This window comes from Toxotes jaculatrix, chromosome 7, assembly GCF_017976425.1.
Source record: "Toxotes jaculatrix isolate fToxJac2 chromosome 7, fToxJac2.pri, whole genome shotgun sequence".
NCBI classification, from domain to species: Eukaryota; Metazoa; Chordata; class Actinopteri; family Toxotidae; genus Toxotes; species Toxotes jaculatrix.
This window is the reverse complement of record NC_054400.1, coordinates 17069491-17141579: the sequence shown is the minus strand read 5'-3', so window position 1 is coordinate 17141579 and position 72089 is coordinate 17069491. Positions and strand designations below refer to the sequence as shown.

Genomic DNA, 72089 nt, shown 5'->3' with positions numbered 1-72089 from the left:
TTGACGCCTTACTATACTATGACGTTTTTTATGACATTTTGAGGTCAAAAAAAATTTGGACTTTTTTTGTCAGATTTTGACGCCTTACTATACTATGACGTTTTTTATGACATTTTGACTTCGAAAAAAATTTTGACTTTTTTTGTCCGATTTTGACGCCTTACTATACTATGACGTTTTTTATGACATTTTGAGGTCAAAAAATTTTTTGACTTTTTTTGTCCGATTTTGATGCCTTACTATACTAGGACGTTTTTTATGACAATTTGAGGTCAAAAAAAATTTGGAATTTTTTTTTCCGAAAAAAACGCCATACTATACTATGACGTTTTTTTATGACATTTTGAGGTCAAAAAAAATTTTGACTTTTTTTGTCCGATTTTGACGCCTTACTATACTATGACGTTTTTTATGACATTTTGAGGTCAAAAAAAATTTTGACTTTTTTTGTCCGATTTTGACGCCTTACTATACTATGACGTTTTTTATGACATTTTGAGGTCAAAAAAATTTTTGACTTTTTTTGTCCGAAAAAAACGCCATACTATACTATGACGTTTTTTATGACATTTTGAGTTCAAAAAAATTTGGACTTTTTTTGTCCGATTTTGACGCCTTACTATACTATGACGTTTTTTATGACATTTTGAGGTCAAAAAAAATTTGTGACTTTTTTTGTCCGAAAAAAACGGCATACTATACTATGACGTTTTTTATGACATTTTGAGTTCAAAAAAATTTTGACTTTTTTTGTCCGATTTTGACGCCTTACTATACTATGACGTTTTTTATGACATTTTGAGGTCAAAAAAATTTTTGACTTTTTTTGTCCGAAAAAAACGCCATACTATACTATGACGTTTTTTATGACATTTTGAGGTCGAAAAAATTTTTGACTTTTTTTGTCCGAAAAAAACGCCATACCATACTATGACGTTTTTTATGACATTTTGAGGTCAAAAAAAATTTTGACTTTTTTTGTCCGAAAAAAACGCCATACCATACTATGACGTTTTTTATGACATTTTGAGGTCAAAAAAAATTTGGACTTTTTTTGTCCGATTTTGACGCCTTACTATACTATGACGTTTTTTATGACATTTTGAGGTCAAAAAAAATTTTGACTTTTTTTGTCCGAAAAAAACGCCATACTATACTATGACGTTTTTTATGACATTTTGAGGTAAAAAAAAATTTGGACTTTTTTTGTCAGATTTTGACGCCTTACTATACTATGACGTTTTTTATGACATTTTGACTTCGAAAAAAATTTTGACTTTTTTTGTCCGAAAAAAATGCCATACTATACTATGACGTTTTTTATGACATTTTGAGGTCAAAAAATTTTTTGACTTTTTTTGTCCGATTTTGATGCCTTACTATACTAGGACGTTTTTTATGACAATTTGAGGTCAAAAAAAATTTGGAATTTTTTTTTCCGAAAAAAACGCCCTACTATACTATGACGTTTTTTTATGACATTTTGAGTTCAAAAAAAATTTTGACTTTTTTTGTCCGATTTTGACGCCTTACTATACTATGACGTTTTTTATGACATTTTGAGGTCAAAAAAAATTTTGACTTTTTTTGTCCGATTTTGACGCCTTACTATACTATGACGTTTTTTATGACATTTTGAGGTCAAAAAAATTTTTGACTTTTTTTGTCCGAAAAAAACGCCATACTATACTATGACATTTTTTATGACATTTTGAGTTCAAAAAAATTTTGACTTTTTTTGTCCGATTTTGACGCCTTACTATACTATGACGTTTTTTATGACATTTTGAGGTCAAAAAAAATTTGTGACTTTTTTTGTCCGAAAAAAACGCCATACTATACTATGACGTTTTTTATGACATTTTGAGGTCAAAAAAAATTTTGACTTTTTTTGTCCGATTTTGACGCCTTACTATACTATGACGTTTTTTATGACATTTTGAGTTCAAAAAAATTTTTGACTTTTTTTGTCCGAAAAAAACGCCATACCATACTATGACGTTTTTTATGACATTTTGAGGTCAAAAAAAATTTTGACTTTTTTTGTCCGAAAAAGACGCCATACTATACTATGACGTTTTTTATGACATTTTGAGGTCAAAAAAAATTTGGACTTTTTTTGTCCGATTTTGACGCCTTACTATACTATGACGTTTTTTATGACATTTTGAGGTCAAAAAAAATTTTGACTTTTTTTGTCCGAAAAAAACGCCATACTATACTATGACGTTTTTTATGACATTTTGAGTTCAAAAAAATCTTGACTTTTTTTGTCCGAAAAAAACGCCATACTATACTATGACGTTTTTTATGAAATTTTGAGGTCAAAAAAAATTTTGACTTTTTTTGTCCGAAAAAAACGCCATACTATACTATGACGTTTTTTATGACATTTTGAGGTCAAAAAAAATTTTGACTTTTTTTGTCCGATTTTGACGCCTTACTATACTATGACGTTTTTTATGACATTTTGAGGTCAAAAAAATTTTTGACTTTTTTTGTCCGAAAAAAACGACATACCATACTATGACGTTTTTTATGACATTTTGAGGTCAAAAAAAATTTTGACTTTTTTTGTCAGATTTTGACGCCTTACTATACTATGACGTTTTTTATGACATTTTGAGGTCAAAAAATTTTTTGACTTTTTTTTGTCCGATTTTGACGCCTTACTATACTATGACGTTTTTTATGACATTTTGACTTCGAAAAAAATTTTGACTTTTTTTGTCCGAAAAAAACGCCATACTATACTATGACGTTTTTTATGACATTTTGAGGTCGAAAAAATTTTTGACTTTTTTTGTCCGTAAAAAAACGCCATACTATACTATGACGTTTTTTATGACATTTTGAGGTCAAAAAAAATGTTGACTTTTTTTGTCCGATTTTGACGCCTTACTATACTATGACGTTTTTTATGACATTTTGAGGTCAAAAAAAATTTTGACTTTTTTTGTCCGAAAAAAACGCCATACTATACTATGACGTTTTTTATGACATTTTGAGGTCGAAAAAATTTTTGACTTTTTTTGTCCGTAAAAAAACGCCATACTATACTATGACGTTTTTTTATGACATTTTGAGGTCAAAAAAAATGTTGACTTTTTTTGTCCGATTTTGACGCCTTACTATACTATGACGTTTTTTATGACATTTTGAGGTCAAAAAAAATTTTGACTTTTTTTGTCCGAAAAAGACGCCATACTATACTATGACGTTTTTTTATGACATTTTGAGGTCAAAAAAAATTTGGACTTTTTTTGTCCGAAAAAAACGCCATACTATACTATGACGTTTTTTATGACATTTTGACTTCGAAAAAAATTTTGACTTTTTTTGTCCGAAAAAAACGCCATACTATACTATGACGTTTTTTATGACATTTTGAGGTAAAAAAAAATGTTGACTTTTTTTGTCCGATTTTGACGCCTTACTATACTATGACGTTTTTTATGACATTTTGAGGTCAAAAAAAATTTTGACCTTTTTTGTCCGAAAAAAACGCCATACTATACTATGACGTTTTTTATGACATTTTGAGGTCAAAAAAAATTTTGACTTTTTTTGTCCGATTTTGACACCTTACTATACTATGACGTTTTTTATGACATTTTGACTTCGAAAAAAATTTTGACTTTTTTTGTCCGAAAAAAAACGCCATACTATACTATGACGTTTTTTATGACATTTTGAGGTCAAAAAATTTTTTGACTTTTTTTGTCCGATTTTGACGCCTTAATATACTATGACGTTTTTTATGACATTTTGAGGTCAAAAAATTTTTTGACTTTTTTTGTCTGAAAAATACGCCATACTATACTATGACGTTTTGTATGACATTTTGAGTTCAAAAAAATTTTGATTTTTTTTGTCCGAAAAAAACGCCTTACTATACTATGACGTTTTTTATGACATTTTGACTTCGAAAAAAATTTTGACTTTTTTTGTCCGAAAAAAACGCCATACTATACTATGACGTTTTTTATGACATTTTGAGGTCAAAAAAAATTTTGACTTTTTTTGTCCGATTTTGACGCCTTACTATACTATGACGTTTTTTATGACATTTTGACTTCGAAAAAAATTTTGACTTTTTTTGTCCGAAAAAACGCCATACTATACTATGACGTTTTTTATGACATTTTGAGGTGAAAAAATTTTTTGACTTTTTTTGTCCGAAAAAAACGCCATACTATACTATGACGTTTTTTATGACATTTTGAGGTCAAAAAAAATTTTGACTTTTTTTGTCCGATTTTGACGCCTTACTATACTATGACGTTTTTTATGACATTTTGACTTCGAAAAAAATTTTGACTTTTTTTGTCCAAAAAAAAACGCCATACTATACTATGACGTTTTTTATGACATTTTGAGGTCAAAAAAATTTTTGCCTTTTTTTGTCCGAAAATAACGCCATGCTATACTATGACGTTTTTTATGACATTTTGAGGTCAAAAAATTTTTTGACTTTTTTTGTCCGATTTTGATGACTTACTATACTATGACGTTTTTTATGACATTTTGAGGTCAAAAAAAATTTGGAATTTTTTTTTCCGAAAAAAACGCCATACTATACTATGACGTTTTTTTATGACATTTTGAGGTCAAAAAAAATTTGGACTTTTTTTGTCCGATTTTGACACCTTACTATACTATGACGTTTTTTATGACATTTTGAGGTCAAAAAAAATTTTGTCTTTTTTTGTCAGATTTTGACGCCTTACTATACTATGACGTTTTTTATGACATTTTGAGGTCAAAAAAAATTTTGACTTTTTTTGTCCGATTTTGACGCCTTACTATACTATGACGTTTTTTATGACATTTTGACTTCGAAAAAAATTTTGACTTTTTTTGTCCGAAAAAAACGCCATACTATACTATGACGTTTTTTATGACATTTTGAGGTCAAAAAAATTTGGACTTTTTTTGTCCGATTTTGATGCCTTACTATACTAGGACGTTTTTTATGACAATTTGAGGTCAAAAAAAATTTGGAATTTTTTTTTCCGAAAAAAACGCCATACTATACTATGACGTTTTTTTATGACATTTTGAGGTCAAAAAAAATTTTGACTTTTTTTGTCCGATTTTGACGCCTTACTATACTATGACGTTTTTTATGACATTTTGAGGTCAAAAAAAATTTTGACTTTTTTTGTCCGATTTTGACGCCTTACTATACTATGACGTTTTTTATGACATTTTGAGGTCAAAAAAATTTTTGACTTTTTTTGTCCGAAAAAAAACGCCATACTATACTATGACGTTTTTTATGACATTTTGAGTTCAAAAAAATTTGGACTTTTTTTGTCCGATTTTGACGCCTTACTATACTATGACGTTTTTTATGACATTTTGAGGTCAAAAAAAATTTGTGACTTTTTTTGTCCGAAAAAAACGGCATACTATACTATGACGTTTTTTATGACATTTTGAGTTCAAAAAAATTTTGACTTTTTTTGTCCGATTTTGACGCCTTACTATACTATGACGTTTTTTATGACATTTTGAGGTCAAAAAAATTTTTGACTTTTTTTGTCCGAAAAAAACGCCATACTATACTATGACGTTTTTTATGACATTTTGAGGTCGAAAAAATTTTTGACTTTTTTTGTCCGAAAAAAACGCCATACTATACTATGACGTTTTTTATGACATTTTGAGGTCAAAAAAAATTTTGACTTTTTTTGTCCGAAAAAAACGCCATACCATACTATGACGTTTTTTATGACATTTTGAGGTCAAAAAAAATTTGGACTTTTTTTGTCCGATTTTGACGCCTTACTATACTATGACGTTTTTTATGACATTTTGAGGTCAAAAAAAATTTTGACTTTTTTTGTCCGAAAAAAACGCCATACTATACTATGACGTTTTTTATGACATTTTGAGGTCAAAAAAAATTTGGACTTTTTTTGTCAGATTTTGACGCCTTACTATACTATGACGTTTTTTATGACATTTTGACTTCGAAAAAAATTTTGACTTTTTTTGTCCGAAAAAAATGCCATACTATACTATGACGTTTTTTATGACATTTTGAGGTCAAAAAATTTTTTGACTTTTTTTGTCCGATTTTGATGCCTTACTATACTAGGACGTTTTTTATGACAATTTGAGGTCAAAAAAAATTTGGAATTTTTTTTTCCGAAAAAAACGCCCTACTATACTATGACGTTTTTTTTATGACATTTTGAGTTCAAAAAAAATTTTGACTTTTTTTGTCCGATTTTGACGCCTTACTATACTATGACGTTTTTTATGACATTTTGAGGTCAAAAAAAATTTTGACTTTTTTTGTCCGATTTTGACGCCTTACTATACTATGACGTTTTTTATGACATTTTGAGGTCAAAAAAATTTTTGACTTTTTTTGTCCGAAAAAAACGCCATACTATACTATGACATTTTTTATGACATTTTGAGTTCAAAAAAATTTTGACTTTTTTTGTCCGATTTTGACGCCTTACTATACTATGACGTTTTTTATGACATTTTGAGGTCAAAAAAAATTTGTGACTTTTTTTGTCCGAAAAAAACGCCATACTATACTATGACGTTTTTTATGACATTTTGAGGTCAAAAAAAATTTTGACTTTTTTTGTCCGATTTTGACGCCTTACTATACTATGACGTTTTTTATGACATTTTGAGTTCAAAAAAATTTTTGACTTTTTTTGTCCGAAAAAAACGCCATACCATACTATGACGTTTTTTATGACATTTTGAGGTCAAAAAAAATTTTGACTTTTTTTGTCCGAAAAAGACGCCATACTATACTATGACGTTTTTTATGACATTTTGAGGTCAAAAAAAATTTGGACTTTTTTTGTCCGATTTTGACGCCTTACTATACTATGACGTTTTTTATGACATTTTGAGGTCAAAAAAAATTTTGACTTTTTTTGTCCGAAAAAAACGCCATACTATACTATGACGTTTTTTATGACATTTTGAGTTCAAAAAAATTTTGACTTTTTTTGTCCGAAAAAAACGCCATACTATACTATGACGTTTTTTATGAAATTTTGAGGTCAAAAAAAATTTTGACTTTTTTTGTCCGAAAAAAACGCCATACTATACTATGACGTTTTTTATGACATTTTGAGGTCAAAAAAAATTTTGACTTTTTTTGTCCGATTTTGACGCCTTACTATACTATGACGTTTTTTATGACATTTTGAGGTCAAAAAAATTTTTGACTTTTTTTGTCCGAAAAAAACGACATACCATACTATGACGTTTTTTATGACATTTTGAGGTCAAAAAAAATTTTGACTTTTTTTGTCAGATTTTGACGCCTTACTATACTATGACGTTTTTTATGACATTTTGAGGTCAAAAAATTTTTTGACTTTTTTTTGTCCGATTTTGACGCCTTACTATACTATGACGTTTTTTATGACATTTTGACTTCGAAAAAAATTTTGACTTTTTTTGTCCGAAAAAAACGCCATACTATACTATGACGTTTTTTATGACATTTTGAGGTCGAAAAAATTTTTGACTTTTTTTGTCCGTAAAAAAACGCCATACTATACTATGACGTTTTTTATGACATTTTGAGGTCAAAAAAAATGTTGACTTTTTTTGTCCGATTTTGACGCCTTACTATACTATGACGTTTTTTATGACATTTTGAGGTCAAAAAAAATTTGGACTTTTTTTGTCCGAAAAAAACGCCATACTATACTATGATGTTTTTTATGACATTTTGAGGTCGAAAAAATTTTTGACTTTTTTTGTCCGTAAAAAAACGCCATACTATACTATGACGTTTTTTTATGACATTTTGAGGTCAAAAAAAATGTTGACTTTTTTTGTCCGATTTTGACGCCTTACTATACTATGACGTTTTTTATGACATTTTGAGGTCAAAAAAAATTTTGACTTTTTTTGTCCGAAAAAGACGCCATACTATACTATGACGTTTTTTTATGACATTTTGAGGTCAAAAAAAATTTGGACTTTTTTTGTCCGAAAAAAACGCCATACTATACTATGACGTTTTTTATGACATTTTGACTTCGAAAAAAATTTTGACTTTTTTTGTCCGAAAAAAACGCCATACTATACTATGACGTTTTTTATGACATTTTGAGGTAAAAAAAAATGTTGACTTTTTTTGTCCGATTTTGACGCCTTACTATACTATGACGTTTTTTATGACATTTTGAGGTCAAAAAAAATTTTGACCTTTTTTGTCCGAAAAAAACGCCATACTATACTATGACGTTTTTTATGACATTTTGAGGTCAAAAAAAATTTTGACTTTTTTTGTCCGATTTTGACACCTTACTATACTATGACGTTTTTTATGACATTTTGACTTCGAAAAAAATTTTGACTTTTTTTGTCCGAAAAAAAACGCCATACTATACTATGACGTTTTTTATGACATTTTGAGGTCAAAAAAATTTTTGACTTTTTTTGTCCGATTTTGACGCCTTAATATACTATGACGTTTTTTATGACATTTTGAGGTCAAAAAATTTTTTGACTTTTTTTGTCTGAAAAATACGCCATACTATACTATGACGTTTTGTATGACATTTTGAGTTCAAAAAAATTTTGATTTTTTTTGTCCGAAAAAAACGCCTTACTATACTATGACGTTTTTTATGACATTTTGACTTCGAAAAAAATTTTGACTTTTTTTGTCCGAAAAAAACGCCATACTATACTATGACGTTTTTTATGACATTTTGAGGTCAAAAAAAATTTTGACTTTTTTTGTCCGATTTTGACGCCTTACTATACTATGACGTTTTTTATGACATTTTGACTTCGAAAAAAATTTTGACTTTTTTTGTCCAAAAAAAAACGCCATACTATACTATGACGTTTTTTATGACATTTTGAGGTCAAAAAAATTTTTGCCTTTTTTTGTCCGAAAATAACGCCATGCTATACTATGACGTTTTTTATGACATTTTGAGGTCAAAAAATTTTTTGACTTTTTTTGTCCAATTTTGATGACTTACTATACTATGACGTTTTTTATGACATTTTGAGGTCAAAAAAAATTTGGAATTTTTTTTTCCGAAAAAAACGCCATACTATACTATGACGTTTTTTTATGACATTTTGAGGTCAAAAAAAATTTGGACTTTTTTTGTCCGATTTTGACGCCTTACTATACTATGACGTTTTTTATGACATTTTGAGGTCAAAAAAAATTTTGTCTTTTTTTGTCAGATTTTGACGCCTTACTATACTATGACGTTTTTTATGACATTTTGAGGTCAAAAAAAATTTTGACTTTTTTTGTCCGATTTTGACGCCTTACTATACTATGACGTTTTTTATGACATTTTGACTTCGAAAAAAATTTGGACTTTTTTTGTCCGAAAAAAACGCCATACTATACTATGACGTTTTTTATGACATTTTGAGGTCAAAAAAATTTTTGACTTTTTTTGTCCGATTTTGACGCCTTACTATACTATGACGTTTTTTATGACATTTTGACTTCGAAAAAAATTTTGACTTTTTTTTTCCGAAAAAAACGCCCTACTATACTATGACGTTTTTTATGACATTTTGAGGTCAAAAAAAATTTTGACTTTTTTTGTCCGATTTTGACGCCTTACTATACTATGACGTTTTTTATGACATTTTGAGGTCAAAAAAAATTTTGACTTTTTTTGTCCGATTTTGACGCCTTACTATACTATGACGTTTTTTATGACATTTTGAGGTCAAAAAAAATGTTGACTTTTTTTGTCCGATTTTGACGCCTTACTATACTATGACGTTTTTTATGACATTTTGAGGTCAAAAAAAATTTTGACTTTTTTTGTCCGATTTTGACGCCTTACTATACTATGACGTTTTTTATGACATTTTGAGGTCAAAAAAAATTTTGACTTTTTTTGTCAGATTTTGACGCCTTACTATACTATGACGTTTTTTATGACATTTTGAGGTCAAAAAAAATTTTGACTTTTTTTGTCCGATTTTGACGCCTTACTATACTATGACGTTTTTTATGACATTTTGAGGTCAAAAAAAATGTTGACTTTTTTTGTCCGATTTTGACGCCTTACTATACTATGACGTTTTTTATGACATTTTGAGGTCAAAAAAAATTTTGACTTTTTTTTTCCGAAAAAAACGCCCTACTATACTATGACGTTTTTTATGACATTTTGAGGTCAAAAAAATTTTTGACTTTTTTTGTCCGATTTTGACGCCTTACTATACTATGACGTTTTTTATGACATTTTGAGTTCAAAAAAAAATTTGACTTTTTTTGTCCGATTTTGACGCCTTACTATACTATGACGTTTTTTATGACATTTTGAGGTCAAAAAAATTTTTGACTTTTTTTGTCCGATTTTGACGCCTTACTATACTATGACGTTTTTTATGACATTTTGAGGTCAAAAAAAATTTTGACTTTTTTTGTCCGAAAAAAAGCCATACTATACTATGACGTTTTTTATGACATTTTGAGGTCAAAAAAATTTTTTGACTTTTTTTGTCCGATTTTGACGCCTTACTATACTATGACGTTTTTTATGACATTTTGAGGTCAAAAAAATTTTTGACTTTTTTTGTCCGAAAAAAACGACATACCATACTATGACGTTTTTTATGACATTTTGAGGTCAAAAAAAATTTTGACTTTTTTTGTCAGATTTTGACGCCTTACTATACTATGACCTTTTTTATGACATTTTGAGGTCAAAAAAATTTTTGACTTTTTTTGTCCGATTTTGACGCCTTACTATACTATGACGTTTTTTATGACATTTTGACTTCGAAAAAAATTTTGACTTTTTTTGTCCGAAAAAAACGGCATACTATACTATGACGTTTTTTATGACATTTTGAGGTCGAAAAAATTTTTGACTTTTTTTGTCCGTAAAAAAACGCCATACTATACTATGACGTTTTTTATGACATTTTGAGGTCAAAAAAAATGTTGACTTTTTTTGTCCGATTTTGACGCCTTACTATACTATGACGTTTTTTATGACATTTTGAGGTCAAAAAAAATTTGGACTTTTTTTGTCCGAAAAAAACGCCATACTATACTATGACGTTTTTTATGACATTTTGAGGTCTAAAAAAATTTGGACTTTTTTTGTCCGATTTTGACGCCTTACTATACTATGACGTTTTTTATGACATTTTGACTTCGAAAAAAATTTTGACTTTTTTTGTCTGAAAAAAACGCCATACTATACTATGACGTTTTTTATGACATTTTGAGGTCAAAAAAAATTTTGACTTTTTTTGTCCGATTTTGACGCCTTACTATACTATGACGTTTTTTATGACATTTTGACTTCGAAAAAAATTTTGACTTTTTTTGTCTGAAAAAAACGCCATACTATACTATGACGTTTTTTATGACATTTTGAGGTCAAAAAAAATTTTGACTTTTTTTGTCCGAAAAAAACGCCATACTATACTATGACGTTTTTTATGAAATTTTGAGGTAAAAAAAAATTTTGACTTTTTTTGTCCGATTTTGACGCCATACTATACTATGACGTTTTTTATGACATTTTGAGTTCAAAAAAAAATTTGACTTTTTTTGTCCGATTTTGACGCCTTACTATACTATGACGTTTTTTATGACATTTTGAGGTCAAAAAAAATTTGGACTTTTTTTGTCCGATTTTGACGCCTTACTATACTATGACGTTTTTTATGACATTTTGACTTCGAAAAAATTTTTGACTTTTTTTGTCCGATTTTGACGCCTTACTATACTATGACGTTTTTTATGACATTTTGAGGTCAAAAAAAATTTGGACTTTTTTTGTCTTAAAAAAACGCCATACTATACTATGACGTTTTTTATGACATTTTGAGTTCAAAAAAATTTTGACTTTTTTTGTCCGAAAAAAACGCCATACTATACTATGACGTTTTTTATGAAATTTTGAGGTCAAAAAAAATTTTGACTTTTTTTGTCCGAAAAAAACGCCATACTATACTATGACGTTTTTTATGACATTTTGAGGTCAAAAAAAATTTTGACTTTTTTTGTCCGATTTTGACGCCTTACTATACTATGACGTTTTTTATGACATTTTGAGGTCAAAAAAATTTTTGACTTTTTTTGTCCGAAAAAAACGACATACCATACTATGACGTTTTTTATGACATTTTGAGGTCAAAAAAAATTTTGACTTTTTTTGTCAGATTTTGACGCCTTACTATACTATGACGTTTTTTATGACATTTTGAGGTCAAAAAATTTTTTGACTTTTTTTTGTCCGATTTTGACGCCTTACTATACTATGACGTTTTTTATGACATTTTGACTTCGAAAAAAATTTTGACTTTTTTTGTCCGAAAAAAACGCCATACTATACTATGACGTTTTTTATGACATTTTGAGGTCGAAAAAATTTTTGACTTTTTTTGTCCGTAAAAAAACGCCATACTATACTATGACGTTTTTTATGACATTTTGAGGTCAAAAAAAATGTTGACTTTTTTTGTCCGAAAAAAACGCCATACTATACTATGACGTTTTTCATGAAATTTTGAGGTCAAAAAAATTTTTGACTTTTTTTGTCCGATTTTAACGCCTTACTATACTATGACGTTTTTTATGACATTTTGACTTCGAAAAAAATTTTGACTTTTTTTGTCCGAAAAAAAACGCCATACTATACTATGACGTTTTTTATGACATTTTGAGGTCAAAAAAATTTTTGACTTTTTTTGTCCGATTTTGACGCCTTACTATACTATGACGTTTTTTATGACATTTTGACTTCGAAAAAATTTTTGACTTTTTTTGTCCGATTTTGACGCCTTACTATACTATGACGTTTTTTATGACATTTTGACTTCGAAAAATATTTTGACTTTTTTTGTCCGAAAAAAACGCCATACTATACTATGACGTTTTTTATGACATTTTGAGGTAAAAAAATTTTTTGACTTTTTTTGTCCGACTTTGACGCCTTACTATACTATGACGTTTTTTATGACATTTTGAGGTCAAAAAAAATTTTGACTTTTTTTGTCCGAAAAAAACGACATACCATACTATGACGTTTTTATGACATTTTGAGGTCAAAAAAAATTTTGACTTTTTTTGTCAGATTTTGACGCCTTACTATACTATGGCGTTTTTTATGACATTTTGAGGTTAAAAAAATTTTTGACTTTTTTTGTCCGATTTTGACGCCTTACTATACTATGACGTTTTTTATGACATTTTGACTTCGAAAAAAATTTTGACTTTTTTTGTCCGAAAAAAACGCCATACTATACTATGACGTTTTTTATGACATTTTGAGGTCAAAAAAAATTTTGACTTTTTTTGTCCGATTTTGACGCCTTACTATACTATGACGTTTTTTATGACATTTTGACTTCGAAAAAAATTTTGACTTTTTTTGTCCAAAAAAAAACGCCATACTATACTATGACGTTTTTTATGACATTTTGAGGTCAAAAAATTTTTTGCCTTTTTTTGTCCGAAAATAACGCCATGCTATACTATGACGTTTTTTATGACATTTTGACTTCGAAAAAAATTTTGACTTTTTTTGTCCGAAAAAAACGCCATACTATACTATGACGTTTTTTATGACATTTTGAGGTCAAAAAAAATTTTGACTTTTTTTGTCCGATTTTGACGCCTTACTATACTATGACGTTTTTTATGACATTTTGAGGTCAAAAAAATTTTTGACTTTTTTTGTCCGATTTTGACGCCTTACTATACTATGACGTTTTTTATGACATTTTGAGGTCAAAAAAAATGTTGACTTTTTTTGTCCGATTTTGACGCCTTACTATACTATGACGTTTTTTATGACATTTTGAGGTCAAAAAAAATGTTGACTTTTTTTGTCCGATTTTGACGCCTTACTATACTATGACGTTTTTTATGACATTTTGAGGTCAAAAAAAATTTTGACTTTTTTTGTCAGATTTTGACGCCTTACTATACTATGACGTTTTTTATGACATTTTGAGGTCAAAAAAATTTTTGACTTTTTTTGTCCGATTTTGACGCCTTACTATACTATGACGTTTTTTATGACATTTTGAGTTCAAAAAAAAATTTGACTTTTTTTGTCCGATTTTGACGCCTTACTATACTATGACGTTTTTTATGACATTTTGACTTCGAAAAAATTTTTGACTTTTTTTGTCCGATTTTGACGCCTTACTATACTATGACGTTTTTTATGACATTTTGAGGTCAAAAAAATTTTTGACTTTTTTTGTCCGATTTTGACGCCTTACTATACTATGACGTTTTTTATGACATTTTGAGGTCAAAAAAAAATTTGACTTTTTTTGTCCGAAAAAAAGCCATACTATACTATGACGTTTTTTATGACATTTTGAGGTCAAAAAAAATTTTTGACTTTTTTTGTCCGATTTTGACGCCTTACTATACTATGACGTTTTTTATGACATTTTGAGGTCAAAAAAATTTTTGACTTTTTTTGTCCGAAAAAAATGACATACCATACTATGACGTTTTTTATGACATTTTGAGGTCAAAAAAAATTTTGACTTTTTTTGTCAGATTTTGACGCCTTACTATACTATGACCTTTTTTATGACATTTTGAGGTCAAAAAAATTTTTGACTTTTTTTGTCCGATTTTGACGCCTTACTATACTATGACGTTTTTTATGACATTTTGACTTCGAAAAAAATTTTGACTTTTTTTGTCCGAAAAAAACGCCATACTATACTATGACGTTTTTTATGACATTTTGAGGTCGAAAAAATTTTGGACTTTTTTTGTCCGTAAAAAAACGCCATACTATACTATGACGTTTTTTATGACATTTTGAGGTCAAAAAAAATGTTGACTTTTTTTGTCCGATTTTGACGCCTTACTATACTATGACGTTTTTTATGACATTTTGAGGTCAAAAAAAATTTGGACTTTTTTTGTCCGAAAAAAACGCCATACTATACTATGACGTTTTTTATGACATTTTGAGGTCTAAAAAAATTTGGACTTTTTTTGTCAGATTTTGACGCCTTACTATACTATGACGTTTTTTATGACATTTTGAGGTCAAAAAAATTTTTGACTTTTTTTGTCCGATTTTGACGCCTTACTATACTATGACGTTTTTTATGACATTTTGAGGTCAAAAAAAATGTTGACTTTTTTTGTCCGATTTTGACGCCTTACTATACTATGACGTTTTTTATGACATTTTGAGGTCAAAAAAAATGTTGACTTTTTTTGTCCGATTTTGACGCCTTACTATACTATGACGTTTTTTATGACATTTTGAGGTCAAAAAAAATTTTGACTTTTTTTGTCAGATTTTGACGCCTTACTATACTATGACGTTTTTTATGACATTTTGAGGTCAAAAAAATTTTTGACTTTTTTTGTCCGATTTTGACGCCTTACTATACTATGACGTTTTTTATGACATTTTGAGTTCAAAAAAAAATTTGACTTTTTTTTGTCCGATTTTGACGCCTTACTATACTATGACGTTTTTTATGACATTTTGACTTCGAAAAAATTTTTGACTTTTTTTGTCCGATTTTGACGCCTTACTATACTATGACGTTTTTTATGACATTTTGAGGTCAAAAAAATTTTTGACTTTTTTTGTCCGATTTTGACGCCTTACTATACTATGACGTTTTTTATGACATTTTGAGGTCAAAAAAAAATTTGACTTTTTTTGTCCGAAAAAAAGCCATACTATACTATGACGTTTTTTATGACATTTTGAGGTCAAAAAAAATTTTTGACTTTTTTTGTCCGATTTTGACGCCTTACTATACTATGACGTTTTTTATGACATTTTGAGGTCAAAAAAATTTTTGACTTTTTTTGTCCGAAAAAAATGACATACCATACTATGACGTTTTTTATGACATTTTGAGGTCAAAAAAAATTTTGACTTTTTTTGTCAGATTTTGACGCCTTACTATACTATGACCTTTTTTATGACATTTTGAGGTCAAAAAAATTTTTGACTTTTTTTGTCCGATTTTGACGCCTTACTATACTATGACGTTTTTTATGACATTTTGAGGTCAAAAAAAATGTTGACTTTTTTTGTCCGAAAAAAACGCCATACTATACTATGACGTTTTTTATGACATTTTGAGGTCGAAAAAATTTTGGACTTTTTTTGTCCGTAAAAAAACGCCATACTATACTATGACGTTTTTTATGACATTTTGAGGTCAAAAAAAATGTTGACTTTTTTTGTCCGATTTTGACGCCTTACTATACTATGACGTTTTTTATGACATTTTGAGGTCAAAAAAAATTTGGACTTTTTTTGTCCGAAAAAAACGCCATACTATACTATGACGTTTTTTATGACATTTTGAGGTCTAAAAAAATTTGGACTTTTTTTGTCCGATTTTGACGCCTTACTATACTATGACGTTTCTTATGACATTTTGACTTCGAAAAAAATTTTGACTTTTTTTGTCCGATTTTGACGCCTTACTATACTATGACATTTTTTATGACATTTTGACTTCGAAAAAAATTTTGACTTTTTTTGTCTGAAAAAAACGCCATACTATACTATGACGTTTTTTTATGACATTTTGAGGTCAAAAAAAATTTTGACTTTTTTTGTCCGAAAAAAACGCCATACTATACTATGACGTTTTTTATGAAATTTTGAGGTAAAAAAAAATTTTGACTTTTTTTGTCCGATTTTGACGCCATACTATACTATGACGTTTTTTATGACATTTTGAGTTCAAAAAAAAATTTGACTTTTTTTGTCCGATTTTGACGCCTTACTATACTATGACGTTTTTTATGACATTTTGAGGTCAAAAAAATTTTTGACTTTTTTTGTCCGATTTTGACGCCTTACTATACTATGACGTTTTTTATGACATTTTGACTTCGAAAAAATTTTTGACTTTTTTTGTCCAAAAAAAAACGCCATACTATACTATGACGTTTTTTATGACATTTTGAGGTCAAAAAAATTTTTGCCTTTTTTTGTCCGAAAATAACGCCATGCTATACTATGACGTTTTTTATGACATTTTGAGGTCAAAAAATTTTTTGACTTTTTTTGGCCGATTTTGATGCCTTACTATACTATGACGTTTTTTATGACATTTTGAGGTCAAAAAAAATTTGGAATTTTTTTTTCCGAAAAAAACGCCATACTATACTATGACGTTTTTTTATGACATTTTGAGGTCAAAAAAAATTTTGACTTTTTTTGTCCGATTTTGACGCCTTACTATACTATGACGTTTTTTATGACATTTTGAGGTCAAAAAAAATTTGGACTTTTTTTGTCCGATTTTGACGCCTTACTATACTATGACGTTTTTTATGACATTTTGAGGTCAAAAAAATTTTTGACTTTTTTTGTCAGATTTTGACGCCTTACTATACTATGACGTTTTTTATGACATTTTGAGGTCAAAAAAAATTTTGACTTTTTTTGTCTGAAAAAAACGCTATACTATACTATGACGTTTTTTATGAAATTTTGAGGTCAAAAAAATTTTTGACTTTTTTTGTCCGAAAAAACGCCATACTATACTATGACGTTTTTTATGACATTTTGAGGTCAAAAAAATTTTTGACTTTTTTTGTCCGAGAAAAACGCCATACTATACTATGACGTTTTTTATGACATTTTGAGGTCAAAAAAAATTTTGACTTTTTTTGTCCGAAAAAAATGCCATACTATACTATGACGTTTTTTATGACATTTTGAGGTCAAAAAAAATTTTGACTTTTTTTGTCCGATTTTAACGCCTTACTATACTATGACGTTTTTTATGACATTTTGAGGTAAAAAAAATTTTTGACTTTTTTTGTCTGAAAAAAACGCTATACTATACTATGACGTTTTTTATGAAATTTTGAGGTCAAAAAAATTTTTGACTTTTTTTGTCCGAAAAAAACGCCATACTATACTATGACGTTTTTTATGACATTTTGAGGTCAAAAAAATTTTTGACTTTTTTTGTCCGAAAAAAACGCCATACTATACTATGACGTTTTTTATGACATTTTGAGGTCAAAAAAAATTTTGACTTTTTTTGTCCGATTTTAACGCCTTACTATACTATGACGTTTTTTATGACATTTTGACTTCGAAAAAAATTTGGACTTTTTTTGTCCGAAAAAAACGCCATACTATACTATGACGTTTTTTTATGACATTTTGAGGTCAAAAAAAATTTTGACTTTTTTTGTCCGAAAAAAACGCCCTACTATACTATGACGTTTTTTATGACATTTTGAGGTCAAAAAAAATTTTGACTTTTTTTGTCCGATTTTGACGCCTTACTATACTATGACGTTTTTTATGACATTTTGACTTCGAAAAAAATTTTGACTTTTTTTGTCCGAAAAAAACGCCATACTATACTATGACGTTTTTTATGACATTTTGAGGTGAAAAAATTTTTTGACTTTTTTTGTCCGAAAAAAACGCCATACTATACTATGACGTTTTTTATGACATTTTGAGGTAAAAAAAAATGTTGACTTTTTTTGTCCGATTTTGACGCCTTACTATACTATGACGTTTTTTATGACATTTTGAGGTCAAAAAAAATTTGGACTTTTTTTGTCCGATTTTGACGCCTTACTATACTATGACGTTTTTTATGACATTTTGACTTCGAAAAAATTTTTGACTTTTTTTGTCCGAAAAAAATGCCATACTATACTATGACGTTTTTTATGACATTTTGAGGTCAAAAAAATTTTTGACTTTTTTTGTCCGATTTTGACGCCTTACTATACTATGACGTTTTTTATGACATTTTGACTTCGAAAAATTTTTTGACTTTTTTTGTCCGATTTTGACGCCTTACTATACTATGACGTTTTTTATGACATTTTGACTTCGAAAAAAATTTGGACTTTTTTTGTCCGAAAAAGACGCCATACTATACTATGACGTTTTTTATGACATTTTGAGGTCAAAAAAAATTTTGACTTTTTTTGTCCGATTTTGACGCCTTACTATACTATGACGTTTTTTATGACATTTTGACTTCGAAAAAACTGTTGACTTTTTTTGTCCGATTTTGACGCCTTACTATACTATGACGTTTTTTATGACATTTTGAGGTCAAAAAAAATTTTGACTTTTTTTGTCTGAAAAAAACGCTATACTATACTATGACGTTTTTTATGAAATTTTGAGGTCAAAAAAATTTTTGACTTTTTTTGTCCGAAAAAAACGCCATACTATACTATGACGTTTTTTATGACATTTTGAGGTCAAAAAAATTTTTGACTTTTTTTGTCCGAAAAAAAACGCCATACTATACTATGACGTTTTTTATGACATTTTGAGGTCAAAAAAAATTTTGACTTTTTTTGTCCGATTTTAACGCCTTACTATACTATGACGTTTTTTATGACATTTTGACTTCGAAAAAAATTTGGACTTTTTTTGTCCGAAAAAAACGCCATACTATACTATGACGTTTTTTTATGACATTTTGAGGTCAAAAAAAATTTTGACTTTTTTTGTCCGAAAAAAACGCCATACTATACTATGACGTTTTTTATGACATTTTGAGGTCAAAAAAAATTTTGACTTTTTTTGTCCGATTTTGACGCCTTACTATACTATGACGTTTTTTATGACATTTTGACTTCGAAAAAAATTTTGACTTTTTTTGTCCGAAAAAAACGCCATACTATACTATGACGTTTTTTATGACATTTTGAGGTGAAAAATTTTTTGACTTTTTTTGTCCGAAAAAAACGCCATACTATACTATGACGTTTTTTATTACATTTTGAGGTAAAAAAAAATGTTGACTTTTTTTGTCCGATTTTGACGCCTTACTATACTATGACGTTTTTTATGACATTTTGAGGTCAAAAAAAATTTGGACTTTTTTTGTCCGATTTTGACGCCTTACTATACTATGACGTTTTTTATGACATTTTGACTTCGAAAAAAATTTTGACTTTTTTTGTCCGATTTTGACGCCTTACTATACTATGACGTTTTTTATGACATTTTGAGGTCAAAAAAAATTTGGACTTTTTTTGTCCTAAAAAAACGCCATACTATACTATGACGTTTTTTATGACATTTTGACTTCGAAAAAAATTTTGACTTTTTTTGTCCGAAAAAAACGCCATACTATACTATGACGTTTTTTATGACATTTTGAGGTCAAAAAAAATTTTGACTTTTTTTGTCCGAAAAAAACGGCATACTATACTATGACGTTTTTTATGACATTTTGAGGTCAAAAAAAATTTTGACTTTTTTTGTCAGATTTTGACGCCTTACTATACTATGACGTTTTTTATGACATTTTGAGGTCAAAAAAATTTTTGACTTTTTTTGTCCGATTTTGACGCCTTACTATACTATGACGTTTTTTATGACATTTTGACTTCGAAAAAAATTTTGACTTTTTTTGTCCGAAAAAAACGCCATACTATACTATGACGTTTTTTATGACATTTTGAGGTCGAAAAAATTTTTGACTTTTTTTGTCCGTAAAAAAACGCCATACTATACTATGACGTTTTTTATGACATTTTGAGGTCAAAAAAAATGTTGACTTTTTTTGTCCGATTTTGACGCCTTACTATACTATGACGTTTTTTATGACATTTTGAGGTAAAAAAAAATTTGGACTTTTTTTGTCCGAAAAAAACGCCATACTATACTATGACGTTTTTTTTATGACATTTTGAGGTCAAAAAAAATTTGGACTTTTTTTGTCCGAAAAAAACGCCATACTATACTATGACGTTTTTTATGACATTTTGAGGTCAAAAAAAATTTTGACTTTTTTTGTCCGAAAAAAATGCCATACTATACTATGACGTTTTTTATGACATTTTGAGGTCAAAAATTTTTTTGACTTTTTTTGTCCGAAAAAAACGCCATACTATACTATGACGTTTTTCATGAAATTTTGAGGTCAAAAAAATTTTTGACTTTTTTTGTCCGATTTTAATGCCTTACTATACTATGACGTTTTTTATGACATTTTGAGTTCGAAAAAAATTTGGACTTTTTTTGTCCGAAAAAAACGCCATACTATACTATGACGTTTTTTATGACATTTTGAGGTAAAAAAAAATGTTGACTTTTTTTGTCCGATTTTGACGCCTTACTATACTATGACGTTTTTTATGACATTTTGAGGTCAAAAAAAATTTGGACTTTTTTTGTCCGATTTTGACGCCTTACTATACTATGACGTTTTTTATGACATTTTGACTTCGAAAAAATTTTTGACTTTTTTTGTCTGAAAAAAACGCCATACTATACTATGACGTTTTTTATGACATTTTGAGGTCAAAAAAAATTTGGACTTTTTTTGTCTGAAAAAAACGCTATACTATACTATGACGTTTTTTATGAAATTTTGAGGTCAAAAAAATTTTTGACTTTTTTTGTCCGAAAAAAACGCCATACTATACTATGACGTTTTTTATGACATTTTGAGGTCAAAAAATTTTTTGACTTTTTTTGTCCGAAAAAAACGCCATACTATACTATGACGTTTTTTATGACATTTTGAGGTCAAAAAAAATTTTGACTTTTTTTGTCCAATTTTGACGCCATACTATACTATGACGTTTTTTATGACATTTTGAGGTCAAAAAAAATTTTGACTTTTTTTGTCCGATTTTAACGCCTTACTATACTATGACGTTTTTTATGACATTTTGACTTCGAAAAAAATTTTGACTTTTTTTGTCCGAAAAAAACGCCATACTATACTATGACGTTTTTTATGACATTTTGAGGTCAAAAAATTTTTTGACTTTTTTTGTCCGATTTTGACGCCTTACTATACTATGACGTTTTTTATGACATTTTGACTTCGAAAAAAATTTGGACTTTTTTTGTCCGAAAAAGACGCCATACTATACTATGACGTTTTTTATGACATTTTGAGGTCAAAAAAAATTTTGACTTTTTTTGTCCGATTTTAACGCCTTACTATACTATGACGTTTTTTATGACATTTTGAGGTCAAAAAAAATTTTGACTTTTTTTGTCAGATTTTGACGCCTTACTATACTATGACGTTTTTTATGACATTTTGACTTCGAAAAAAATTTGGACTTTTTTTGTTCGAAAAAAACGCCATACTATACTATGACGTTTTTTATGACATTTTGAGGTCAAAAAAAATTTTGAGTTTTTTTGTCCGATTTTGACGCCTTACTATACTATGACGTTTTTTATGACATTTTGACTTCGAAAAAAATTTGGACTCTTTTTGTCCGAAAAAAACGCCATACTATACTATGACGTTTTTTATGACATTTTGAGGTCAAAAAAATTTTTGACTTTTTTTGTCCGATTTTGACGCCTTACTACACTATGACGTTTTTTATGACATTTTGACTTCGAAAAAACTGTTGACTTTTTTTGTCCGATTTTGACGCCTTACTATACTATGACGTTTTTTATGACATTTTGACTTCGAAAAAACTGTTGACTTTTTTTGTCCGATTTTGACGCCTTACTATACTATGACGTTTTTTATGACATTTTGAGGTCAAAAAAAATTTTGACTTTTTTTGTCCGATTTTGACGCCTTACTATACTATGACGTTTTTTTATGACATTTTGACTTCGAAAAAAATTTGGACTTTTTTTGTTCGAAAAAAACGCCATACTATACTATGACGTTTTTTATGACATTTTGAGGTCAAAAAAAATTTTGACTTTTTTTGTCCGATTTTGACGCCTTACTATACTATGACGTTTTTTATGACATTTTGACTTCGAAAAAAATTTGGACTCTTTTTGTCCGAAAAAAACGCCATACTATACTATGACGTTTTTTATGACATTTTGAGGTCAAAAAAATTTTTGACTTTTTTTGTCCGATTTTGACGCCTTACTACACTATGACGTTTTTTATGACATTTTGACTTCGAAAAAAATTTTGACTTTTTTTGTCCGATTTTGACGCCTTACTATACTATGAGGTTTTTTATGACATTTTGACTTCGAAAAAAATTTTGACTTTTTTTGTCTGAAAAAAACGCCATACTATACTATGACGTTTTTTATGACATTTTGAGGTCAAAAAAAATTTTGACTTTTTTTGTCCGAAAAAAACGCCATACTATACTATGACGTTTTTTATGAAATTTTGAGGTAAAAAAAAATTTTGACTTTTTTTGTCCGATTTTGACGCCATACTATACTATGACGTTTTTTATGACATTTTGAGTTCAAAAAAAAATTTGACTTTTTTTGTCCGATTTTGACGCCTTACTATACTATGACGTTTTTTTATGACATTTTGACTTCGAAAAAAATTTGGACTTTTTTTGTCCGAAAAAAACGCCATACTATACTATGACGTTTTTTATGACATTTTGAGGTCAAAAAAAATTTTGACTTTTTTTGTCAGATTTTGACGCCTTACTATACTATGACGTTTTTTATGACATTTTGAGGTCAAAAAAAATTTGGACTTTTTTTGTCCTAAAAAAACGCCATACTATACTATGACGTTTTTTATGACATTTTGATTTCGAAAAAAATTTTGACTTTTTTTGTCCGAAAAAAACGCCATACTATACTATGACGTTTTTTATGACATTTTGAGGTCAAAAAAAATTTTGACTTTTTTTGTCCGAAAAAAACGGCATACTATACTATGACGTTTTTTATGACATTTTGAGGTCAAAAAAAATTTTGACCTTTTTTGTCCGATTTTGACGCTTTACTATACTATGACGTTTTTTATGACATTTTGAGGTCAAAAAAAATTTTGACTTTTTTTGTCAGATTTTGACGCCTTACTATACTATGACGTTTTTTATGACATTTTGAGGTCAAAAAATTTTTTGACTGTTTTTGTCCGATTTTGACGCCTTACTATACTATGACGTTTTTTATGACATTTTGACTTCGAAAAAAATTTTGACTTTTTTTGTCCGAAAAAAATGCCATACTATACTATGACGTTTTTTATGACATTTTGAGGTCAAAAAATTTTTTGACTTTTTTTGTCCGATTTTGACGCCTTACTATACTATGACGTTTTTTATGACATTTTGAGGTCAAAAAAAATTTTGACTTTTTTTGTCCGATTTTGACGCCTTACTATACTATGATGTTTTTTATGACATTTTGAGGTCAAAAAAAATTTTGACTTTTTTTGTCCGATTTTGACGCCTTACTATACTTTGACGTTTTTTATGACATTTTGAGGTCAAAAAAAATTTGGACTTTTTTTGTCCGAAAAAAACGCCATATTATACTATGACGTTTTTTATGACATTTTGAGTTCAAAAAAAAATTTGACTTTTTTTGTCCGATTTTGACGCCTTACTATACTATGACGTTTTTTATGACATTTTGAGGTCAAAAAAAATTTTGACTTTTTTTGTCCGAAAAAAAGCCATACTATACTATGACGTTTTTTATGACATTTTGAGGTCAAAAAAATTTTTGACTTTTTTTGTCCGATTTTGACGCCTTACTATACTATGACGTTTTTTATGACATTTTGACTTCGAAAAAAATTTGGACTTTTTTTGTCCGAAAAAAAACGCCATACTATACTATGACGTTTTTTATGACATTTTGAGGTAAAAAAAATTTTTGACTTTTTTTTTTTCGATTTTGACGCCTTACTATACTATGACGTTTTTTATGACATTTTGAGGTCAAAAAAAATTTTGACTTTTTTTGTCCGAAAAAAACGCCATACTATACTATGACGTTTTTTATGACATTTTGAGGTCAAAAAAAATTACTATGTACTACTATACTATGACATTTTTTATGACATTTTGACTTCGAAAAAAATTTTGACTTTTTTTGTCCGATTTTGACGCCTTACTATACTATGACGTTTTTTATGACATTTTGACTTCGAAAAAAATTTTGACTTTTTTTGTCCGAAAAAAACGGCATACTATACTAAGACGTTTTTTTATGACATTTTGACTTCGAAAAAATTTTGACTGTTTTTGTCCGATTTTGACGCCATACTATACTATGACGTTTTTTATGACATTTTGAGTTCGAAAAAAAATTTGACTTTTTTTGTCCGAAAAAACGCCATACTATATTATGACGTTTTTTACGACATTTTGAGGTCAAAAAAAAATTTGACTTTTTTTGTCCGATTTTGACGCCTTACTATACTATGACGTTTTTTATGACATTTTGAGGTCAAAAAAATTTTGACTTTTTTTGTCCGATTTTGACGCCTTACTATACTATGACGTTTTTTATGACATTTTGAGGTCAAAAAAAATTTTGACTTTTTTTGTCCGAAAAAAACGCCATACTATACTATGACGTTTTTTATGACATTTTGAGTTCAAAAAAAAATTTGACTTTTTTTGTCCGATTTTGACGCCATACTATACTATGACGTTTTTTTATGACATTTTGAGGTAAAAAAAAATTTGGACTTTTTTTGTCCGATTTTGACACCTTACTATACTATGACGTTTTTTATGACATTTTGACTTCGAAAAAAATTTTGACTTTTTTTGTCCGAAAAAAACGCCATACTATACTATGACGTTTTTTATGACATTTTGAGGTAAAAAAAATTTTTGACTTTTTTTTTTCCGATTTTGACGCCTTACTATACTATGACGTTTTTTATGACATTTTGAGGTCAAAAAAAAATTTGACTTTTTTTGTCCGAAAAAAACGCCATACTATACTATGACATTTTTTATGACATTTTGAGGTCAAAAAAAATTTTGACCTTTTTTGTCCGATTTTGACGCCTTACTATACTATGACGTTTTTTATGACATTTTGAGTTCAAAAAAAATTTTGACTTTTTTTGTCCGAAAAAAACGCCATACTATACTATGACGTTTTTTATGACATTTTGAGGTCAAAAAAAATGTTGACGTTTTTTGTCCGATTTTGACGCCTTACTATACTATGACGTTTTTTTATGACATTTTGAGGTCAAAAAATTTTTTGACTTTTTTTGTCCGATTTTGATGCCTTCCTATACTATGACGTTTTTTTTTACATTTTGAGGTCTTAAAAAAATTGGACTTTTTTTGCCATTTTTTGACACCTTACTATAGTATGACGTTTTTAATGACATTTTGAGTTCAAAAAAAATTTTGACTTTTTTTGTCCGAAAAAAATGCAATACTATACTATGACGTTTTTTATGACATTTTGAGGTCAAAAAAAATTTTGACTTTTTTTTTCCAAAAAAAACGCCATACTATACTATGACGTTTTTTATGACATTTTGACTTCGAAAAAAAATTAGACTTTATTTGTCAAAAAAAACGCCATACTATACTATGACATTTTTTATGACATTTTGACTTCGAAAAAAATTTTGACTTTTTTTGTCCGAAAAAAACGCCATACTATACTATGACGTTTTTTATGACATTTTGACTTCGAAAAAAACTTTGACTTTTTTGTCCAAAAAAAACGGCATACTATACTATGACGTTTTTTATGACATTTTGAGGTCAAAAAAAATTTTGACCTTTTTTGTCCGATTTTGACGCTTTACTATACTATGACGTTTTTTATGACATTTTGAGGTCAAAAAAAATTTTGACTTTTTTTGTCCGAAAAAAACGCCATACTATACTATGACGTTTTTTATGACATTTTGAGGTCAAAAAATTTTTTGACTTTTTTTGTCCGAAAAAAACGCCATACTATACTATGACGTTTTTATGACATTTTGAGGTCAAAAATTTTTTTGACTTTTTTTGTCCGATTTTGATGCCTTACTATACTATGACGTTTTTTTATGACATTTTGAGGTCTTAAAAAAATTGGACTTTTTTTGCCATTTTTTGACGCCTTACTATAGTATGACGTTTTTTATGACATTTTGAGTTAAAAATTTTTTTTGACTTTTTCTGGCATTTTTTGACGCCTTACTATAGTATGGTGTTTTTTATGACATTTTGAGGTTATAAAAAAATTGGACTTTTTTTTGGCATCTTTTGATGCCTTACAGCCGTATGACGTTTTTTATGACATTTTGACGTCTTAAAAAAATTTGACTTTTTTTGACATTTTTTGACGCCTTACTATAGTATGACGTTTTTTATGACATTTTGAGGTCTTCCAAAAATTTGACTTTTTTTGACATTTTTTGACGCCTTACTAAAACTGAGCTGTCGGTAAATTTGCCCGTCAGTGAAAGTGACCTGTCAGTAAATTCACCCATCAGTAAAACTGACCTGTCTGTAAATTCACCTTTCGGTAAATTCGCCCATCAGTAAAACTGACCTGTCGGTAAATTCACTTGTCAGTAAATTCGCCCATCAGTAAAACTGACCTGTCGTAAATTCGCCTATCAGTAAAACTGACCTGCACTCCTGAGCTTCGGATGTAAACTGACCTGACAACAGTGGTGGAATGTAACAAAGTATTTGTACTTCACGTATTTGTACTTCACGCTCAGGCTCACACTCAGCCAACATCGGCTGAGCGTGAGCCTGAGCCCTCATGCTCAGAATTAGACAGCCATCTTTGGCAGTATTTAAACAGATATTGTATAGTTGCTTGTGAGCAGTGACGTAGGCAGAGGCATAAATCAGTATATCTACGTTCTTTATCAAAATCTGGGGGCGCAGTACGTTAAGAGTGCGGCTTTGGACTTTTGACCGGCCTGAGATCGGAGGGTCGTGGGTTCGATTCTGTCGTTATTTTTATTGTTATATGACAATAAAAATAATAATGGGTTTTTTTACATATTAATATTTTTATTAATATTAGATAATAATGATTGTTTCAGTTAAATAATAGGCTAAAAATAAATTCAACCCCCCCCCCCGCCCCCACAGTGTTCACAGAGTTAGAAACTATCAATAGAGACCAAAAACAAAAAAAATGTACCAGGCTGTAAATATGTTTTTTTATGCTGTGAAGTTGGCTATTTTAACATGGGGGTCAATGGAGAATTGCTCACTTCTGGAGCCAGCCCCCAGCCGCAGCCGAGAAACGCGAACGCGGAAGTGATCCTCACTGCTTAAACCTATAACTCCCCCATTGGTTACGTTCCACTCTGTGCCACCTGCGGCTGCGAGGACAGACTGATCCTGCATTTTATAGGGTAAAAAACGTTCCGACCACTGGCCGGGAGCACACCGGCCGTTCGGGAAACCTCCCGATGACCAGTCCGCCCCTGGTCAAGCATCACTTCGTCACATGTAGCTGTCTCTGTATGTCCATGGGGTGGTAGTGTAGACGCACTCGGTGGTTTCTGAAAGTCCTCTCCAAGAAGGAGGTCCCCAAAACACCAACCAATTTAAAGGTTTCGTCTCTCCCATTCATTGTCGTCAGCTGGCGGCACAGACACGTACAGACACATTGAATCATATCTGCAACAGAACATAACAACGGCTGCAGAGCTTTAGCACGAAATCATGCCAGATGGGGTGAGGTGGGCGTCTGTGCTGTAATGTCAGGTTTTCGGAGCAGTGGGTGGGGTCCTTGACATGAAAAAGTTGGGGAAACCCCTGCGCTGCCACAGCCTGATATTTAAATTTTTACTTTAAGAGAGTTGTTGTCACGCTTGCTTGCTCCGGCCCACTCTTGATATGGACGCCATCCGTGCAGAAGATGAACTCTTTCCAAAGAAACCAGGCATTAGGCAAAGTTGGAATGTCACCCCTCTGACAGCCCCCCTCACGAACACACACACACACACACACACACACACACACACACACACACACACACACACACACTCTCTCTCCTTCAGCACTCCTCCAGCGGATCACTGTCAGATCACTATTTGCATAATTATATGCTCAGCTCAGAAGAGAAAACTAACCCCCAAATTTTACGGGTCAACTAACTGCAACAATCAATGTTTTATCGGGTATACTAAGGGAAAAAAATATCTTTAACAATCATGGTGGAGGAACTTTCTTTCTCTCCCTCTCGCCCCCTCTCTATCAATTCAATTCAATTACTTTATTGGCATGACCGCTTATCAGAAACAATATTTCCAAAGCAGTTTAAAAAAAAAAAAAAGTAAATTCACCCCCACCCTTCAAAAAAGACCCAACCAAATCTCTCTCTCTCTCTCTCTCTCTCTCTCTCTCTCTCTCTCTCTCTCTTTCTCTCTGGGTACGTGAGCAAATACTTTTTCATCTATTGACTGAGAGAGAATGTCTGGCTTAAGCTTAGGAGGTGCATTCAAGATTGTATCCCTTCTTTCCTTCCCCTATTCTGTCCCTCTTTTCTCTGCCCGGCTCTATACTGTGTTTTTCCTAGGCAGAAGAGGTCTTTAATATAGGGCCTGTATACCAGAGCTCAGAACTCAGTGGCCGGTTTCGTTAGACATCATTACATATTCATTGACTTGCAGAGAAACCATTTAATCCAGTGGAAACAACTCCTCTTCAATCGCCTCTCTCTCCTTCTCTATTCTAATAAGGACTCGCAGACTGAGACAACACTTGGGGCCACAGACATCACATTTAGGAAAGAGTGCGACTGGGCTTTTATTCTGCAAGGCGAGGAAGGTGCAGCGCTGCTGAAAAAGATGCGGGTCTGGGCACAGGTGTTGCACCAAGTGGGGAGCTGGGGGCCTCTTATGGGTTTTAAGGAGTCCCCGTAGAAACATGCTAATGTATGCTTTAATTTCAGTTTAATGCTCTGCACCAACTGATGTGCGAGACATCACACTTCTTAAATATATAAATATATATTTCTCTCATGCACAACTGCAGAAAAACACCGCGCCATTAAAAGTTTTTGAGCAAACAATCCCCTGGAGAAAAAAAAAGAACTTCTGGAAAACTTGTGTGTTTATATCCTAAGCTTCCTCTACTTGCGCGCTCACACACACAGGTACACACACAAACACAGACACACACACACACACACACACACACGGGGTCACCCGCCATTCCTCTGCCTTTGCTCTTACCTGTCTTGGGTCTCCTGTGCAGAAGCACTATTAGAACTATAAACTGTGAAAATATGCTAAGCAAACCGGCTATCCCGGCACAATTGCAATTCCCTAGGTTATTATAAGAAGAGCGGGGCTTGTAGAGAGGAGAAATACAGCCGGACTGAAGTCCCCGTAGGAATATAATACGAATATTACCGGAATATTCTAGTGGTTATTCGTTGGTATTTTCTTTTCTCGGCTTTGCTGTCTAATACTTCTAAGTAGCCACTACATCAGCAGCACGGCCTAATGTGTGTGTGCTGCGTGCTTGAGGATCCTGGCATATAGTACTCCGATTGTGGGACAGCTGTTGGCAGAGCCGTTTTACGGTGTTCAGTCCATTTGGCTTTAATAGCAGCTTTCAGGCGGACCGCTACTCTATCCCCTCACCGCCCCCTCAATTACACCTCCTCTGATACTCTGCTGGCCTAAAGACTCCTGCAGTTAAAAAAAAAAAAAACACCCTCTGAAATGCAATACATTTGAAGAATGGGCTCTGACTTTTAAGATGTGGGGCTACACTCTCTCTGATGATTTCAGGGACGCAATGTTAGGCAAGCAGTGATGAAGGAGGCAGGAAGGGAAGTATAACACAGCTCGTTGGCCTAGTTTAAGAGGCCACCGACGACTTACTGGGGAAAATTGGTCATTTTGTCTTGATGTATGGATGAAGGGGCTGTAGGTAGGCCTATGACCGGGGCCTTTCTCAGGCTGTAAAAATGCGACTGGATCTCTGGAAACTCAAGACCAATAATGTGTGTTATTTAGCACTCTGTAATTTATCAAATTCTAAATATCATATTGACAAAAGGCCAATTTTAATTACACACTTGTGCGTGGGTTTATTTTTTTTTTGTCTTTTCCCAAGACATGCAAATTTAGCCACTGCAGAAATTATTCTGATTGTTCTGTCTCCCACTGCTTCTAAGCAGTGTACACAGGAAAGAGTTTCCACAGCTCACAGGTCTCGGTCATCTGTCTTACTCTACCTCCAAAAAAGTTTTTTTACTGTATTTATTCATTATTTTACAACCAGTTGACTGCAAGGCCTTTTTTTGTCCAATCGATTTAAATACAAGTTGTGTTGTTAAAGATGTAACACATGACCAATATTTTATCAAAAATAATTTATTGCACAGGAACACATTTTTTTTTTACAGGAGCAAATGCTTTAGTTGAAATTTGTAATTATATTTATAATAATACCGAACTAATAATCTGCACTAAAATATTATAATAATCATTTAATACTATGAAATTTACACTAAACGATATATACCTCATTTTAAAGATACTACCAAAAGAAATATTTGTATTGTGTATCTTAACAGGTAACAAAGCATACTAGATACAGCTTCAATAACTTAACAAAATATGTGTAGATATATAAATATAAATATGTGTATGTATGAACATCCTGCATAATCCATAAATATAATCAAGTATAAACAATATTCAAATTAATGTATTTACAAAACAACAATCACGAAATAAAAAATATCGAATAAGGAAGTGGTTGTTGTTAAGACTTTGCATAAAATAATCTTAAACGAAAATAAATAAATAAACTGGCATTTTATTCAGTTTTCTAAAAGTTTACTGAGAGTTCGTCTGAGAAAAATGTGGGATTTTAGTCGGAAAGTGGCTCACAGTTCATTCTTTAGAGGGGAAAAAATATCAGTCTCATTTATAAACCATTGCATTAGCACTGACAACAACTCCAGACCTGTACTGTCGTCGATGAGCAAAAATTAAGAGCACAGTCTTATTTTAAGCGACCATAATAAATCGAAGGAGGTCGACTGTGTATGAAACAATATTTTCTTGCACTTAAAGCAACGAAATAATGAGGTATTTCCAGGAATCCTCAAAGTACAATCCTCCCTAAATCAATATCTCGTTGGAGCTGGAGAGTTATCGATTAGTTGGCGGTTAGAGAGAGAAGGCCTTGACTTACACTGCAAAAAAAAAGCACAAAAGAAAAAAAAAATTAGGCTTTTAACGAATCATCAACCATGTATTCCTTATAAAACCATTATTTCTTTAAAAACGTGAAAAGTTATTACATCTCTGTCAGATATAATAACGTTTGTGTCAAATTAGTATTAATTTAATTTTCAACTGTTTAGTAAACGTTGTTTATTTAAATATTTTTGAATCGTGTAAAATAAGTCGAGAAAATAACATCAAGAATAATATCAAGATAATGTTCCTAATAGAGATTCTTTCAAAAAAAAAAAAAGTTTCCTTAAAGTGAAATGATGTCAGCTTTGATATTGTTTTTTACATTCTCAGAAAAAAAACCCCAAACACTTCAAAAAGAGTTCAGCATAGACTGAGAGCTGTGTTAAAACAATTATTTTTGCAGTGTATCTCCGGCTCTACAGCACACTATAACCCATCGTCTCCTCTCTTTTGGGTTTAAAATCCCTGAGTAAAAAAAAAAAAAAAAAAAGAAAGAAAAAAGAAAAAAAGTGCAACGCGATATTAAATCACACATTATAGATGAGTTTCATCATGTGGACGCAGCCCTCCGAGGATAAACACGGCAGTGCGTGGGGTAAGAATAAGATCCAAGTTATTATTACTGAGGGAGCGGCCTTTCACTGGCAGCACCCTGCATCCTCATTACATCCACCCCAAAAAGAGATGAAGGTCTAAATGAAGTTATTGCCATCCAATGAACTCAAATTAGCTGGGCCACACCATGACAGACAGCTCGGGTGGAGAGAGGTGGGGGTGGGTGGGGGTGGCGGTGGTGGGGGGAGGCTTGGAGGAATATAGGTGCTGGAATTGGCAGGTGTATGTTTTGATGTGCATTTCATGGTTTGCAGGGCCCCTTAAGTGAAGTTGGGTTCATTTTGAATCTCCGTGGTTAAGCGAGTTAATATACTTGTGTTATTAAAGGGCCTGCAGTCACCTTGCAGCCTGCTCTGTGATGCCTAACCCCTCCTTCCCATCCCGACGGCTTAGACTTTGTTCCCATCTATTTCATTTCTTTATCAACCATTCAAATATAACGTTTCTCTGCCTCTCTCCCCGTCCACAATCTCTCCATCCGGTTGAATGGCTTTCTTTCTTGTCGCTAAGGTCCCTCATTGTGTTTGCTACCTGAGTCAGCAGGGAGGATGAAAAGAGGAGAGACTGACGGAGGAAGGACGGGAGGAAGGGGTACTTTGACATGCAGGGAAGGAGACAGAGGCGATGATAGGCGAGGGGTGGGGGGCCTGTGAGGAGTTGAGTGAATTTACCTGCTCCTCCGGTGGCGAGTTGTGTGCGCGAAAGTGTGTGTGTGTGTGTGTGTGTGTGTGTGTGTGTGTGTGTGTGTGTGTGTGTGTGTGTGTGTAGTTAACAACGCAGCGGCCAACTCTGCTTTATTGCTGTTTATCCCTGCAGCAAAAGCTGTCAGGTGGTGACAGATTGGCAGCATCTCTAATCAGTGCCCTCTTCACTCCTCTCGGAGATCCCCTCTCAACTCATTCACTTTTGATCTCTCACAAATGGATTGTTACTAATGGTATTTATGCTTTGGATAATACATATAATGCACATATAGATAAAAGTCCAATTTTTCAGTTTTACTGCTAGAACTATGTCGAGATAGGTCGTTTTCCAGGTTATTCATAGGTTTCATTATTTAGTATTGAATGAGTTGCAATGAGTATTTGAAAAAGTAGGTAAATCATTAAAAATAAAAATAAACAAATAGCTTTGTATTACATTGGCATCATTTTTAAAGCTATTTTGTGTAACGAAGTTTCAGCTATATTATAAAATGCAACATAAACAGGGAGATAGTTATTTTCCTTAGGAAAAACTATTACAGCTATTACATTTTAAAGGGAAATAACATCCAGTTAAAACTAAAATATTTTCTACATGCTGCAGAATCTGTAACAAATGAATTGCAGCTCATTTCAGGCAACTGGGGAGCAAAAGCAAATAATTTCAAAATGACATCGTGTTTTATCTGAAAATTACAAATACAAATATACATATATATATTTATGGATCAAAAAGATACATAAAACATCATATTCTTTGATCTTGTCAAGATGAAAAGCACATTGTTTACGTCTCGGCTACTGACCGTGCTGACCTTTATATCCACAACTATATTCCAAATAAATATTTATGGGATTATAATAACACTCCAATAAATTATCAAAAAAAAAAAAGTTACGTTTTTACTTAAACTTTCCACCTTCTATAACTGTATGTCCATGGATTTTTATAATAGACAAAGATGTGCGTGAGTACATGCGTGTGTGTGTGAGAAAGAGAGAGAATGAGTGTGTCTGTTACGGCGGCTTTGATATTCCTCACACACAGATAAATGAAGACTGTCGAATAAATCGGCAAGAACTTCAAGTGTGGGGAGGGGAAGGAAAAAAATCTTTAGAAAAGCGCGACATCCAACCTCAACTGCCCGGGTCTCATACAAGGCCCGCAGAATAACGGTGGACCTAAAGCTATATTTCACTTAGAGCCTTCAATGGGATTGGTGCTTATCTCGCCAACACAGCGCTGCTGACCTGTAGGCTGCTGCATCAGAGGTGTGTGTTTGTGTTGAGGTGTTGACCTGTCAGGGGGGACTTGTTAGGACTTTAACTCCGACTGCTGGCGGTCTCCAGACATCCGGGGGTGGCATCGATTTGAAACTTGTCCTGTCTAATTTGATGATAACATCCAGCCTTGCCCCGCCGCAGCACCATGGACAGCGCACTGTCTTGACCTTGCCTTGCTATCAAATTACCCCCGTCTGGGCCACGGTGGGAGCCCAGCACCAAGTTTACTATAGGCTGAGAGAGAGAGAGAGAGAGAGAGGGGGAGTGAGAGAGATTTTTGCTTCTTTCACCAAAGACAAATCTTCTCTGAAACCACTTACACTCTGTAATACTGTGGTAAATCAACAAGAGGTTGGTGGTTTACATTGGCTGTTGCGCCAACCGCCTATGTAAACAATACTCAGTTACACTTACACAAAGACTTCATGTGTTTGTATCATTAAATGACTCATCTGTACCTACATAACTTCCCCCAATTCAATACTACTTAAACTCTATCCTGTTCAGTGGATTTCAAACTGGCCACATTGAGCCAAGTGATATAAACGTTATGGATCACATATCCTTAAAAAAAACATTTTCCATTTGTGGTGGAAGTATTCAGATCCTTTACTTAAATAAAGTAGCCATAGTGCAACATATATATTAAAAAAACTCCATTAAAAGCCTTGCATTGCAAATGTAATTTAAGTAAAGGTAGATACTATTTGAAAAATGTATTCAAAGTAAAAGTACTCATAATTCAGAAAAAAATGTTCATGTGAGTGTTGCTATTATATATTATATTACTGCACTATCACTATCGCTGATGCAATAATGTTTGAGTAGCATTTTACTGTTGCAGCTGGGGGGGCTCATTTTAACTATTTAATATGATGTTAGGTAGTTTAATCTATCTGTGCAACAGTGCATCATATTTTACCAGCATATTTTATGGATTTTATGTAAAATCTCAATCTGTTAGCTAACAAACTGGTAACTATCAAATACATGTAGTGGAGTGAAAGGTACATTTCCCTTAGTTACATTCCACCACTGCCTCTTTCTGAAGAATATATTCAGAATTTGAGTTTGTAAAGTATGCTTAACATCCCCCAGAGCATGTTTTCCAGGTTAAAGGCGCACAGTCTCACATTTGTGAAGCAGATTGAAAGATTCCATCCACTTTTAACAGACCATACAAGTCATCCTTCTATCGCACGAGCTGCAGAGAAAGCAACAGTTCTTCACGCACCAGTCAGGCTTGAAGTCAAACTCAACAGAATACGTACAGTATGTGGACGTCTGGCGAATAAACGTGCGCACCAGTGCATGTAAATAGATGCTAAGCAAAAAGAGAAAACAAGCAATTTATATTTTTGCAAATCTCCTCAGAATAGTTACACCCTATCAGCTGGTGCACATACTGTGGTAACAAGTTGATTTGGGAACCAGAATGTCTAAAGTTTGAGAAAGAGCCCAAGGCATTGACGGGAGGAGGATTTAGTGGAGGAGAAAGAGAGAGAGAGAGAGAGAGGGAGAGAGGGAGAGAGGGAGAAAGAGGCTGTTTGATGGAGCTCTACAGCTTTGAGACAGCTTGTTAATTAAAACCCCAAGAGATGAGGCTCTGCAGCCACCGTCCATATCAGAGCACTGCTAACTATACTGACAGCAAGTTACTTAACAAGCAAGCGCCTCAATCCCATACCTTTTTATCACAGGCAAGCAGTGAGATATTTTAATTCGTTAAAATCCCACTGTGGCGGTGAAATATCTTGTTTTCTACTTAAGAAATTATGACAAACCTTCGTATTCTCTGTCATTCCAGGGATAGAGCCCAAATGACTGCTTATGCTTCAAAATCCACACACCAGCTTAAATGTGGCAAATTCGATTAAGGAAGGAAAGAAAGGAATGTCAAAAAAATGAGTGAATTAGTCTAGACATAGGTTGGGTGGTATTAAATTCTTAGCTTTATATTCAGACATTGGAATTATTTTCCAGAATCAAAGTAGCTTGCGATTTCAGAGAGACAGATAGGCCTCGGTGCAGATACAAAGAGGCAGCATCAAGTCAAAACAAAGAGGCTACCGTGTGTGTGTGTTTGTGTGTTTCTTCTTCTTCTTTTACTTCTTCTTCTTTTTCTTTTTTTTTTTCGTGAATGCGTTTTCTGATCAGTTTCAATCGAGGTCATCATGCGCTTTGTCCCCATGTATTATTCTACCTTAATTGAACCCGCAACCCGCCCTTTGCCTGCGGGATCTCTGAGCCATTTCAATTCTATATGCATGTGTGGGATGATGGCTTGTTAAGTCGAGGAAAACAAATACCAAGAGAGCCTTACTCAAACACTCAAAATGTATGACGGGCCCATGCCCATTGTTCAAAAAATAATTGAAATGCTGCTTCCCTCTCTCCCCCCGCTTGCTAATAACGTGTTAGCCTAGTGTAGGCCAACTCATGTAAATAGCAGCAAGAGGAGACGTGGATTTGGAGGGAATGAGGTGAAGCCTGACTGGGTGCGTGTCTTCTGGGGGGCTGCAGGTGGAGAGGCCCCGTATACAGTACAAGCAAACCTGCTGTGCCACACCACCCAGGATCCAACGGGGGAGGAAGTGTGACTCTCTCTCTCTCTCTCTCTCTTCTCTCTCTCTCTCTCTCTCTCTCTCTCTCTCTCTTTCTCTCTGTGTGTGTGTGTGTGTGTGTGTTGTAGAGGGTGTCATGAACAAATGGATAATACAGCTAAATCAACAATGAAACTTTGCCTGTTGTCAGACTGTTCTGTGAACTAGAAGGTCCCACTAAGATCCAACTCCTGCAACTTCTGTTCATCCTGAGAGTTTACAGTAAACAGAGTTTAATATATATAAGTAATAGATATAAGTTTAACATACTTGCTATAATTCCAATTTAATGATTCAATCGACTTGATATATCGTACTTAAGTTCACATTTGCATTTTCGATGTCTTCATATGCCGAATAGATGAAGTCACAGTGAGGAAAAAAGCCAAAATCACCATTCACAGCCCACATGGGCTGCACTTTCACTGTCTTTATCTTCAGCCACATAAGAGAAAATCTATCTTCTGGATCTGTCCAATGATCTGTTGGCAAATTAAATACGTTTTAAATATAAGATTTCTGGTTGGTGATCATTTTAAAGCAACGCAGCTTTCAACATAAACTAAAAACAACAGAATCTTCATCAAAATGTTAATCTCTCCACCCGTGCTTCTACAAACAGCCTCGTGTTTAAATAACTGACCACATTGATACTGCTTCAATTTAGGCTTCACAATTAAGATTCAAGTCAAGCGTAAAGGTGGGAAAACTCGATTTTGAAATAAAAACGTTTGCAGAGTTGACTTTTCCCTTGCAGTAGTGGCTCTTTCCACGTGTGTGTGTGTGTGCATGTGTAGTGCGTGTTTTCTTTGACTGCCGTATTAGGGCCCCTGCACCTGATCTGTTTGTGGCTGGTCTGGGGCCACGGCGCTTTTTAAGACAGCTGTAAAAGGCTCTCCAAGTCTCCAGCACATTCATCAACGTCAGACACCGACAAGCCGCTATTTAGTGAAAGTGTAACTGCAGCAGTATATTTTAGAGCAGAGTGGGCCACTCAGCAAACAATACAATGGACTTTTTTTTCTCCCATTGGTTGTAACTAATCTAAAACAGATTATAAAGTCAGAAAGATGATCGTTGGATTGCAACAAAAAATCTGAACAATTGTTCAATTATATGAAAGTTAATTTTCATAAATTATATATATATATAGATTTAAAATAGGCTGGGTTTTGCATTGCTGCACTTAAAGCTGCCTTTCTCAGACACATTACTTGTCAGCATAGTTAACAGCTCATTCTAAAGATTTTCTACGAAGCCAAAATACTGTTAAACATTCTGCTGTGTAGATTGTGCAGTCGATCTTAATTCTCTGTTGCATTTACAAATTAAGTATGCCTGTCTTTGTTTAAATTAATAAGACGTTTATTTGAAAATGGATCATTTAAGTCCTTTTATTCCTTTCAACACAATTTAGAATTGAATAGGCGCGTGCGTTCTGCAACGTTACATTGCTAAAACAATTAATTATCTGAAGCTCAAATATTGCGTGATAGTCTGTGTTATTATCAGTTTACATTCAAATTAAATGCATTACTGATCACTGGTTTTAATCGGTGTGATTCCACAGCTTAGCAAAACCAACAAAAATGACAGTCGACATAGGATAAAGCAATTATTAAAAAAAACTCCCCCACTATTCACAGCGGTGGGATTGCATTAAAGTCGTTTGCAGCAGCTGAAATTTCCTGGTTTAAAAAAAAAAAACAAAAACATGGCCCTGGAAACGGTGCTCTGTGCTGCGCGGCGGACTGTGGGCTGAGAGCAGTGCTGAGGAGGGAGAGTGAGAGAGAGAGAGAAAGAGAGGGTATGAGGCGGTCCTTGTGTCAGAGGGTCCCACAACGCAGAGCGCCATCTAGCAAACAAAGGTAGAAACAATAACAGCACGGAGGGTCTGAGAGACAGAGAGAGAGAGAGAGAGAGAGAGAGAGAGAGAGAGAGAGAGAGAGAGAGGGAGAGAGGCTGTCTTTACGCACACAGCACACAGGGGCGCGGAGGGACGCCACAACAAAGCGCCGCGGTTTAGCGCTCTCAAACGCTTTAAAACTTTCTGTATCATGCGCGATCCCAGCCCTGTCGTGCCTGCTATGGAAGTTTGCCATTTGTACAAGATTAAAACATGATCCAGCTCAAATCGTTTAATTACTGTTAGAGTAACGTCTGCTGCTTTTTTCTTTTTTTTTTTTTTTTCACCGGATCGTATTTTAATGAGTATCCGAGGGGTCAAGATGGCAAACCAGCTGATCAGTGGTCAAGCTGAAAATGGGAGAACTTTTAATGTCAGAGTGGGTGAGGCAGGGGAAGGGCGGCCGGTGACTCCCCCCACTTGACAAAAATCAATCGATACTATCACTCTCAAGCTCCATCACGGCGTTTTACTGGGGATGTGTATGTGTATCACAAGCAAACAATACATCTTCTGTCGAGTGCATAGTTGCGAATCAATTTTATATATATATATATATATATATATATATATATATATATATACAGTATGCCTGAAGCTCTACTTTTGCTGAGAGGCGTTAAGAGGTGGATTTTGACCAAATAAAAGAAATGAGAGAGAGAAAGTGGACTCGTGTGTAAAATGGTCAGTAATATACTCCCAACACTTCCATCCTCACCCACTCGCAGTAATCTTCCCTACTCATCCTCACCGCAGCCCATTGTTTCATATACAAAGACAGCACTAAGTTGTCATCCCTCTAACATCATTGCTGGTAATAATAGTGCAATAACAGCAAGAGCAGTTACAGCCACGTACGATATAAGCAGTAATAATGATAGCAGTGGTAAAAGTCTGATCGCGAGCGTAGGGGCACAACCACTATTAGTGCAACAATCAATGCAGAGCCATATATCTAAAATGATCAAGCTTCACTGTGTTTCATTCATCCGGCGGATTCTTCTTGTTATTATTCATCTCGGTCCACACTATGCCCGAACAGGTTAGAAAAGCCTCGCACCACGTATTAATCTTATACATCAGAGGGTGCTGTAAACTGAAAAGCTTGTATAATTCTAGGTTATTTAATTAGTGCTTCTACCCGAGTCGAATTAGCAAATAAGTAAACAGTAAAAATAATTTTTTTTGTTGTTGTTTTTTTTTTTGTTTTTTTTTAGGTCTGGGAAGTAAAATAAATCTAAATTTCCAATTTTGACATATCACTTAAAACATGACATTGAAGTGTAATAATACTAAAGACAACATGTGAGTGATTAGACGGCTTTTGCAGTGATATATGAACCGAAGTGTCAGGGGCAAAAATTCTCATATTCGTTATCTTGTCATTCGCCCCTCGACAACCAGCAATTTGTGACAATTTTCGCTCGGTTAAGGCTTTCAAAAATCCCCCACAGCTTCCATACTGAAAATAAAGTTTAGACTGCATGGGCACACTTATAACTAGGCCACTAATGTAGTTTTAGAAATAATTATAATGAAATTGTGGCTCCTTCCACTGCAATATACCTCACCTAATTTTATTATATATACATAACGATGAAGTGATAAGTGTGTGTGTGAGAGAGAGAGAGAGAGAGAGAGAGAGAGAGAGAGTGCGTGTGTGTGTAGGTATATGCGTGCCAGGAAAGTGCATTAATCGATTTATTAATTAATGGGGGAAAAAAGAAAAACATTTGCAGTTTTATTACGTGTTCTGTCATTATGTGATATTGTTTACATGATCTACCTTTCTGTGTTGAGGAGACGGATTATACTGAATGTAATAAGCATTAGGTCACTAGTGATTTATTATATTTAAAAAAAATGAGATTTGTATAAATTGACATAATGACATAATCCTGATATAAAAATATAAAACAAAGGTTTCTGAAGTATGACACATTGCCTGCGTTCTGTTTTCTACTTCTCTAAGAATGAACTTCATGGCGTTCAGTGTGCCATTCAGTTGCATAATACAGCACACAGACATTATATTGATAATTTTCCTGATTTTCTCTTTTTCTTGTATTTTTATCATCAGAAGTAAATCCTTGACATTCTGCACTATTACCAAAATTGTAGTACATAGCCTAGTAATCAGAAAATTATAGGCTTGCTCCATGGCAAAGCCCTATTTTGGTCTATGAGGAATCCTTTTAGAAAGGTTCTGTATCTCTTCAGCATTGTGGTGCTGTAAACAACACCGCGAGATTTCATGAAATGCTCCACATCAGCAGCATTAAAGGAACTTTCTGACAACCACAATGGCCTCCTTATCTGAATTCACCCCGTATTTTATTTGCACAAATCAGAGAGGAAACCACTAAAGGGGGAGCCTTGGAAAGTCCTTCTTTTGTACACCTAAACTTCTATGATCCACTTTATGGACCACATGTTTTATTTTGTGCTGTGTGTTCTGCAGGGCCACGCCACAGTACTGAGACCCAACCTTCCTTATATACCCGCCGCCTGCGTGGAAGGGAAAGAGTGAAGATGTGATGGGGCGTATTTGAAGTATGACGAGCTTTGTGGTCCACTCCTTTTCATTCCCTTGCCTCAAATATACGCCCGCTTGCAAATAAGCCTCTTTGGCAATCCCATGCCGACCCCCCCAACACACACACCCCCTGCCACCTTGACATGAATGGGCGACTGACCTTTAGGGCCGTGTCCACTCTGCGGTCCAGTTTTATCCAAATAAGCCTTCTTCCCCCACCCTGCCTCATACGGTGCCAGCAATTCTTTACTGATATCATCAGCGGATGCAAATGAATTTGGACGGGGTGGGGGGCGCAGGAGTGGAGGGTGGGGTGGTGGTGGTGGTGTTGGTGGTGTAGTCATGGACAAAATACCACACTGGCTGCAGAATGCTGCATGTGGAGAGATGGGAATATTGAATACCCCGCCACCAGAACCATCCTCGAATTCAATATTGCTGAAAAAAAAAAGAATACACATTCCTATTCCAGAAATCTTGGCTGTGAAATACCACCAAGAAAAATCGCCATTCAAATGAGATGCGTTTATTTCTGCATGGCCTTTGAAGAGAAGAGAGGGGTCGTGTCACTCAAAAGAAGGAAAGGGCCACTCCGTTATAACCCCCCTCCTATTTGCTCTCCCCTCTCTCCCACCCTTCCCTTCCCCTCTTCTCTCGCTCCGACCGACCCCCACTCACTCTTACGCATGCACGCACGCACACGCGCGCAAGCAAGCCAGCGCGCACATTTTCACTATAGCACGCTGGCTTTGGGGGCGACACAGAGGCTAGATTAGAGCTTTGCTCCTTTAACAAGGGAGAGGAGGCACTTCTATAATCACAGCGGCGGTATGTGGGGCCACAAAGAGTTTGCAACCACAGGGCGACTGGTCTTCTGTAGAGTGGTCCAAGCCCTGGGCAAGCCAGAGAAACGCTCTATCCAACGTATTACTGGGATCAAAACACAGTGGTTATAGTGCGTGAAGAGGTTATTAACCCACAGAGCACAGGAAAACACCACTTCTAAATCTCCAAACACAGCATAACCCTGGCATAGCCTGATTTAAGACAATCCACCACATTAACAATGACCTAAACACAGCGCGAATGATCAAGCAATTATTTACTATGAAGAGAGAGCAATACATCCCTTGTTGACGATTTAGAGGGTGCTTTTGCGCGACTACTGGCATCCCCTCCCTCCCTTAAACACAGCAGTGTAACATGGACATACAAATTTGATGGATGGTGCTGAGTAAGATGGAAAAAAGACGTGTATTTATCAACATGCCGCATGTCCTCTGTGGTGGCTGAGAGAGCAAGAGACAGAGAGAGTATCAAACATGGAGACTAAAGGGAGTCACTGGGAAACCTCACCACTGTCAGGAGCGGTTCTCCGTGGCATAGATGAAAAATACCCTTCAATGCTTCGTTTCAGTCAGTCATAATAGACCTACAGCAGCGTCTCTGAGCAATCCAGGTAAACACAGACGGCAACACGACGAGCTGCAACTTTAACAGTAGAACAGTTTACAACACAACACTGCACACATAGACAGATAGATAGATAGATAGGTAGATAGATAGATAGAGAGAGAGAGAGAGAGAGAGAGAGAGAGAGAGAGAGAGAGATAGCAAAACATTTGTCACGCTTTAGTTCATGCAAACAGATGTAAAATAATCAAAACTGCTTTGTCATATTCACATAATAGTTTTATGAGTATCTGCACAAATACACTCAGAATAAAAAAAAATAAATTATTCTACAAGGACACACGTGCCTTTATCATGTCATACTAGACCAAATGTAGTAATAAAATATAAACGGAATTAGTCTATTAACCAGATCCTTAATAAATGACATTCACATGTGTTTAGTGGAGAGGCTGGATACCTGCTAAAAAGCTTGCCAATTTATTGTCAGTGGATAATATAGCAGAGGACTACAGAGGGTATAGGCTCAGTGGATTATATCTTTACAAGCATTATTCTGCCTGAGTGACTGGCTGAAAAAAAAAAAAACAAAAAAACACACAGGCTACAACAAAGATTGGTCAGGCATGAATGCGGCCTGTGTGTTTTGTCTTCATAACATATTAATCCATCAAACCATGAAGTGGGAACTATTTGAGCCCTATACTTTAATGAGAATTTTTTTAGATGTTTTCTTTTTCTTCTTAAAAGTAAACTTTAGAGCAGTTAAAAAAAAAACTTCACATGCAAATAAAGTAGAGCTTACTAGTGGCCAAAACTTTTTTCTTTTCCCCTCCTTTTTCTTTTTTCTTTTTATTTTTGCATATGATGCAGCGAAAATGGGTCACCAATAAATTCTGTCTCAGCATTGATGTAATTGCAACAAAATGCTGCTGAGTAAAAATTGAGGAGCTCGCTGACTGCGGTGGCACAGTCACACACCATCTGGAGTGTATTAGACAGAGAAGCCGTAAATATTGCTGAAAAGCCCAGGCGTTATCAGGTATGTAAGCCCGGGCCTTGCTGCATGGCCTCCCATATGTTGACATAATCAGACTGTTGGGGATGTCTATTAAAACGTATCTGAATTTAATAAATGAACACAGTAATTAAATTCAATTTGTTTGTGCAGATCTCCCAATGACTCCCAGTGTTGGTCTGTTTACATTTTTGAAGGGGGTGAATTATGATGAGATGAAATGCTGCAGGGCTCAGGGGATGTTATCACAGTGCTTGAGGTTGCTGCTGGACCAGAGGCAACAGGTTAACTGGCTTCATCTCCAACTTTCCTCTAAATTTCATTTAACTTAACAGCTAATTATTGCACGCGCCGACACTAGGTATTATTAAGTGGCTTTGTCTTTTATGATGGCATCACTATGCTGCCGAGGAACATACACACATCCTCTAAAACTTGACAGAAGGAATTAGGAGTTTCTCTAGAGCTGCAAACACTCTGTTACATCCGATTCACGCTTTTCCCCTTTAAAACCAAGCATTTCCTTTCCGACCATCCGGGTCTCTTTTTTTTCCTTGGAAGGTAGTGTGATTTATTCCACACAGCATTTAAACATGTGCACACACAGGCACGCACACATGTAAACACCTCCATTCATGCAAACAAGGGACCATATACTCTACATATATAGTACACCAGTGAGAAAACTTACACTTTGGAGTTTGATGCCACGTGCTGATTAATTTCTTGTTGATGACAAGCACACACACACACGCTCGCATATATAGGGACACACACACACAAACATAGACACACGTCCATCCTCTTTCACTTTTTACGTATATATCCCTCCTCCCCTTTCTCTCACACTTCTCTCTCTCTTTCTCACTCACTCCCCCTGGCTTTATCCATTTCAGTCCGAGGAACACACAAGAACACTGTGCAGAAGGCGCACACACACACACACACACACACACACACACACATAGAGGAAAGAGAGAGAGAGAGAGAGAGGAGGAGGAGAAGGAGAGACAGAGGGAGAGAGAGACCGTCAAAATGAGCCTTACTTTTTTTTTTTCTTTTCCTGCCGTGAATCTTCATCCATCCGTCGTTGACAGAGCTTGACTTGATCCAACCGTTTCTTCTCCCAGTGTTAAAAAGTCTGTAGTAGTGCGCTTTAATTAATATATTTCTGGGCTGTGTCCCGAACCCAGAAGCTTTAGAGAGGAAAGAGGAGTGCAGATTGAGACATATTGAGCCCGCTTTAAAAGGATCATTTCATCATGTGGGAGGTTGGGACACACAAAGTTTGGACCCGTGACTGGCATTCCGGAGAGACATGCATATTTTAAAACAACAAAGCAAGACAGAGACCGGGGGCCCCGGGGTGGGAGGGGAGAAAACTTGGAAAGAAGTTACTATCAGATGAACAGCTGTCATTGTTGGGCCAGACTTGAGCGCATATTAAGATATAGTCATCTGAAAAAAAAGGAGCTTGTCCAAATAATGTCAATGGTAGTTGCTTCACATCAGTCAATGAAATATTTTAAGTTTTATTTATTCATCCAAAAATATGTTTTGTTCCTAAAATATTCTAATTGTAAATGGTTTATACACTAATAGAAAAACACAACTTTAACTTTTGAAAGATGAGAGATTTTGAATTTTCTTTTTTTGGTCTTACAGCGTTATTGAGCATGTATGTTCATTTCATTCTACAGATTATGGTGAAGCCGAGAATAACCGATTTAGTAGAGAACTACCTTTTAAAGGTTTAAAACATTTTCTGTAATTGTGATACTGAATGGAACTAAACGTCCAAACTGAAGTGGAAAAATATTGATCTAGGATTAAATTGGAAATAAAATGATTATAATTTACCTTCTCATAATGAAGCATACAGGCTGTAGATTTTTTTTATCCTTAAATATCTAAATAATAGCAGTTAAGGTTGCAATTTAAAACGTCTCCCACTTCTATTTTGTCAAGTCACACAGAATTGTGTCTCTCCCAAGTAAAGCCAGTGTGCTTAGCGCTGTCACTTCTGCACAGCTTTTACAACATCACTCCCCCCGTTTTTTCTCTGCTTTACTAGAAGGTTTTTCTCTCTTGTGCACGGGGTCCATTCGTGCAAAAAAGAGTGGAGAAGGCATAAATAAAAATGTGTTGGCTGTGACGAGAGATCTGTCCGCTGGAAATGAAGGGCCAGGGGAAGAAGACAAAGGGGGGAAAATGCATGCAGTGGTGTAGAGCTGGATATCTCTGTTAGTTGTCAGCGTTTAGTCCATGGCTGTGGAATGCTAATGAGTGAGGTCTCTCTCCCTTTCTCTCTCTCTTCCCCCCCCTCCTGTTCAACCCCTCCGTCCGCCCCCCCCCCCCCCCCCCCCCCCTCTCTCTCTGCCGCCCCCCTCTCTCTCGGGGAGAAAAAGCGGATCGATAGCTGACCCGATGGTTTTGGCCAATGCTTTATTTATCTGGCCAGGCAATGATATTATCAGCCTTGAACGTTATATACAGCAGACGTCTTCCTAAATCAACACAAAGGGATCCGCTTACACAGCGATCCGAGCTTTCTCACAACCACCTCTCTCTCTCTCTCTCTCTCTCACTCGGCCAGTAGCGCGCGCACACGCGTACGTACGCTGGTAGATACACGCTTTTACGCACGAGCATGCAAAGAACGCGCCCGCACACATCCATACAGAAAGACCTCACACATATATAAAATCCCTGCCATTGCCTACACACAGTCACGACAATCATGACAAACTTGCGTGTGAACACACACACACACACACGCGCGGGCGAAGGGAGGCGTCCCCGGGAGGCACCCCCTTATGTTACATTCACAACTAGGGATATTTTATACCCCGCAGGGCTGGATTTGATCCATGGCTTAAAGGTTGCCTATGAGGTCCGCGGACAGATCTCAGAGCAGCACACTGTAATTATAAGATATGCCTCTCTTCATTGACTGTGTACAGTCAATACGACAAGAAAACTCTGGCTGTTTGCTGAGATATAACGCAAACATCTCACGGGAATCCATTTAATTTTGGACATTTGTCCTCTCTGTGCCGTTCCCAGCCATTTTGCTAGCTCGTGCGGATAAGGTGTGTGGTAGACACGGCGAAGCACTTGTTGTCTTGTGTTGTCATCATTTTTACGCACAAGACAATATGAGAAATAAGCCGTGTCATACTTCAGAGGGCCCCCCATTCATACACGGAGACGCTATTTGGAAATTGTTATTGTCTCAAACAACAGTATTTGTCAAACGTGACCGGGAAAACCAGGCTACTATAAGTTAAACGAAGTGACGTGTAACGCCAATAGCACATTTCCACTGCTGCATAAAACCATTGGCTTGCATTGAGGGTTTTGGAGAAATAGGTTCGCTGACAACTTAGGATAATAAATGTTTCGCTTTCAGACAGATATCTCAAACGTGAAATCGCACCCAGCTGCTTGTGTAAAGCAAACAAATAGCCCCCCGTGTTAGGAGTCCTCCACTTGTGGTTTGATGAATGAAACCAGACAAAGGTAAATGGTTATTTAACTCATTTCGTAGTAACACTTTGGTAACCGGAGTTTCCGAAATTACAGACACACAAATGGGGCCTATAGTGTGCCACATATCCATCTCCTTTACCCACCGCAGCTACAGTCCAATCTGACGGTGCATTTGCTTCCCTCTCACTGCACTTTGTACGTTTTCCTTTCCTTATATTTAATTCAGTACAAGTGCTAATTATGTTGTCATCACATCAGAAGATAAGAAATTTGATGGTAAACGTCTAGTTTAAAAAAAAAAAATAAAGATGATATTTGAAGCTTATTATTTCAATATTTGAAGGGTTGCGTAATGTACTAATTTGAGCTTCTGTCAAAGTGGAGAGAGTCAAAAAATGGTCCACATCCTAAATAGAAAATATCATTTTTGCTTGAGTCCTCATGTGTTTTGCTTGTATTGCCTGTACAGAAACGTTAATTAGGAACACATGCCACCATTTCATTTGTTTTTGAACTATTGCTTTATATAGCCTGTAGTGTAACAATTGTATAACAGAATGCTCTCAGCAAGAGGATAAAAGATAGTTACTCTAGAGGGATTTAGAATACATTATGTGGAGACAACCAGCTGAAAGCTGCGTTTAATAACCCAGCAAACAATTTAGTCCAGATCTACACAAAACGAAAGAAAAAACAAAAACAAAAAAAACAAAAAAACAAAAAACAAAAACGACCTGGGCTGTTGTGATGGCCATGGAGACGCCATATTCACTCTCTTTGAAAAACAAACATTGATTCGCACGTGCAGTCCTCCTTAACGTCCAGGAAACGATCCTCTGGATTATTCCAAAACAAAAAAAAAACAAAAAGAAAAAAAACACCAGTTAAGACAAACACGCTAAATAATTCCTGTGCTTGAGTAATTATCTGTTTTAAGGCTGCGTTTCAGAGGGTGTTGGCAAAATGTGTCTATTGTTAATTCTTTTTGGTTAAATTCAGCATGTTCTGCCTCCAGTAAAGCAGAAAAGGAAAGGCCCCCACCAGCTCATTTATTCTGCATCTTTCACCTGACCTGCAGCTGTGGGAGAATTATATTTCCACAGTAAGGAAACAACGATCCAACCTGAAGAAATATCACATTTGTGTTTGTACAGTACAACCTAGGCAACAGCAAGGCGCCTGACAACTGACCCAGAGCTACAGACAGGTCGACTGGGAGCTAACGGGTACAACATGCCTGAACCTGTGAGAGAGCATCTGAGGACAACCTATAGCATCATTCCAGCATGAGCGCGAACTAATTAATACCCTTAATACTGTAGCCTTTGAACGAGACAGGCTATACAAACAAATAACCCACTGGCAGAAAATACCCCTCCCCCAATCCTATAAGGCAGATAACAAATATGGCGATATCAAATTCAGGCATTGCAACGTGCTACATGCAGCTCTGCTCCTGTCCTCCTGTCCCTCATCACTGCCAGTCAGCAGATGAAGATGTGGGCAATATGGCACACAAGCAACACGTCTGATGATGAAGAGGGGAGGACTAACAGGCAAATTTAATAATTGTCACACCGAAACCCCATTTTCTTCTTCATAACGCCTTCCAGTTTATCACATTTTATCACTCTAGGTGTGAGTGTAACGCAGTAATGACAGTCAGGGTAGATCCAGGTCCATAACTGGGCTTCCTGTTTCATCTGTAGACTATGTGGAGAGACACACACACACACACACTCACAGACACACACACACACACAAAGACTGAACGAACACACAGCCACAGACCAATGCAAGGACAGAAACTCTATGTAACCCATCTAACACATTCAGGACTTATCTATGAACTCATTACACTCTGAATGTATACTCTCTCTCTCTCACACACACTTGCTTTCCTTCCAGCACGTTTCCCTTCTCATTTGCCTCTGCACTGCCTCCATAGTCTCTCTACCTTTGTTTCTCTCTCTCTCTTTCTCTCCCTCCTTCCTCCTCTCTATTCCCACACAATGCATCACACTCGGTGTTCCTATCGACTGGCTTACATGCTGTAAAATACATTTTCCAGATTGATCACGCATATCACAGCAGCTTTGCAGCGTGGCCTAACTCTTTTGCCAAACGACGCCCACATCAATACCGAGGCATGCACTATCAAGGCAGGAGTTTTTTAAGAACGGGGGAGAGGGGAATATTGTTTGGTTTGTGGAGAATCACCTTGATTAAGCCACAGGAGGTAGGATAGAGGTGGCTCTGTGTGGTGCGCAGGCTTCCCTCGCTGTCTGGGAAAAATATTAAACATTAATGCGCTCACAGGCTGGCAGAGAGCTCACTGCTGTAGTTCCTCACGTATAGCCTCCCCTCCTTTGTGCTCGCATTGCCAGTTATGTCAGTGGGTTTGTTCAAATGTAAGGTTTGAAACCATTGTGTAATTACCGCACTTAATCCCGTGTATCACCTCGTTTTCGCTGGTAGGTGTAACAGAGGTAAATAGTGTATTCAGAATTATATGTCTCAGTAAAAGGCAATGCAGGGTACTGACTCAGTAACTGTAGGCTGCACTTGCGCTTTTCTTATAGAAGCCTGGGGCGCACAGAGACTAGAGATTCCCTCAAATGGTTTAAAATAAGCCCGAGCACCTTGACATTTGCTTCAAGGAAAATGCTTGAGAATGAGACATCGTTGCCTATTTCTTTTTTTTTTTTTTTTAATAGTACAGTCACCATCACACAACTTCATCAACCGACCCTTCTGCAAAAAGCTGCATCATGGAGTAAGCAAATTGAAGGCAACAACCAATAAAATTCAAGAAACAATGAAAATTTTCAAGACGAAACAAACAAAATGTATTTGAAATGATATATTAAAAGTGCTTTTGATTTTCATGTCTCTCCTCATTGACTGATGATCGACTCCACGCGCATTCGTGGCCCGGGGACAGGCGCCCCAGACGTCCTCTCAGTAAAAATGTCCTGGAGGTCAGTTTGCTGCTGTTGCAGGTCCATCGTATCAATTGGGAAAAAAGTTCAACCATCAGTGGTGATATTGTCATAGCGATTAGACTGTTTCTTATTTGTCTAAATTTCTTTATTGTTCTGTTTTTAAATTCTCACTTCAATTTTAATTCTTGGAGAACATAGCTTCGACAACATATATCGCACTCATTATAAGAAGCAAAAGGTTATATCAAAAAATTATTAGTATAGAATCACAGAAACCCTGGTTTAGAACCAGAAAAAATACAAAACAGAGAGGTACATAGACACAGGACAATTCTTATAATTGCTTGGAAACATTATTTTCCCGCTAAGTCTTGATTCTTTTTTTCTTACTGCGCATATGATGTTTTTCATTTTATTTGTATTTTTTACAAAAAAAGGAAAATAAAGACTAGTATTTTACAAAATGAAGAGTATTGTTCTTGAAGATGAGGGTGGATTTACACAGGTGTAAAGTCCAGTTCCAATATTTTTCTGTACATAATGTATTCCATCACAGTCCCAGAAGACAGAAAAAAAGTAATGTCTTCCAAGTTTCTCAGAAAAGGTCCTATATATAGTCTTCTTGAAGGAGGATGGGGTGAGGGGTGCTGAATTTTGGTCCTTTTTTTTTTCCTCTCTTTTTTCCACTTTCATATAAGGATCATTGGATGGACATGTAAGGCCAGTTGAAGCTGCTCCCGGATAATAGCATATCCCTGATGAGGGTTTCAATAGGAGTTTTACCTACCAAGCGGACGAAGAACAGCTGCTCGATTACCGACGAGGACACGGTGCGCAGAGAGGGCAGCCGCAGCAGGAGCTTCCCAAAGCGGCTGGGCTGGTTCGGGTACTGGCTCCTTACGTACTCCTCCAGGGCGCACTGGGACTTCTCCTGTAGGCTCTCGATGTGAGCAGCGTCCGACAGGCCGCAAGCGTCTGAGAAACACAAACCAAAAAAAAAACACACTGTGGTTAGGCTCGTCATGTCTCTAAAACCCCAAGGTACACCATGTTGTGGAAAAACCTGAATCTGATATTATTTTGTCGTAAAACTTTAACATGTGGAGGGGCAAGTGAACCACTACCTGTAGACTTAAAATATATGATTAAAATTAGGTTATTAAAATAAATCAGCTTCTCAGGTCACAGAATCTGCAGGGAGAAGCACACAGAGCCTAAGAGAAATCGATTTTAAAGACACACATTACTTTTTCATTACAAGTATTTTGAATGTACAGAAGTCATAATACACGCCTGACGAACTCGCTTAATATTTTCTGCGCAAAATATGAACACAAAACCACATGGTCTTTTTTTTTTCCTGCCTCACGTGGGCTTAGCTCTGGCAAGTGCACACTTTGCCATTCCCAATTTACGTCCTGCAAAAGCACTCTGGTTATCATTCAACATCAGCCTTTACGTGTTATTGACAAAGTGGAATGAACAAACACACTGCCCAAACATGCTACATCACACTGAGCGAGTGGGACTGTCATGCAGAATAAACAAGGGGCTTGCTGCTGGAGTAGGGGATGCACAACACAGTGGAGGATATATCTGCCTGACTCTTACAACAATCAACAAGAATATAGAACCAAATGTCACGAAAACAGTGTTGCAAGCGTGCAGGGGAAGAACTGACGGGGCAGTGGAGCAAAGGCGAAAGGTAGGCTACGGGCCTAAAGGCCGCTGCTCTTGATGTCTGGACTCTGGGGATTCAAGTATAAGGAAACATAAACGGCACTGATGAATCTGAAATTACACTGGATGTAATGTGACCTAATTACTCTGCAGTAAGCTGTTAAGTCATTTCGCTGCTCTTCTCTCCATAGACCACTCTTGGCCTGTTTTTCGATGGAGCCTATAGGACAGGCCGCTGGAAGCAATCAAATTTATTAGAGGAGGTGAAGTCAATAGTCACGCAGAAGCGACATAAAATGTCAGAAAATGAGCCTGTGCAACAACGCAGGCGAGACGTGTGTTTTGGTGCTCACTGGTGGGTTATGCAGCCGTGTGCAGCCACGCTTCAATATAGACTAAAGCATATAAGGCTTGTTAGTGTCTTTCGATGTTTTAGCCTGTTATAAAGAGGAGTGTTTTTCACACAGCCCAAGCCCATGCGTGTTCTACTGCTTATAAACTGCTGTAAACGCAAGCAGCATAACCGCTGGCGAATATGGTCCCACATGGAGTCTAGGCTGTCCTTAAGAGATTCTGTATTGAGCTGTGCTTTTGTAGAAACTACACAGGGAAGACAGCTTTAGTTTTCAAGCACTAATACATTAAACACCGGACAGAGGCTTTTAAGCCTATTCGTGATTTCTCACTGCTATAACTCACTATGGCCAGACACAATAACCTTATGAACCCGGGGGCAACGCTGAGATCTCGGGGTGATTTACTGTGACCTTAGTCCGGCCGGTCAGTGCCCCACGTATGCAAATCCCTGTGGATTAACGCTGAGTGTCCCTTTTAAAATCTACGGCGGTCAATAAGGTTGAAATTAATTCAATTTGGAAATTTCGTGTAAATTATAATACTTGGTACGAATGTTTGCGACGCAGAGGTATAAGGAGCTCAAAGCATTGCAGGGAATAGGCTGCATGTTGAACGTGTGTGTCAAGGGAAAGCTGGTCATAGACACCCCATAGTTCTCCATAAGGCCTGCCTGCAACCCTGCACCCCACTACCTCAATACACTGGGACATGGGAGCAGATAGCTTCCAGATTCGCAAACGACTATTTCTGTGGTAGGTTAGCAAAGGCACACGCTGCAGTCTGCACGTGTGGATAAGGAGTTAATGCAAGACAATGATCCTGAACTGTGGTGAAATAGTTTAGCTTGGCCACATTATTTATGCATCAAATACTGACAAGTCTGGTGTTATTAAAGGCAAACAATCCACGCTGGTCTTGGCAAAGTGCCACGTGACTTGTTATAGCCAACACCAGTTGTAGCCTATCAACCTAACTAAATGATCTGTTAGAAAACATGGAGGATGTTAATGTGTGTATGAAGTTTCTCTGGGTAATCTGCAGCGAATTACTGGAACGCCGTGCAATAGGAAAACATGGTCAAATATGTCAGTGCACAATGTAATATTACAGGATGAGCAGACTAATAGTGAATATAGTGGATCTAACAGGCTGTCACGTTACTTAAGTACGGCAACTGTGGCAAAATACATATTTATTTGTGTTCAAACATATATTTACCTCTCAGCGTGCATTCAAAAATTGGCGTGTCAAATTAACCTAGTTGCCAAACCCCAAAACTGAAAGTAGTTATTATGGCTCCGGAAACTAAAAATATTTTTAAAAAATATAAAGTCTTCCAACTGTAAGAAAACTTATGTGGTAATGTCATATTCGCCAAAAAAAGAAGGAAAAGTGAATATTGAAGGTGGTTTACTAGATGAAACACAATCTCTGAGTGTTCCTATTTACAAGTTTTGTGAGCACTCTAACTTAGAGCTTAGATAATTTAGATCCTGATTACATACAGTTTATTTTCACTTACAAACGCTGTGTGACATTTTTATATGGTATGGGAGAAATTTTCACCAATATAATATAATATATTGTATTATTGTATTTATTGTACTATATTATAATATAACATCATATAATATAATATAAAAACAGTAAATGTATTATATATATGCAGCTGCAGATCCCTGTGACGGTAAGTAAATAATAAACAATAATTATTGAAATATGCTAGAAGACAAGTGTCACCACTCTCAAAACAAAATGGAGTTGTGACGCTTTCTAGGGATATTGAAAGTAAGAATTATTTCAATATAAATCCAAATCTGAAAACCACAGTAAAACTGAATATTTTATCGCTAACGTGTCCAATTATAGATTATGTACAGCCATGTTACAGAATTTTGTAATGGGCCAAATATGAGACAATGAGGTCAAAACTTTGAGATAAGTTCAGAAGTAGTATGGGGCCTGTAAGTAAGTGAATTTAGACTTTCCTTTTCCTCCCCATCATCACCAGACTCCCCTGACATAACAGGCCTAATGGCACCATGTGTACACAACCAACTCCAAAATAGCATCTAAATTACGCAGCGAGAGTAAATGAGGACCTTTAGGACCTTGCCCCAGTCAGCCATCAATTAAGCTATCAACAATGTAGGTTACTTTTGAAAATTACTGCTGATGACTTTTCAAAGCGTGTGCGACAAGAGCAACTGTCCTCAAGAACTAAGGGAATTAATAGGTCAGCTAAGATTAATCTGCAAACAATCTATACAAGCAGTGTTTCTCTGCGTCCTACAGAAGCGATGCACTGACATATGAGTCAACTTCCATCAGCTTTTTTGATCTCAGCCTGCTAAGGATTATTTCCTGCTCCCCCCCAAGACATGTGTTTGTGCACGCAAAACAAGGATAAAAGCACGCACCAACACTCATAAATGCATCCATGCCATATATCACCCACTGATAGACTATTTCATCTTTACGCTCAATTATTTGACACCTGTTCCAAAATTTATGGACGCGAACCTACGGTCTCGGTCTCGGCTCTGACGTCTTCAAAAAAAAAAAAAAAAAAAAAAAAGTTTAACTCAACAATTATAAATTATTTACACATATGACACTGTCACTTGTCTCCTATTTTAAAAAGCCCCGAACTGGGTGTTGCACTTAAAAACTTGATGCGTTCACTCAATCTGGATTTGTTTACACGTCTTATGCTGCGGCTACAACTGACATGGGAATGGATGTAAGTGGATATGTAGCAAGCTGTTGACAAAATAGCTATTCCATCGGCAACACAAACATCTCGTAAACTCAGATTTGTGACCAGCCTACACTTGACAGCCATATTCTTGATGCCACAGTGCTTCGCCCTGCGAGCCTCGCTCCCACTAACATAACTGTAACTAGGCCTCATTTGATTATAGACATGTTCCTATGTGACATGTTGGACACCCACCTGATGTGAAAAGCACGATGGCCTTGAGGCAGCTGTACTCTGCCGAGTCTACGTGCAGGGTCTTAAGCTTCTCCACTTGCTCCTGGAAGATCCGGATGTGATCCATGAAAGCCACGACGCGGTCCGCGGACATCGGGGAGGCGTGGAGGCCCGCCGCGGCGAGCAGAGGGGCCACATGCAGAGGCATGGAGCACTGGGCCGCGTTAAGCACAAACAACTCGCTCCACGTCAGCCTGAGAAGGGACACCTGGTCGGTGATCTGCAGGTCGGGAAAGAAAGGGATGTTTCTCGCCCACTCCACGGCGCTGAAGAGCAAACGAGCCGCCAGCTCGCAGATGTTCTCGATGCCCATGATATTGTTGGGCTGCATGCACTGGCTCCCGTACCGGGACGTCGGGTAAGGCTCGGCCCGGAGCAATAAAGAGATGTATCCGGACAGATAGCAATGGCCATTCAGTGGGTCCCCGTTCGTCAGCGCGTACTGGCCTGGGTTGGGCTGGGTTGGAGGCATTCGTCCTCGCTGAACCGCTGACAAAAAGAAAGAGAAAAAGAGGAAATGTGCATCCAGAACTGATAAACATTGTTCATGAGTAGTACAAGCGTCAAGCAAGCTACAGCTACTGTGCTTCTTCTCAGTAAAACGGCATGCACTGAAATCAAAATTCAACACGCTTTTCAAAACATATTGACTCGTGTGTGCTCTTTGTAAGACTATAATATTCAAGATTATTCTATCGACAGCAAAAGCATCTCATCAGAACAGATGTGCTGTGTCCCCCCAACCTTCACACTCTTTGCATTTGTATTTAGGGATGCAGGCTACATAGGCTGTATTCAAAATGAAAATAACAGGCACGTTTGTACAGAAAACACACACATTTTCCGTTATCCAAAAGTAAAATGACCAAATTTACTATTATAAATATTTCAAGGCGTAATTGCACGTTGCATGCAGTAGCTTACTTATATTACTTTGGCATTACATTTATGTGGGTTTTGTTTATTTTAACAATTATTAATTGTGGCCAGACATATTACAAATATAACTGATAATTACTGTTAAATCCGGTCACATTTGTACTTTTTACCCACACTAAAAGGTCAACTGGGAATAAAAGGAATTCGGCTATTGTTTAATATTAAAAATAAAATATTAATGTAACTCCGTGTACATTATACGTGGGCTCGTAGCGTGAAGTACAAATAGAAGATTTAAAATGAGGGATGTTTGCATAAATTGGAATAAAACACTTGACATAGAGGGGAAAGTTATACGGCCTGTAATGCACCAGGCAAAACAATTAGCCACGAACAACTTCAGCGGCATTACTCAGTGTGTCTGAGCTGTCTAGTCAGCACAAGGGGCTGGAGAGAGACGTGGGTTTGTAGTGTGTTCATTTTACATTCACACACACACAGCTAACAGACCCTACTGTACAATTATAAATTAGTTAGCTGCACATACTTATGGAAGAGACTATTAGCCTTGCACGCTGTACACACACACCACACACAGACACACACACACACACTCACACACACAAGGCAGACATACAGATAAACACACACATACATTCACATTCACATACACACAAACCGTCTTCTGTTCTAAACCCTATACGAAAAATAGGCCCGTTAGGCTCAGGGCATTTTCTTGATAATGGTACAGTTTAGACCGCAAGAGAAACAAAATAAAAGGGTCAGCTAGAGGAGCCGCTTTGTTCAGGCGACCTGCATTCACAGGCAGAGCTGCTGTGGCTGCACTGGCCTTTTACCCCTTCTCTCACATAGGCAGAAAGACTAATCATTCATGCAAACATCCCTCTAAAAACATGGATGGAGACTGCAGTATGCCCAGCCATATAGCCTGTGACCTTAATGCAACATGGCAGCCCTTGCTCGCCTGCTACTAGGATGCGTTATCATGAGTGGGCATTAAAATATATATATTCACCTTCCCGCCGCATTCCCACTTTTAAACACTTCTTCAGCCGGCAGTATTGGCACTGATTTCGGTGGTGCTGGTCAATGGGACAGTTCCTATTGGCACGACATGAGTATGTTAAGTTCCTCCGTACACTCCTCTTGAAGAAACTTTTGCATCCCTCGCAGGTGAACTGGCCGTAGTGTTTGCCGCTCGATTTGTCTCCGCAAACCACACATTCAATATGCTGCTGACTCTGTCCAGAATTTTGACTCCCCTTGTCCCCGGCGGTCCCCGGTGTGGACGGGGGTCCCGGCTGGCTGGGGGTCTGCGGAGTGTGCGGCGCCGCCGACGCCGCCTGCTGCTGCTCCCTCGCCGGCTGCGCTGCTGGGTTGGGGCCGCTCGGAGGTCCTCCGGCCACGTCTTCCTGCGGATCTCGCCAGACGCTAACTACCATTGCCATATCTCGGCCCCGGAAAGTGCTATAAAGCGAAATGATCGCCGGTGTTTATGAAGCGTAGAGGAGAAAAAAAATAGATCTCAAAAGACGGGGCAGTGCAAAGTCAAATCGGAGCACGCAATCTCATATGGGGTAAGAAGGGGAGTACAACGCGATCAATACATTCAAAATACAGGAGGGCGATTGAATAGGCACCCGATCAGGATATGCAAGTATCGGGAGGCCAGTTCCAAGGTAAATTGCAGTCAGCCATTCAGGAATCCCTAATCTTGTAGGAAAACCCGAGTCCAGACGTAACAAATTGCAGTTTGGTATAAAATAGCCACAAAGGAAAGGCAGGAGCGATTCACATGGACGCAGGAACGAGTAAAAAAACCTTTTGCTGGAAAGACACGCGATCCAAAGTGCTGCGGAGATAAATTCCTTTCTCTTTTCTTCCCCTTGCTCCTTTACGCTCCCGTCTTCGCCGTATAGGAGGGGAGGAAAAACTGAAGAGCTGGATTTTTACATCTATATTCTTAAATAAACCTCATCATCTCGCCCAGCAGCGAAAGAAAACCGCGTCGCCGAATGAAGTGCCCATGTATAGTTTCACCTCTCTCCAGCAGGAGGAATGGAGATACGAAGAGAAAAGATAAAAAAAGAAGAGGAAAAACACCAACAACTAATAGAATATGCAAGAAGAAGGAGAGACCCAAAAAATGAATGCGCTTAAACGGGAGGACCAGCAGAGCAATGTTTCCGAAACGGGGGATCTGCGCGAATGTCTGTATATAGTGAACTTTGACACTACTATTGAAACTGACACGTTTCTATGGAGATCGCTGCGCCTTATATGGTGCTCATGTCAAGGAGCCAAGAGAGGGGCTGCTGGAGACTGATAATCAAAGGCGACTGACTGGCCAGAGCCCTGCATAGAGGAGGAGGAGAGGAGGAGAGGGGGGGGGATAGGGAGAGAGAGAAAATGGGAGGCTAAGGTTATAGCCAAGCCCTCTCTTTCTCTCCATTGGTTAGAGTCCCCCTCTGTTCATTCACTGCAAAAAATGTCCATTCCGATAAGTCACTGGGTTTCGTGTCCAAATCTTAAAATGTTATTTTTTCCACCCGAAAACACAGCAGAAAAAAAAAACCAGCAAGTGCAGTTTACAACGTTCCAAATGTTTCCAGTCGCAGTCCGAATCGTTTGTAGAATTTTTAGGATTCAATATCTTGAAACGAGGCAGACTGTGCGGGGAGATTCCCTTAAAAATTAACAGTCGATGTAATGAAATTTACAGTGATGCGTCGACTGGCACTGGAAACAAGTGGAAGCATCTCGCCCCGATGGAAGATTCAGTGTCCTGTTTTGGTAAATCCAACATTTCCAGAGTCAATAGCCCAGTGGAGCGACTGATAGCTGAGGATGGATATTTTTTGCAGTGTTGCCATCTACGACTGGAGGGGCTGGGGGGCTCTGACAGGCACAATTTACATTGAGCTCGCCCCGCGCTCCTATTTACTTTGAAACCTGATTAGTATGGGCCGTCTATTGTCACCAAAAAGAGGAAGAAACCCTGGATAGAATAGCTGAAAAAGCGGGGTACAGGCAAGAGGGGACAAAGGTTTTACGCACGACAAATAAACCAAAAACTGTGCGCAGCGGCGAAAGGGGCTCTGGCTCAGAAATTCCCCAAAGTTTCAAAATGGTTTGTCTTGGACTAGTATCTTTATTATAGAATTAACGGGTGTCATTATTGGTTTGAAGCGGATTTATATTTTCACACGTTGTTTTGTCTTTGGCATGCGCATTGCGGTAAATCATTGTCTGTAATCGGCACAGTCTCGCTGATTAAAACTTACAATTTAGTTTAAAGGAGCTTATAAAGGGAGGAAAATGTCAATGGGAAGACTGATGCATTAAAGACAGCGTGTTATACAAACGGGATGCCGTGTCAGCGGCCGAAAATCTCTAAGAATAGACGGAGCAATAAGCAATATTCAATAATTACCGAGGTCCTGTAGTCTCCACAATCACTGAGCTGGTGTCACATTATGTCTTAATAATGACAGTAATTCAAAATCATGTGAAGTTGCTGGGAATTTGCATGGGGATTCCGGCTTTTTTGTATCAGGGTTTCTGCAGGCTTACTACCTCTCCAACTCAAAAATGTCTGGATCGCGCTGCCATCTAGCGTACGTTGTACAATTACAGCCTCACATTAATGCATGCACAAGTCATCCAACATGAATTTTTAAAACTTAACAGTTGATTTAAAAAACAAAACAAAATAAGCCCACATTTAGCGTGCCGTTTTCTCGCGTCTTTTCTGACTTTCGAAAAAGTGTGGTCATTTGATCTTAGGGTTGTATGACCACGAAATAAATGTTAAAAGAACAACAATAAACACAGGTTATGTTATAACAGAAATAAAAACAGCCTCAAAAGTACACTACCATTTTGATTACATTTGATTTAGATGGGGCATAAAGTCAAAATGATGTGCGTAAATCATCATCCAAAAACCTTGTAATACGCCACGTTAGAAAGGAATAACCACTCATAATACATCCCATTATTGTTTAATAAAATAAACAATGTCGTTGTGTACAGATCTTTAACCACACAGAGATATTAGCAGATATAATGGAGTGTAAATATGCAAGTGCCCCCTTTGGAAACGCATAGGAGGGATGGGTTGTTTTTTAAGTATTCAACATGAGAGCTCTCTCTCCCGTCTCTGTCTCGGACACTCCACTGAAACTCCCCGGCCATGTCTCCAGCTCTTTGAAAAGGTGAAACCAATAAGATTAAATCGGACAAAGAATTTTTTTCTGTAAGTGTATCATTAAGATTTAACTCCACAGATTGGGAAAGGGGGCTCCGCAGGAGAAGAGGAGAGGAGAGTGAGAGGGGGACAGCGAATGGGAGCAGGGTAGAGGCTCTAATAGAAAGCTGGGAAACGGCGAGAGGAAAAAGGAGAAAGTGGACAGCGGGACATTAAAAGAAGAAGCACCAGCGACGGCGGTTAGTAGAGGAGCAGCTTTCTACCTGGATAAAACCAGCCACCGATGAGGCAAGTACACTATTTATTTCTCACTTCTCCTACGCTGCACACGCATGGCTCCAAAATGCAAGGCTACATTCTCTGTGTCACGCCACATGACCGTTAACTTCAAACCATGTAGTCGACCCCGGCAGTGTCAGAGTGCCAACTTTTTTAGTCGCATCTTTTTCTCCACATTATCGCCGATTACTGAGACTCGTTTCTCCGTTTCCCAGCTGTCCTCACCGATTTGTACATCAGATAGTAGTAATATTATTACAGGCTGGTTGTTGTTGTGCCGCTGGACATGGGGGTTCTTTTTTTTTTCCCTTCTTTTTTTTTCCACGTCCCGTGCACCTCACCTGCAAGGCTATTTGTTGTTTGAACACATAGTGAAAAGATCGATAGCAGGCTGTTTGTCTCAGCGATAGTGTCACCGGATTAAAAGGCTGATCAAGGAGACCAGCCGTTACCCATCTTTTACTCTCTTTTCCAAGTCCCAGTTTAGCCACGATGCTGTCAAATGCAAAAATATAAATATATATATATGTAGATTCACGCAAAATTTCATGCACAGGAAAGAACACATTATGAAAGGGCTGCAGTGAGGAAATGTAAGATGACATGCAGTGTGATTTATCAAAGCAGCATTATGGACACAAAGGGACTGTAATGAAACTGAAATAACTAAAATAAATGAAGTAGCAACGCAGGCCAGGTTAACTTATTCCAGGACAAACTGCACGTCGAACAGCTTTGTGAAAAGAACATTACATAATAACACTGACCTTAATCCTGGATGCATTAAGCTTATGCTAATTAATATTTTTTTTTCTTTTACGTGAGCCAAGTAATATTTCTCTTTCATTTCCTATTAAGAGTTTTACATTTTCTTATTTCAATGACAGAATATGCATGTCTCTACAATCTATTAACGTACTGAAAACATGTAAAGAATTACATAATCACATTATTTTTAAACATGTCTTTCAGGTGATGGATGCATTTGCGCATTTCATAGCAGCCGCCTTACATATACTGTAAGCTTCTTTGATGAAGTGATCTCTGAATATTAAGAATATTCAATCTGTCTATTTTCAATCAAAACTAAATAATCCACCAATGGATTATCGATGACTGTTTAAATTTCCCCTATGTGAAAGTTTTGTCAGAGGACCTTGATGGTTACATATTTATGTAGATAAAAAGAATAAAAAAAAACAAAAAACAACATAACAATTTTGCCAAATCTGTGATGATCAGTAAGTGATTCCTCCCTTTTTCACGGGTACAGTGGGACCTCGAAAGGCTCACGAAATGCAGCTTTAATACAGCTGAAACCAACAAGCAGCACCATCAGTTGGGAAAACACTGAGGTCATAAGTGCAAGGCCCCCCAGTAAAACAACAGATGACCACAAGAACGCGTTTCAGAGCATTTAAAATGATGCAAACAGAAGCAGAGATTTATAAATAGTCGAGGGTCTGTTTATTATTGATTGTGTGTAATCACATCAGGGTTATAACCACAGCATATAGTCAATAAGACATTGCATGGGCTTTAGAGGGTGATTCGCTTTTCAAGGGGGCCTCTGCTCAAAACGTCTCCTGTGTACACACGAGTGTTGTGTTTCTGGACGCCGGGCTAGAGGGCCACGCACAGCTGATGCTGAACCCTGTGACTTCAACATCTGTCGGCAAAATTAAAATAATTCTACAACTCGGAAAAAAAAAGAAAGAATGAAAAAGAAGACGACTAAAGTGATGGACGTCTTAACGCGTGGAACTGTGAGCATCGTTACACATCTCCATGTTGGGTCCTGGCTGTTTGCTTGAACAACAGACACTGATTAATAGTCAAACGGTGCATGTGTGTGGCAAATAGGATGCAGCCCCAAACCTCCAAAATAACTTTACACGTGTTGGACTGTGCTTCAGTGTAGTATGGGAAAGTTTGTCACAAAAGTTATTTTCATTAAAAATGAAGTTACTTATGATTTCGTAAGTAAACACTTATGCGCTTATGCTGATAATGCCATTAACACGGTTTTACCTGTTAGGCTATTTATTGTAGATGGTAATTTGTACTTTATATTATATGTATTTTTTATTATTAATTGTTCGAGCATATAAGATCATTTACATTAGGGCTATGTGTTTCAGATTTGGAAATAAAACAAACAAAATGTAGATGTCCACTGTCTCACAGCATAGGTACCACACTGACAATAAATTAAGACAACACACACGTTTAGTCCCTTGTCTTTCTTTCAGAAATATGTTTTGAATACAATTTGTTTTTACAAATGCTTGTTACATGTTAGCACTAATCCTGCAGGGGAATACTGATTTAGTTGGGCAGCTAGGGCAGTGTTTTTTTTTTTTTATTTATTATTAAGCTGAAATAAATCTTTCGACTTGTTAGACACAATAGTGATTTTGACATGGTTTTAAAACTGGTAACTTAGTTGCTTAAATTAAGTTAGTATAACTTTTCTCCACACCTCTACAGTCTATACTTAAAAAATGGCACTTGGAGAGAAAAAAAAGTCTGATTTTCACGGTCCGTACTACGGTGAACAAACACGAACACTCATATTTTTGCAAATCCTAATTTAAAAAAAAAATCAAACTTATTCTTATGTTTGAGTTGGAGGTTTTGTTGCTTTGAGTGGTTGTGTGTTGAAAAGGGGAGGAGGGGTTGAGGGTTGTGTGTGTGTGTGTGAGTGTGTGTGTGAGTGAGTGTGTGAGTGAGTGAGTGGGGGTGCTTCTTTTTGTCCAAATCTGATCCCCAAATTATTCTGGGGGCTCAGATTGGTGTGAAAGGGACGAGAAGGTCACTTGAAATCGCCTTTTATCCGCTGGCTTTTTTTTTCTATGGATCAGCAACTTTCAATAGACATAATCTAATCGCTCTTAATGGAAAGGCCATTCATGAGAAATAGTGGAAATATCGTTGAGCCTATAGGCTGCAGCCATTTAATATCGAGGCATTTAACAGGCAACAAGAGTTCACAAAATGGCATGGCTATTAATTATTACTGGTAACTGCAAAGTGACTCTGCAAAACAGGAAAAGTTTACATTTCAAATTAAACCCGACGGATGCAAACAGCAATCTGTGTATTCATGTTAGATATAACTTTATGTGTACTATAATAAACTTGCTAAGTTCTATGTTCATTCATTATAATATTGTGAATGATTTTTGAAGTTATCTTTTTACCATAAAAGAACCTTAATTTCACTGTAAAATTGCCCTACCATGTGAATCCTGTTCCTTCGTATCTATTGTTTATTTCCTCATTATTTTTAATATGGCATCGCCTCTCCAGAGATCCTTCACTTTTAGTCGTGAAGAAGAATGAAAGTCTCTTTCTAGGTTTTTTTTTCTGCATCCCAGACTATAATTGAGGACAATAACTGCAATGACTTTCCCAATTAGGCTTGAGGTTGGAGTTAAGTTAGAGGGACTGTCAGTTTATGCTATGGGCATTGGCTTTATTGCTCACTAACCATCATTTCTTTAGAGCCTATGTGCTAATTACTTTGGATGGTCCCAGAGACGGAGATTATAAATCCATTAGCACTCAAACCCTCGTGGTTCCACAGTGCAAACACTGTAATTTTGTAGTACACCAAAAAACCAAACTTTAAGTACCAGAAGCTAGATGAAGGGAAACAGATTTTCAACAGCGTGTGCACTTCTTAGGGATCCACAGTGAACGGAAAAGCCCAGCGTATATCAATCAGCAGCTGAACTGAAACACAGGGTAAACTAAGCATAACAGAAAATGAAATGACAGGGGAAAACGTTTTATCAGAGGGGTTTTGACTGCCCATGGCCGGTGGTTAGGTTTAAAAACGACCTGATTATATTACTGTGTCAACTTCAACACCATTGTAATCATAAATGATCAACACAACATCATATTAATATCGTGGGTTCTATTTTCACGCGAGTTTGTAAAGTCAGTTGCTCTTATTCCCAAAGTGCCTGTGAAATATCCAGGGAGCGATGCCCGCCTTAAGGAATAAAGTGAATTAAAATAAGACTTAATACCTGTTTGACTGCGTTTAAAGAAGGCAGCGCAAAAACCGTGACCCAAACGGGGGTGCGTGAAGGCATCTCACCCTTAAAGTAATTTATTTCAGGGAAACCGGAGGGCAAAGGTGGAATTCTTGAGAAATTCAACAAGGATAAGGGAGCTTTAGGAATTCTGCACGCAGATTACCTTTCATCCCATCCTCACATTATCCGACAACACACAGTAGAAATATAGCTCCACGACAAAAGAGCGAGATTACCCTCCGACACAGAAGAGTGCAAAACAATTTTTTAAGAAGTATTGCGATTATTAAGGGGGAAGCGAACAAGGAGAAAGAGAGAGAGAGAGACAGAGGAGGAGAGGGGAGGAGGTGGGTCAACACAGTGGAGGAGTGATTCCCTGTGTGCTTTCAAAGGAGGAGAGGAAAAAAAAAAAGATGACATAAAGTGTCCCGTCACTGTCGTGGTGGTGAAGTGGGTGGTGGACTCATCTTAAAAAAAAAAAAAAAGAGTTTAACCACCTTTTTATGCTGGCATAAATATTTATGGCGTGTAAGTGCACATCAAACAAAATATGAAACTGAGCAAAGCTGAACGAGGATAGAATCGTTTATAGGGGCATGTAAACAAATGAGTTCTCTTTCTCTTTTAGTAACTTTATCACATTGTTGTTTTTTCTGTCGGTTATGGTGTCTTGCAGTAGTGGGTCAGAGTTTGCCCCCCCTCGCCACCCCACGACCCCGACCCCGACCCCCCATCTTTTGGTTTAACTTGTTTGCTTGTTTAACTTCTGGTTTGTGACTAAATGAGTGGCATCACATCAGCACTGCATTATTATTATTTTTTCCTCCCAAAACCAACACTCAGCAGGGGCTTAATTAGAAATGTAGTGTAGCTGAACCATCAGCATGCTGGAGCTGAGAATGACTGAGCACACTGGTGCAGTCTACTTTATATCAGTACAGAGAAAACAGAATAGAATTTCTCCCACCAAGTCTCAGAAGCAGTCTGATTGGAAAAATAGATAAATAAATAAATAAACATATTTAAGTTGCTTATTTATTTACATTTAGGAACCCTAAAAGTGTTTTGTTTCATAAATTAATAACATGGAGATACAATTTTAAGTTTCTCCTTAAATTTCAGCTCTCCTAAACAACTGTGAATTATTTCTTTACTAAAATATAGCACACACAAAAGAACATTTTTTTTTTTTTACATATGTTTCTAATTGGAAACACTATTAAAGCTAACATTTAAACCAAAAGAACGCTTCTCTCTCTCACACACACACCCACACACATGAACAAAATCCTCTTGAGATTTTGTGTATTTTCATTTGAAAGGTGAGTCTCTGGTGTTTGCGTGTGAGGGCACATGTGTGTAAAAAGACAGCGAAGTGAAGGTGTGGAGGTGGCCTGTGTTTAGTGTCCAGACCTGGCAGATTGTGACCTTATCAATGTGAAACTCTTAAGATAAATTATTCATAGCACCTGTTTGATGTCTCTGGCCAAAGAATGACAAAGGTGTAAGATTTAAGATGCATCTCAAAGCCTTGAATATCAGCTGCTGTGCTACCTGTCTTTTTTTTTTTTTTAGAGCAGAAAAAAAGAGGGAGGAGGGAGGCTGGATTTTAAACAACAAACATGAACTATTTGTCTCAGGCGGCGCAGAAGAGAGAGAGAGAGAGAGACCAGAGAACAGCCACAGAAAGTAAGTGTACGATAATCTTCTCTTGCAGATACATTAATAAAACTCAAGTGTAACTCAATCTACCACGTTCAGTGTGCAAGGTGTGGCTTCCTTGAGCCATTGTCTTAATGTCATGTGACTCACAGGTGTCCAGTGATTATGTCTGTCACTGAAGCGGGACACCCACATTGTGTGTCACTCCCTGCTTTATCCTCACTTTAATTTGAAACTTGAAGCAGAGAGTCTGTGTGAGTGATTCAGTGGAGCTAACTTTGCCCTTTGTCACCAGGTCTGCGTTGTGTGTCTCCTCGCAGGCAGAGAGAGCGACATGGCGGCCAGGCGTTCGGAAACACAATGGGACGTGTCGGTGCGGTGCAAGGACTGACACTGGGATGAGCTGTAATTTACAGCCAGTGCTGCTTGATTATGAGTGTTGGGATCACTTGGCATGACAGCCGTAGATGTACTTAATCATACACGTTGAACATAACATTAAAGGTAAATGAATAGCCACATAGATTTTAAGGGGCTGCCCTCTCTGAATTTCATTGCTCAGTTCAAATTTAGTTCCTTCATTAAGTACATTACTCAAGTGTATGTTTATCAAATACTTGTCCAAGCTTTTTACTCAGAAATTAATCCAGGCATCCTGGAAGTCAAATTCTTTTTCAATCATCTCTTTTTTGGAAAAAGGCTATCCTATGCTTTTTGGGAAACTGGCAACTAAAGTCAACATAACACTTAGTACTAATAAAACAAATACGTCTAGGAGGGATATTCTTGATGATATATACAGATGTACTGCGCATGAGCTTGAATCAAGTGTGAGATAGTGCTGAAGGAGAGCAAAGGGGAAACACTCTCACACATGTTTGCGTGCTTACTCGTCTGTGTGTGTGTGTTTGTGTGTGATAGCCAAGTCAGTTTCCCTCAGATGTTCCCTTTGGCCTTTGACCCACGAGCTGGGGTCAAGCCCTGACAAATGAGATGGTTGAGTTCTGGCCAGAACTGCAAACATTCCACAACAATCTTCTGTCCTCCTCCCCTCTCCTCATATCCGTCATTCCTCACTCCTTCACTCCTCTCACTATGTCTCTTCCACGGCTCGGACAGAGTCAGAGAAAGTTCTCAGTGCACACAAACGTGTTTTATTGTATTTGCTGTGGGAATCTTAAAGCATACACCCTTTCAAATGAAGAATTACAGCACTGGTTAAATTTAATATCCTAGACATCTGCCTTGTTTACAGAGGGAGTGAAAACAAAAGAGTATGAGCTTAGAGGAGAAGCTGTGTTAAAGATTTGGATATTACAACCCTGTACTTTGAAAGCACACTGTGTGTGTTTGGAAAGCTTGTCAGTGATGCCAAGGATGAGAAATGTTGCAGTGTGGTTTTTTACACACGCTGCTGGCTCTAGCATTTCCGGCAACATTTCTCACTCTGCCTCCCTCACACCATCCGCTCTGCTGCAATATCCCCACATTTTTCCATCCTTTCACTTCTTCCCCTGCCCTCCCTTCCTCTCTCCCTGCTCGCCTCCTCTCTGCTCTCTGACCACTCTTGCTCCCTTCACCCTTCCTCTCTGCCACCCCGCCCTACCCAATCTCGACTTCTCCCTCCCTTTTCTCATCTTCCAGCACACTCACCACCCCCCCCCCTCCCTTTTTCCTCCACCAACTATTTTCTCTGATTTTCTAACATGCCATTCCACAGAATGTTACCACCTGTGTCTTTAGGGGGGAACAGGGGGCTATTGGTATTCCTCTTCGGGAAGCTGGTTAAGGTAAGTGGCACCACCTATTACAATGACACGGCAAATAATGGCTCTGGTTGTTGTGTTTCTGTATTAACTTTTTTTCATGCAATGACCCCGGCTTCCTAAGCATCTCCACCCTCCATCAGAGCTCTAGCTACAAGTCACTGCTGTAAAAACACACACAGTCACTATCAATGAACGTCAGCAGAGCAGCCACAGCGCCACAAAGAAGCCTGGAGACCAACAAAGCCGGCTGATACAGTTACACTGAGTGGATCATGCTCTTGAACCTGCTTTCATAATGATGTAATATTAGTAAAAGGCAATGCAACACAGCAAAGATCTTAATAAAAACACATCAACCTCAATATGTGCGTATGTGTTTTTTTCCCTCTTCACTCCCAGTTGAATTGTGATATCATTTGATGTTGGCTGTTCTGTGATTCATCGGAGGGTACAGCTGCTTCACATGGATCTTGGCCTGGACAGGACTGTTTCCTCACAGGGCAGCCGATCACATGACTCAAGTCACATGGATAGATCTGAGCTCTAATTGGCCGTGCACTGGCACATCACTGTGGCGAATCTGGGTGCATGTATACAGCTCTCTGCTTTGAATAGCAAAATGGTGGGCTGTGATTTAGTGCAGTTTTGCCTTCTCAGGCAAGAGGGCAGTGAGCTTCCTGCATGTCTGTGGGTGGGGACACCTGGACCTTGGTCTGTTGCTATGATGATCTACAATGCAAAATAATGTCATCACAAGGACAACGCACGTATCTCCAAAACAGAAATGAAACAATGCAGTGCTGTGTAATGAAGTTGCGGCTGGGAATGGTAAGAAAAGAGTGCAATCACTGCAGGGCTCTAGCATCTTCCTGATTCCTTCCTTGTTCTCCCTCCACCTCATGGACCCTGCTTCACATACCAGTTATGTCCTCGCATTAATGACCAGTTCGCTGCCTGTCTAAAGCTCTCCTATCATTCTCTACCATCAGACATCAGCTTGCTGGGGTTAAACCAGGCAGAAAGTGACAGGCAACAGGGAAAAGATGTGTAGGCATATGTGTGTAATCATGGCCATGTCCATGGTGCAGTTCAGCTGATTGTGTTTACGTCTCTTTCCCCCTCCTCCTCCTCCTCCTCCTCCTGCTCTGTATGTCCACAGGCAGCTCAAGGATGTAAAGGAAGGGCTCGGAGCCACTTGATTCCCTGCCATCACCCACCGTTACCCCAGTGTTACCGTAGCATGGATGTCTGCCCCTGTCCCCCAGGGCCTCGGTCCCGCTCTCCCCCACCCCTCCTCAACCAGCACGCACCCACCAACCCAGTCCCCCGACCCCCAATCCCTCCACCTCCCTGCCTCGCTCCCTGATTCAGTGTGTAAAAGCGCCCCCTGAATGATGGATTACTGTGTCACCGCAGCCTGCGAAGGATTAATTTGTTTCATTGATTTCTCTTTAGGCAGAATGCCAGCGTCTGCCGCTTCCCACCTTTTCCCCAAGACTCGCAGCTGTAATAGACGGTAATGGCCTAAGACAAATCAACCCGTTTCTTGTAAAAATAGCACCAAATAACCCTCCCCACCCTCCAGCCTGCACTCTACTCACGAGCACATTGGGGGGTGCCCTGGTGGTGGTGGGATATTGGGGGGGTTTCGATTCATTCTCATCCTCCATCTCTATCACTCTATCTGGCTATCCTTCCATACCACAGTCCCTCCTTATCCTGTGCTGAGCCAGAGGAGACCATCCAGTCACTCTAACAAAGCCATAAGTCTGCCGTACTTACAGCTCCCTCTCAGGCCTCACAATGGATGGGTAATGACAGCGTTGTCTGGAGGGGGCTGTGGGAGTTGGGCCATTCTCTCCAGTAATGGAAGCAGTTACTGCCATTCCCTACACACCTGCAGGAACAGCTAACTGTTAACCACTGTGATCTATGGCAAGGCCTCACTGCAGTCGGCTAAGGTTGAAGTGTTGTACTGACACCAGTGAATTAGGGCATGTCTGCACAACACATCTCTCTGTCTTTGCTGTGGTGAGTGAAGTCATCCTACTGTACGTTAAGAGCCACAGAAAAGCACCGGAGTTATTTATAAACAAATCTGTACCAGAGAATAAGTGTTGGTGCAGTTCTCAACACTGTAGACTGACAATCCAGTATTCCTGACATTCACTGATTTAACGCAGACATAAGATGCTGCCACATCTTTACTACCCTGTCACTGCTTTGAACGATGGGAAACCCAAACTGCCTGTAACATTAAGCACACCACTACAGGCTGACTGTCCTCGAATGCTTTCCAATCCCACAGAGATTTATGAGCAGAACCAGATCCATTAATCCATTGTTGATTTGCTGTGGCTGCCCTGCAGGGTTTTTGGGATCAGATATCATACAGTGCTGAAACTCGCCCCGTTGTGCAGGAGGGTAGACTGTAACACCCTGACCGTTGCTACAAACGCGGCACCAGGCATTGGGATATTAACTAAAAATCTTCTATTCTTAAATTCATGGCGCATTTGAAAAAGCTGCATGTCCACCACGAGTCTCATTCACACACACTATCACAGATATTTGAACTTTTGACATAAAACAGTGCCACACTTAAACACATTAAAAAAACGACAACATAAAACAGACTGACAACCCATAGAAGGCTCAGTATGAGTGAATTACAGCAGGTACACAATGTGATAATGACCCAGGCTGCAGGGAAATCTCATCAGCTCCCTGCAATCAATTTAACAGTGTTTACAAAGCCACGGACTGAGGTTTGTGCTTGGGGACAGAGCACTGGTCACCTGGTGTTCCACTAGATCCTCCTGCTAAGCTGGCCTCTCCTGGGTAAACCTCCACAAAGCCCCCTCATGTCTGACACCACCAGGTCCTTCAAATACTCCTCTTAGACAGAGGATTAGGTAATCTCACCATGATACTGTCTTTTTCTCTATTTCTATCATTTTTTCTCTCTCTCGCTCTCTTTGTCAGTCTTGCTCTACCCCTCCATTCTCATACATTACACTCTCCCTCACGCGCTCTCTCTCCGGACTGTTGAAGTGCTTGTTCTACTCAGGGCACATCTATCCTCAGGGGTCCTTACATTCTTAAGTGCCTCCAGAAAAGGTTAGTTGGCAGGTAATTGTCCAGCTGTGGTCGGGCTTATCTTAATTGTGGGTGCTTCAGTGCAAGCTACACCTCCTTTGATGAAGAGACTTATGTGGAATAAAGGGAGAAGATAGGAAGAAGAAACACAGGAAGGATTTACCATTTTGAAGTGTATTTGATATTTTTCCTTCAGTTGTTTGTACTTTGCACTTTGGCAGTGAAAGATGAACAAGATGTAAGTTTTTTTTTAAATAGGTAATTTGAAAATCTAAAAATGTATTTTTTTATATGACATAATAGCAATCCTTTATACATATTTTTGTGTCTTTATTGTCTATTTTTTTTACAAAATGTTTTATCTGTGCAGCACTGGATGGTTTCCATTATAAGGAACTCAATATGTGTTTTGACTATTGATCCTACACATGCATAGTGGAAAAAGCAATGCTGACCTTGTGGTGTTAAAATCCAAATGACTAGCTCTTCGGCCATTCTAAATCTATACTTCTATTAGCCATCTGATCATATATGTATATATCCATGTCGATAGGAAGCTTTAGGGGGGGTTAGAGTTTGCATTGCCCCAGTCAAAGGTCATGACTGACCAATAAAATATTTCCAAAGCACCATCAATAACTCCGACATGCAGACTAATACAGTATGGGATTGTGGGTAGGGGGAGGAAGCCTGCTGTGCTCGCTTTGAGCAGAATGGATGAACAAGAG

The 72089-nt window shown here is 36.7% G+C and overlaps 1 protein-coding gene across 2 annotated transcripts; it reads right to left on the bottom strand.

Annotated features, from left to right (window-relative positions):
- Window positions 1–50961: 50961 nt before the first annotated feature.
- nr2f1a (nuclear receptor subfamily 2, group F, member 1a) lies at window positions 50962–58525 on the bottom strand. Of its 2 annotated transcripts, none has more exons than XM_041042772.1 (3): window positions 57309–58525; window positions 55355–55882; window positions 50962–51336 (listed from the first exon to the last, which is right to left on the bottom strand). In XM_041042772.1, the coding sequence occupies exons 1-3, from the start codon at window positions 57739–57741 to the stop codon at window positions 51062–51064; spliced, it is 1236 nt and encodes a 411-aa protein (XP_040898706.1). In that variant the 5' UTR covers window positions 57742–58525; the 3' UTR covers window positions 50962–51061. The 2 variants fall into 2 exon arrangements, with proteins under 2 accessions (XP_040898706.1, XP_040898707.1); XM_041042773.1 differs by having other exon boundaries at window positions 55355–55879.
- Window positions 58526–72089: the final 13564 nt, after the last annotated feature.

Excerpts from the sequence above, each read along its gene's own strand:
- nr2f1a (XM_041042772.1), bottom strand. The coding sequence starts at position 57,741 with ATGGCAATGGTAGTTAGCGTCTGGCGAGATCCGCAGGAAGACGTGGCC. Across the intron at positions 55,883-57,308 it reads AGTGGGAATGCGGCGGGAAG|CGGTTCAGCGAGGACGAATG; the intron begins GTGAATATATAT and ends TCTTTTTGTCAG. Across the intron at positions 51,337-55,354 it reads CATCGTGCTTTTCACATCAG|ACGCTTGCGGCCTGTCGGAC; the intron begins GTGGGTGTCCAA and ends TGTGTTTCTCAG.